Below are 71,472 nucleotides of genomic sequence, written 5' to 3'. Positions count from 1 at the left end.
AGCTAAAGTTTGCTCAACGGGGGCTGAACGTTATTTCTGCATGTATATCCGTGCCTGGTCAATCTACATCGCACTTTTGTCATTTTGTCTATCATCTCGCTCTCGAAATTTGAAGCTTATTCCTGTCCACGTGAGGGGCAGGAATAACCAACCAAGATCCATATAACTCGTGCGATGGTCTTTCCAGTTGTGATGTATGGATGCGAGAGTTGGACTGTGAAGAAGGCTGACCGCCGAAGAATTGACGCGTTTGAATTGTGGTGCTGGCGGAGACTCTTGAGAGTTCCTTGGACGGCCAGAAGATCAAATCAGTCGATATTGTCGACCATAAACCCTGACTGCTCATTGGAGGGTCAAATTCTAAAGTTAAAGCTCAGATACTTTGGTCATCTGATGAGAAGAGAGGAGTCGCTGGAGAAAGATTTGATGTTGGGAAAGGTTGAGGGTCTCCGGAGAAGGGGTAGGCAGCGAACGCGATGGTTAGATGGCATCCTCGAGGCGCTGCAGATGAAGTTATGTGATGTTAGGAAGATAGTGAGAGACCGGAAAGCGTGGCGTGATATGGTCCATAGGGTCACGAAGAGTCGGACATGACTGAACGACTGAACTGAACTGAACTTATCCAAAATCAGCAAAAGAAGAATCCACGAAGTATCACAACTGTATGACATTAGTTGTCATACATATATATATATATATATATATATATATATATATATATATATATATATATATATATATATATATATATATATATATATATATATATATATATATATATATATATATATATATATATATATTACAGTAACAGAAAGGAAGAAGGCACCTAATTATAACATTTTCACAGCATTTACTGCGGAGTCCTGACGGAGGTGATGCTGTCTACGAGTTCCTTCAGACGCATCTTCATTTAATCCCTTCGCTCACCTGCTCGATCTGTCTTCGAACTTTGGCCCATGAGCTTGGTACTCTACTTAAGACACATTACAAGCAAATAAGTTTCATTAACAAACGCGGAAAAGAGAACGCAGCATTGGCAGCAACTTCGACGTCAAGCACCTATCAAACTTAAATGAATGCGAAAAGGACGCTTATTAAAAGGTTAATGGCAGTGTGAAACCCACACCGTTTCCATGTCAACGAAAGTCCCGGCGAGCATCAAAACCAAAATGAATGCACGACCAATAAGAGCACATTACTGTAAAGACCACCAGTTCATAGTCACGTATGCATCCCATAATCGTAATACAAATAGTACGCTGTGTCCTGGTGGCGACGTTATCAAAGTAAGGGCTGACGATTTACTTGTGAAAATACCGTGTTATCAAACAATGACAAAGAAGTAACGAACCAGCACTACTTTGGTTCACGAAATCAATCATTAGTTACCGCTCTTGTTCCTCCATGGGCACACCTTCTGAGCTATGTGCTGTCTTCAAAGCAGTTATTAATTCTTTTCGAGATTCCTTGAGATTTTGGTGAGCATTGACGGCACCGTCTGAAGGTCACGGCGAAAAACACATTTCGTCAGTTCCGTCTACCGTGGTCTGTTTCGACGGCGCTGCTCACACCGCAAACTCAGCCGACACGCATGTAGTAACCAGAATGCAACGCTTCAGTCGTTTTCCGGTGCCTTCATACACCGCAGTGCGGCCTCGGAGCATTGCGCTGCGGGTGTGTGCACTCAATGGCAGCCACCACACAAAGGCAACTCGCGAACTGCGCATCGGCGGGGCTCAGGCGGAATCGACGGCCACCGCCCGACTTCCTCGCCGTCTTCTTTCACGGGTCAGGGGCGGTGCTCGGTCGAGCGGTGCCAGTCGCCTTTTCCGGAAACCGCCTTGGGCGGCCACCACTACCAGCATCCCCTTCTCTTCTTGCTCCTCTTCTCTCCCTGTGTGCACTTCTCCGGGGCGCCTCCGGGCGCGCCGCAGTCTGCCCGGGGCGGCCGCGAGACGATGCGCTTCCGCCGCTCTTGTCCGCGGGGAGGGAGCGGGGAGGGGAACCCAACAACCTGTGGCGGCAATCAGCGGAGACAGCCGAGCTGGCACTCCGACCGGGTGGGCATCGTTCGTGCTCTGGATTGCGTTCGCGTGCTGACACGGAAACGAGCGTGTGCACGGACGGTGTGATTGGCATCTGTGGCAGCTTCGCCACAAGACTTCAGCCTATCTACGATGTTAACTGGCTGATATGTGCTTCCCCATTTTGGTGCGGAACTGTCTTTAGTACGAAACTTCAGTTGTTATAACCTCTAGGAGCACTCGTGAGAGACTCGCCAGGTAGTGTGACGCCAGGCTCCGCAGAGCGCCAGCGAGATGGCTAGCATCATTTTCCCTGGTTCGTTGATCCTGTTTTGGATGGATATATGCTATGAGGTTGTTTTTTTATGTATGGTAAGAAGGGCAAGTATAGATGCCGAGTTCGAGGTCATGCTGCAAGTCAGAGTAAAGAGGCTGGAAAAAACAACTGAAATAAATCGACGCGGAGCTGAGGAAGCAGTCCATTAATTCACATGATGTTCACTGTCCTGAGCAACTTCTTACATCATATAGCGAAGTCTCCATGCTCGCTCACTCCGCTTCGGTCTTACCTGTAACCGTGTCAATAACGTGTGTGGATGTCAGTAGCCACTTGACCCACCTGCACGTCTATGTCCACACTACCGTCCCGTAGCAGATACACCAGATTAACCGCGACCGCTCTCCTATTTGCGAAACGTCGTAAAACGGCGTCGCACCGACGAAAGGCAGCCCACAGGCGCAACTAATCAGAAATGCGACAGACAGCGCTCGGCCCCCTTTTCTCCATCCATCCAGCCGGTGCGACCTTGTTCTCATTTGCGGAGGCACACGCACGCACACCCTGCACGCTTCATCGGAACGCGGAGCCCTCGAACGGTTCCCGGGTGGCTGGCTTCAGGCGACTGCACAACGGGTTGTTAAAGCGGGCTGCCTCGATCGACGTTCACCTTGGCGGCGTGACCTTTGCGATGAAGGATGCTGCGCCGTTGCATGCTGACTAACCGCCACCGACGAGGAGCCATTAAGGAAGCCCCGTAATGCACCGCACCTCTTCCCACACACATACACGCACTCGAAGAAGCGCTCGCACTGGCGCGCGACCGGCAAAATAATAGCGGTTCTTTAGTGTGGCTGCGTGCCCGGACTTTCGCTGACTCCTCTGACGACTGCATGAGACGCACGCGCAGTGCTAATTCCCTCGTCGCCCTTTCGGGTCTTCCTTGGCAAGGACAAAATAGGAGGAGAAAGATGATGCGTTCTCTGCCAGGAAAGAACGACCCGTCGAAGCTTGTTTAATGATTCAAGCGAGCTGTATGCTTCGTTATTGGCGCCGATGACAAGGACGTTCCTATACGTGCATACAGCGCCAGTAAAACGTTTTCTGTTAGTATTTAGCATTGTCAACCTGGAAGGCTAGACGGTAAGGGGTCTGGAGTAAAGAATAACGCAGAGAGAAAAGAAACGAAAGGAAAACGAAACTCCTTAACGTTTGTTGCCCGTCGCTTGGCCCGATATACGCCTCCCTTGTGGATAAGCTGTAGCGGGATGGCAGCGTCATTCGCCGAAACCATGACAAGCGTACACACGAAAGTTGTATGATCATGCCTGCCGTTGTACATAGTTGGACGCAAAGCAAGGAATCGCTGGAAGATAAAGCTGCGATGTAGAAACTTCTAGAAAGGTTAATTCCACCTATTCCACGTTTATGATGACTTCCCCATGTGAACTCGCTCATTCACAAATCAATGCACCAAAAGATTCATCCACGTAGTCAGGCATTAAGAGTGCTGTCAAGAACAATTAGGGTCTCTGGCACTTATCGATTTCAATCTTCGTGTTATTGAAAATTGTGCAAACTATCACTGGAGAGCGCAGGCATGAAGGTACTGTTACTTGAATAAAGCTACAAGTAGTGATACCTCGTTAGACACGAAGCAATAAATGATACCACGTCACTACGAAGTTGTCTTGCTAAAGGCAGTTAATCGAGCAATCAGTCAAGTTCTGCGAGCAATTAGTCTCGCGGTCAGTACGCGTTAAATTGATTGCGCCGTCGTATCGGCGATGAGCGAGTGCAGTCTGCCACACCTTCCAGCTGTCTGTGACTCCTCCGGCATAATGTATCGCTACGGCTTAATCATTCCGGTCACGTTTCGCCTGCCTTGAAACCGGAGCTGTAATGACGTCATGCGCACACTGCATTGTTTCAGCGCAAGCTCTGAGGGCGATTTTTGCACGACACATATGATCGCCGCTCGGCGAGGCGCGCCCATGAAGGCTCATCTCTTGCGAGGAAAGTCAAGCGTGAAGATTTCAGTTCAAAGGAGTGAACTACAGTTTATGTCCCTGCTTGTGCAGGCCAATTGGTTAAATGTTTCCTCGCAAAACCATTAGGTAACAAAGGCTTCTGTTAGACGTCGGTCCTCTGTTGGAAAAAAGATCAATGCACAAGGCCTCAAATTTGTTTAAAGGTATGTTATCCATTATAGTTTTTATTTATTTTTATTTAGAACATACTGCAGTCAATACAGACCAAGCAGGAGCTTATTTTACATCGCATCATAGCATTGGGGGTCACGCAAAATGGTTAGTACGTCGTGGTACATCGAAGTTGCTTCAAGTAACTTCGGCGAAAACAGGAAAAGAGCGCGGTGTTGCTTCTTTTGTCTGCAAAAACAAACAAATCTTGGGAGGTCGCTAAGTAGGAAACCTTTAGAATGCGAAGCATATTGGCTCACGTTCGGAGGAGTCGTGAAGGAATTTCTTAAGTCGGTTAAGCAAGTCGATGTATACCTCCACGAATAGTACTATTATTATCTAATCGAAGCAAGGTGGGTCGAAGGAAAAGGAAGGGGGGATATCTGATGCCTCGTAGAGTAACGTGTGCGAAATAGAATGTGGATGCTCGCTAGCTCTCTCACTCGAGGTACAGACATCTGAATCGCGCCGTGTGGATTGGGATGATGGGAGTAGCAGGACGCACGGTGCACAGCAGGGATGAAGAATTCCCTAAAAGGACACTGAAGCCTCAGTTTCTTGAACAAACATTTGCTACAACTGTGCATTATAAGGGCCTATTTTGCAAAGCACTGCTCTTTCTTCGGTGTATACTGTTATCGAAAAATCGGTTCATAAAATCGGCTCCATTAAATCTAGGGCCGATTTCACGAATATTCCCAGCACAAATAAAGAAGAAACAAGCGCGTAAACAAGTCAGTCATTCATAGCTATGTCAAAATTTCATAGCTTAGCCCTTTTTGTACATCAAATTTATGCGGCGCGATAAACTGTAGGCTACTCCTACTCGCCTTCACTGATCAAACACGACGGTCATTGCAAACTTCTTCCTCTATACTCCAGACAGGACCTAAACGGTAGAAGGGAGTCAGGATGGTGCATCAGGCGTACGCTTAAGGATTATATTCGCCACCAGGAATAATTTATCTCTTGTATTCGTGTTATTCCCACCTCAGCTTACAAAATGCGCAGTGGCCTTCTATTTCATCATTTAAAAATGGATGGCTTTGCGCCCGTTTAAGTCAAATGACATTTACAAATATTCTCAGCAACCACCCATACGCTCAGGAGGCTAATCATTCATCAGCTATATTTTTTTTAAGATACAGCTGCTCTGTTTCGGTGGTCTGGACTATCCGTTCAGTCAGTTCAGTCGTTCAGTCGTGTCCGACTCTTCGTGACCCTATGGACCATGTCACGCCACGCTTTCCGGTCTCTCACTATCTTCCTAACATCACATAACTTCATCTGCAGTGTCTCGAGGATGCCATCTAACCTTCGCGTTCGCTGCCTACCCCTTCTCCGGCGACCCTCAACCTTTCCCAACATCAAATCTTTCTCCAGCGACTCCTCTCTTCTCATCAGATGACCAAAGTAGCTGAACTTTAACTTTAGAATTTGACCCTCCAATGAGCAGTCAGGGTTTATGGTCGACAATATCGACTGATTTGATCTTCTGGCAGTCCAAGGAACTCTCAAGAGTCTTCGCCAGCACCACAATTCAAACGCGTCAATTCTTCGGCGGTCAGCCTTTTTCACAGTCCAACTCTCGCATCCATACATCACAACTGGAAAGACCATAGCACGAGTTATACGGATCTTTGTTGGCAGACTAATGTCTCTGCTCTTTACTAGGCGGTCAAGGCTAACCATTGCTCTCTTTCCCAGAAGCAGGCGTCTCCTAATTGCATGGCTGCAGTCTCCTTCCGAGGTAATCTTGGAGCCCAAGAAGAGAAAATCTGTCGCAGCTTCCACTTCTTGTCCATTGATGCTCCAGGACTTGATAGGGCAAGACGCCATGATCTTTGTCTTTTTAATGTTCATTTTAAGCCCAAACTTCTCACTCTCTTCTTGTACGCGCATCAGAAGTCTTTTGAGTTCCGCTTCACTTTCTGCCATTAAAGTGGTATCATCCGCATATCTAAGGTTGTTGATACGTTTTCCAGCAATCTTCACTCCAGCTGAAGACTCGTCCACACCGGCCTTCCTCATGATGCACTCTGCATATAGGTTAAATAGGCAGGGCGACAGTATGCAGTCTTGCCTCACTCCTTTCTCAACCGGAAACCAATCAGTAAGACCATGCCCAGTTCTGACTGTGGCCTCTTGTCCTTCATACAGGTTCCTGAGGAGACAGATGAGGTGAATTGGAACTCCCATCTCTTGGATAGCTTGCCACAATCTGCTGTTATCTACGCAGTCAAACGCTTTCGCATAATCAATAATTTATTGTTTATTATTTATTGGTCTGGACTATAGCATATTGTTAAACAAGGAGTTGGACAACTTACTGCTTTAAATCATTGTTGGATCAGTGATCCTTCATCTAAACGCATGTAAATGAGCCTCAAAAATCCTGCCCTTACTAAGACATCTGCGAAAGGATAATCACGAAATCAAGCGCTTAGGCAGCATAGGTCATGTGTCGAGATTTTTGCAATGGCTATGCTGCAAGAAAAGCCTACTTTTCAGCTACAGTGGTCAACGGGCAGGCTTTGGTTTTGCTGTTTGCAGCACTGCTTCAACAGAGAAGAAAACGGGAGTGTGGCCAAAGTCTCTTCCAGTATTCCAAGGTATGGCACTGCAAGAAGATCGTTTCTAAAGCATTGGGAACACGGAAAAATCATCGGTAGGTAGGTTCACTCAGCAAAAGACATAACGCTGTCTTAGAAGCTAAAGCTGAAAGTGATTTGTGCATTCTGTAGGACCTATTTTGGAATTCCGTAGGCCACAAGATCGAATTGATTACCTTGTTATATCTCGCGTGGTATTTCACAGCATATTTGCATGCTTGAAGTTCAAACGCAACAACAGATTCGCGATAATATGATGAATCTCCAAAATGAATAAGAAGAGCAAAACAATCAGTGAGAAGTGTTGATTGAGACTTGCGCGTATACAACCCAAAATAGAGTCTCAATGTCTCAAAGCCTTTGCTACTCAGTGCAACACCCTCTAACAGCTCTATCGACGACAAGATCACACGCAGGCAGTATATCAGTAACACCATCTGACCTCCCCCCCCCCCCCCCCCAAAAAAAAAAAAAAAAAAAGTTGTCGTCATACTCCCCGTTTCGAACTAGTTTCTATGGTGAGCTTTGTTTAAGCTGCCGGAATGTTTTCAGTAATTTTACACGTTAAAAGCATAAAGAAAGAAATGTGAAAGATATATGCGATGCTTGTGGATAGATTCCCATGTAGGTGTCAGCTCAACATCTCGTTTTAATTTATCGCCGCACTCAGCCTCTCTTGCACCCACATACTTATTCAACAAGGAATACGCTTCTGGCTTCTTTTTCTTATTTTGCCAATAAAATTTATTTCCTCAATCATTAACAAATGTTGTGTGATTTGTTTCACCAATGCATGAAAATATATTAACTTGCAAAAACATTACTCTAATGCGAAATTTTAAAATTCATGCTCTTCTGCGTTTTTAGGAAAACGCAGAAGAGCATTCTTTACCTAAATGTGGTATGGCGTTGTACATAATAGCCATTAGAAAATTACTTCAGGAATAGAGTGAAGTGCTGGTGTAAATGTTAAATGTGTTTAAGAAAAGTTTCTGAACAACAGGTTGCATCTGAATCGTGATGTGCCTAACCCTTTCCCTTTTCGGTTAGGCTGCCTTCTGAATCATGAAATGCTTTCATTTAAACCCTAATGCAGTAGTATTTGGTTTTCTTTAGAAGTTTTAACCATCGTTACTGTGTTTTAACTTTTTAAAGTGGTTCAGGCTATGAGGACGGCGTGGTGAAGGGCTCCGGAAGCTCACCCACCTTGGTTTCTTTAGCGTGCACTGATATCGCATAACACAGGGGCGCCTTGCTACTAGCTTCCATCGAAAAGCAGCCGCTGCGACTGGGATTCGATGCCGCGTCTTTGATTCCAGCAGACGGGTGCTGTAACCACTGAGCAACCACAGCGGGGGTAGCAGTGTTTGCACAGTCCTTAAGGCACCTACCGAGCCCTAATATATCAATAGCCTATAGCTGATTAATCTGCAAAGCTCTGAATGATTCCACCGCAGTGACTTATCGGCTGCGGCGTTCGCTTGGTGTGCGCAAGGACGTGCAATTAAGCGCCGTTTGTGGTGGCCGCGTTTTAATAGCGGTGCAATGCAAAAACACTCGCAAGCTGTGCGATAGCAGTTCTCTTTAAAAAGACACCGAGGGGTCGAAATTAATCCAGCGTCATCTACTACGCCGTCCAGCCTATGTGTGTACCACTGTGATGTTAAACTCCACATGATCATCATGTACATGAAGCTAACATCGATCAGCTGCTGCACAAGGCAATACGTTAATAAAAGGTAAGAATAGGATTTTATTTTATTTTTTATTTTCGGGTCAAGGTGTTCTCGGGATTTATTACTGAGCACGTGCTACCGCGGCGGCCTGACCAACCTGCGGCCAGGCCGATCGAAACTATATGCTGCTCTTCACAGCAGTTCAGTATTCTGTGGCAATTGCACCGTCAAGCAAGCAGAGCTCACAAGGGTACTATATTCCTTCGGTTTCCGTTCTCAGTTCCCCTGTTGCAAGCTGGTACGTACACCAAGACCCGCGCTGCCTCGACAGATAAGTGCTGGTCCAGAGCTAGTGCCTTGCTAGCCATCTTTGACCGCGAATTCGCGCCTCTTTGTTGTCCTGGATCGCTGCACAGAACGGGCTACCATAAACGGCAGCACCAAAAGCATCTGCCGTACTGGCCTGTTGCAAAGAAAAGGCCACTCCCAGTGGTAGCACACGCCTCTTTGTCACGCCCCAAGCCTAATTAAACGTTTCGCGAAGATTCGTTTTAATTCTTATCACATACACACCCGTCACAGCATGGCGTTAAAAGACGACGCGCACAGGATTGCTACCAGATTTTTCGCCGTATGTGCAGCGACGCGTTCCTACCCTTCGAGCAGAGCAGTCTCTTAAAAACGAACAAAAAGAAAAGTAAAGGAAAGGAAGGTGAGTAGAGTGGCGAGTGGTGACCTACATCTTCATGGCATAAGAGTGGAATGTGAGGCTCATCAATTTCAAGGACTTGTCTCTGCCCACTTAGATAATGAGAGTTTAGTAGCTTTGAAGTGGGGCGTTAAACTTCGGCCCGCTCAAAAGGCTACCGGACCAATTGGCGCATGAGCGGCCGCATGGGGTCGCTCACTCTCGCCACCTCCCAGGTTCTCCCACACTCTCACCGTGCTACCCGAGATGCGCTCGGCACCGCGGCCTCTCATGGCGAATATGGTTAGAGCAGCAGCTGTAGAGGAGTTGGCCTTGGAAAGAGCGAAGAAACCGTCGACGGGCTGGAGCTGGACGCTACCGCGCTCTTTGGACTCCAACCATCCGGCTGACCTTCGGACCTCTGAATGAATGTTTGCACGCTCGTAAGAGAATAAGAGTAGTGCTTCCGCTGGGGGCTAGAGAAAGATTGCTCTGTTTACACTGGGCATAAAATATCAAGGTTTAGCTAAGAGAACGTACGCAACGGTGGCCACCATAAACTATATATAAGCGAGGAAAGTTCGGCAAAGTTTGCTGTATTTCTATAATTACCATTTAAAAGGAGCAAAGCACCATTTTTAATTTACTCGCCTGTTCAAAAATAATTCTGGTCGTATGAAAGCGGTGAAAGATGCCCACGTCGAATGATATAAGACATGATCCTGGGACGGGGCAAAATTCCTGCGCTATTGTTATTCACCTCTTCAAGGAGTTTACTGTACAATGCACGTGTATTCTGTTCTTGTGTTTTCTTCTTGGCAGTATAAGCCTTAGGTACAGCACGGCAAAATAAATTCGCTTTCTATGCCGGCAGTGCGCCAACACACGTTTTCGATTTCTTCTGTAGGGGTCCAGCATCTGTACGTAAAAAGTCGAATAATCGCTGTCACTATCCACGACTGCTACTGCTGATGTTACACCTGCTGTCGCCTACTATTAATACTACTATTACTGCTACTACTACCGCCTCTGTTACACATACTATCGCTACTACTACTACTACTACTACTACTACTACTACTACTACTACTACTACTAACTACTACTACTACTACTACTACTACTACTACTACTACTACTACTGCTACTACTACTACATTACTACTGCTGCTACTATACTACTATTACTACTGTTACTCGCACTATTGCCACTACTACTACTGCACAGTTTCTAAACTATTAACAATATCATAAAACCGAAACACTCCAAGAGTCAGCTGCGTTGTAGTACCTACTGCTACTGCTACCATTACTGATATTAGCGAGAATGATAATGACGTCGTAAACGCGACAAAAACCTGCCTTTACCATAATTAACAGCAACCTGACTACGTTCACTACAGGGCAAGGGCCTCTCCCATACCTTTGCAGGTAACCCGGTGCTGAGCTAGATGCCATCCATTATATATCCCCGCAAAATTCCTAGTCTCATCAGCCCACCTGTTTCGGTCACCCTACGCCTGCCTTATGCGGCTATTAATCTACGGATAGTAGACTTCGATAACCTATATGGACGGGGGTAAATTTTCAACTCCCTCAAGCGTTCAGTGAAAAGCTGGGAGGAGCTTACTGGCGCGTCAATGCGGTATTCGGCCGAGCGCACGCACTGGAAGCAGCCAGCCATAGTGCATCCAAGCAGGGAGCTCCGCAATCAATTCACAGCGGGGCCCAGTATCCTCACGGATTCAATTACGCCCCCAATTCGCGTCCAGCCATGCCGGCTTAATCCCTCACTGAGGAGTGCGTGCTGCCCGTTGTGTACGTTGTTGTAAGGAGAAGCAGCCCGGTCGCATGCGCGAAGCCAGCATGCTTCTTAGTCCGGGAGTTCGCGGGTGCGCGCGCGTGAGTGCGTGCGTGTGCGCGTGCTTGAAATGGGGTGAACGTGTGCGTATATGAGCGCGCGTCATGATTAGGAAATGCAATTTTTCGCTGTACGAACACGCGAGAGAGTGGGTTCGGTTCGGCGTTAACACCGAGCAATCTTCTTCGCCTTCTGGCGGGTCAAGGGTGCTCCCCCCCACCCCCATGCTGCGCACCGGGATTCTTGAAGCTGCGAGCAGGCGTGACGAGGAATAGCGTTTTCGACCTTCTTTCGAAAGGCGCTCAAAACAGAGCTCTCGGAGAAAGCAGCCGTGCACTCTCAGCGAATTCGTCACGTCTGTCGTCGACTTCGTCGCTTTGAACGCCCAAGTGGTCTCCCACTATTTTTTGTTTCTGACTCACACTGCCGCAGACGAGAACGCTGGATGGGAATATTTCTTTGCGGAAACTGTTTACGCTGTTTATATATACACGTGCTGTTCACTCTACTGATGTCAACGTGTCGTGTCACTATTGAGCATTTCCCCTTCCAGTATCAGGTCTAGCCTAGCTAATTTTAGTGTACATAATGCAGAAATAATCCCTTATGGGTGTCAATATATTCACATCTGGCAACGCATAACCAGAAGCATTTACAAAATGTGTTTTCCTACAACTTATTTGGAAAAAAAAAAAGCTCCTACAGTTTGTTAAAATACTACGAAGTCAACAAAGCAAAGCGCAAAAACCACCAAAGACGAGTGTTCCCTCCTCGTCCTTTGTGGTTATTGCGCTTTGCTTTGTTGACGATGAACAACACACCCAATCATTTTCCCTTCTGAAGTACAAGTCCGTCCAGTTTCAAGCCTATAGTTTGCTTTGTTCGTCGATTATGCGAATGAAAAGTATGGGCTCGTAATTAACAAAGACATGTCGTAAACGATTATTACATTCGCGCTCAAACTGGGTAGAAAATTATAAATAATAAAACGGCTGGTGAGCCACCATTACTAGCCCAGCAAGTTCGGTTAATTAAACCACTCATAATCGGACTTCCGTTCTCATAATATGAAACAAGTTTAACAAGTCGACAGACACCGAAGGGACACGAATACGCAACACGAAGCGTTTAGTGCTGCATACCCGTATCCCTCCAGTCTCTGCCGTCCTTTAACGCGTGTTGGACATCATGCAATACCAACTAGCCCTTCAAGGCACCATCGCCCATAACATATGCCGATCGCGGCCCTCGTGCATGTTTCAGTGCTCATTGCGAATTCAGAAGGAAACTCGATAGAGTGCATTGTCATACCTTATACAATTTGCTCTGCCTAGGAGGTGGACGAACATAAGAATAAAATGCTCGAAAATTAGGTCTGATGTGTAAGCAAAGCACAGGGCTTCGCATAATACTCCGCGAGCGTTGGCGCCACTTCACTCCTGACGGCGTAATGTATGCCTGTCAACCGAAAGCTCACACAGGACTAACCGCGCGTTTGTTTACTGGCGACATATTCATTAAGGACGGGTTTCGTGCTTACACGAGTAGCTCCTGCTAACCGACAGAACCGGGATTGTGTTTTTTGTTTGTTTGTTTGCTTGCCCCCCCCCCCCCCCCCTCTCTCTCTCTCTCTCGTGTTTTCTTTTTTTTCTGCACTGCTTTGAACTCTTCTTCGCCTTCGGCGTTCGTGTAGGATGCTTGCCCCCCTCCCCCTCCTTCTCTCTCTCTCTCTCTCGTGTTTTCTTTTTTTTTTCTGCACTGCTTTGAACTCTTCTTCGCCTTCGGTGTTCGTGTAGGTTACTCGATCACAACTGCTGGTCAGCGGTTTGGCCATGGGACAACAGAAGTAGCCGGTAAAATACAGATATTTGCTCACCGCATCGAGACATTGCGCAGACAAGTGTGGAGAAGCGATGGGCTCTTTATGACAGAGGTATTATTAAGTCGACTTAATCAACCTTGAGCGAGACGTAACACTGTCGAAAGAAAAACGGCGGCTATGCAGATCTGCACTTGAATTTTATTTATTTATTTATTTATTTATTTATTTATTTATTTATTTATTTATTTATTTATTTATTCGATTTTAAACAGAGTTTAGCCTGAGATTTGATTAAGGTGTTTGCTTAAGTTATACCGTATACAAGGAACAGGCCAAATTCAGGCCCTCTTCTTTTTGGTTTCACGATAGCAGCATCAGAGCCTGGCGGATGTCAAAATTTTCTTCCGCCCGGCCCCTACATCGACTGGCTCCTTCCAGTGTCTATCCACAGCGCGCCCGTCGCAATGCTCTGGGCGAAGTTCGGAGATATTTTGGATGCCGTCCCAAGCACCAAGCTTTACGGCAGCCGATGCCAAACGAACCAGCACCCGTCATAGCCGCCGTGACTGCAGTGGGGCCAGATGCCCGCATAAATGCCTAATACAAAGTACACCTTCAGGGCGTTTTATAAAATACGTATTTCAATCAATCAATCAAGCAATCAATCAATCAATCAATCAATCAATCATCAGAAAATCGTTTTCGTGATTTATTTGTCCAGCAGCATTGGGTAAAGTCAGTTTGGCAATTCATTGCGCATACCTACGCTGAGAGAAAAAAGAAGGATGCGAGTGCCCGAGCTCTATTTCCTCGCTTCAAAAATGAATGGAACAGTTACTAAATGTACTATGCCGTATGGTCCGCACGTACTTAGACATTTCTCAAAGAAAGAAGGTTAAAAGTGGCCTGGTAGCAATTTTGTGACCCCGCCAGCTTTCCATCCTCATGGGGCTATTATGTTACCTGAAAAAAGGTTACACGCAAAGGGTCTGATTTACACATCCAAGTGACACAATTATGTCATGCCTTTGTTGGGTGTTGAAAGTGATGCAAGCTATCCTTTGTGATGGAGAGAGAACAGCATGTGAAGCGGGTGGATGACGGTATTGGCTGTCGTCATCATCATCATCAGCCTGACTATACCCACTGCAGGTCGAAGGCCTCTCCAATATTCCTCAAATTAACTCAGTCCTGTGACCCACTTGACCCCTGCGAACTTCTTAACCTCATCCGCCCAGCTAACTTTCTGCCGCCCCCTGCTACGCTTTCCTTCTCTTGGAATCCAGTTTGTCACCCTAAGCGACCATCGGTTATCCTCTCGTCGCACTACATGTCCTGCCCATGCCCATTTCTTCTCCTTAATTTCCACTAGAATGTCGGTAACTTTTATTTCTCTGACCCACTCTGCACGTTTCCTATCTCTTAACATTATGCTTACCATTTTTCTTTCCATAGCCCTCTGCGTTGTCCTCAACCTAAGTAGAACCCTCTTTGTTAGCCTCCACATTTCAGCCCCATAGACAAGTACAGGTAAAATGCAACTATTGTATACTTTCCTCTTCAGCGATACCGGTAAGCTGCTAGTCATAATCTGGGAGGGCTTGACAAATGCGCTCCATCCCAATCTTATTTTCCTTGATATTTCCCTTTCATGGTCCGGATCTGCGGTTACTACCTGTCCGAAGGAGACATATTCGCCTACTACTTCTAGTGCTTCGCTACCTAACGTAAATTGCTGTTCCTTCCCTAGGCTGTTAAACATTACCTTAGTCTTCTGCATATTGATTTTCAAGCCTACTTTCTTACTTTTCCTGTCTAGGTCATCAATCATTCTTTTCATTTCATCCCCAGAGTTACTTAGCAAGGCAAAGTCATCAGTAAATCGCAGATTACTGAGGTATTCTCCATATACCCTTATCCCTAACTGCTCCCATTCCAAGTCTCTGAATACTTCTTCTGAGCAAGCTGTGTATAGTACCGTGGGAAATCGTCTCCTTGCCTAACCCCTTTCTTTATAGGAATTTTGTTACTTTCTTTATGAAGAACTATGGTTGCTGTGCAGCCCCTATATATTGTGAAAGAAGGCCAGGTCCAGACGGCAAGGTCGTGAAGGCAAGGCAAGGTATGCCGTGCAAGCGTTTAATCTGATGGAGAAAACCCAAGCGCGCGCCGGAGCCGGCGCCGCGGGACGATGATGATGGTATGTACAAGAGGAAGACGAAGATCATGGTATGTACAAATGAAAGAAGATCCGTGGAGGGCTCACAATATATATATTTCAGCACTTTCACGTACGGCGGCTCGTCTACACTCTGATTCCGCAATGTCTGCATGACCGCCGAGGTTTCTGCAGAGTCAAATGCTTTTTCGTAATCAATGATTGCTATGTATAAGGGCTTGTTATATTCCGAGAATTTTTCTATCACCTGATTGATGGTATGGATATGATCGATAGTAGAGTACCCTTTCCGAAAACCTGCTTGATCTTTTACTCGGTTGCAGTCTAAAGTTGTTCCGATTCTTTAACGATTACCTCGGTGAATACATTATACGTAATAGACAGTAAGCTGATTGGTCTGTGATTTTTTCAACTCCTTAGCATCCCCTTCCTTATGAATTAAGATAATGTTTGCGTTCTTCCAAGGTTCCCGTACCGTCGATGACACCAGGCACGGCGTATACAGAGTGGCCAGTTTTTCAAGCACGATATCCCCCCCCCCCCCCCCCCCGCTCATCTGTCATTCAACAAATCTATAGTTACCTGATCCTCTCTAGCTTCTTTCCCTCTTTTCATAGTTTCTAATTCTTTCTTAACTTCGTCCTTCGTCACTGCCGGAACGTCTGGCTGCATTTCCCTATACCGCCTATCTCATTAGGGTCCTGACTTCTTTCGCTACTGTAGAGATCTGTATAGAACTGCTCGGCTACTTTGACTATCTTGTCCATATTCGTGATGAAATTGCCCGCCTTGTCCCTTAGCGCATACATTGGCTGTATGTGAAACCATATCGAATGGACGCGCCCTTTGTCTTCGACAGCCCTACAGTGCGCATACGTTGGCGGCTACCGACCGCCTGTGATGTATAGAGGTGTGAAACGATCGAGTTTGTTTGAGATTGACGTCATGTCTTGGGTTCTACTCGCCAAGTTCAAATCAAACTGGGCGTCTGGACGCAGTGCTGAAAAAAAAAAAAAAAAAGTCAATTTTTGCGATTTGCTGCTGCATGCAGCCAGTTTGAGTTAAAAATAAGACATATTACTAGTTTTAAAGGTAATTTGTGTTCATTTTCCTGGCTATTGTATGATTTGCGCTCTGCATTTCGCGAGAAGTGAGTTGTTCCGTTTTTTACTCGGACTTCAATAGTAGCGAGTTGGTTTTGGATGCTGCGCCTATGTTGCTGAATAGGTCAACGTACGATGAAATAAACCTAAGTTTCAAAGTCTTCCTAATTTACTGAGTTCTCACATTTCCTAAACTTTCATTCCAATTTGGCCGCACTATGAGTTTTGCTTTAAATCGGAGTGCGCCCATACACTAGAAATGCTACCGAGTGGTATATTGGGTGAAAGCGACAAACTTCATATTCTGAATGCGCAACCCGTCGTCAGGCCGCTGCCCATTGAATTGTTGCTTGAGGCTGAGATTATATAGCAGTGAGACAGGCGCTGGCTGCAGGCTAAGACGGATAGCGGCCATGGTTACAGATAGAGCAAACCAAAAACGTAGCCCGCACTGACTTTTTTTTTTTTTTTTTCATCCATTTGAAAAGAATATGTCAGCCACTGCTTAATGGTAGCATAAATATAACTTATTACTCCCAAACGTTTGCAGCAACATTATCTATTGTAATAATACTGTCAGCGACACAATGGCAACCAGCTTTTTCAGTAAATATCAAAAGGATGGCCCGGACTATCGAAGAATGTTTGCATGGTGAGCTATTAGATCCTAATCCAAATAATTATTGTAATTCCTGCTATCTCATATGTTCAGATTAGGTTACGATGGTTTTAGGAGATACCACGTTCTATCTTCGGGGACAGTCCGGCGTGGAGTCAAGCGCAGACACTGAGGAAACAAAACAAGAGGAAGAACAAAGGGACAAGGAAGGAGACTCGTAGTACTCGGCGAAAAACGGCGCCTCGTCTCACATGCTTGCCGCGCGTAGAGTAGACGCATGGGGGAGAGCAAAAAAAAAGTATAGCCGGAGCCGGTCGCCGCCTCCACTGCTGACTTTTCATTTCCAGGAAATGCCCTTGTGACCGCTCTGGCCGTGACGTCATTATCTTGTCTCACTAGAGATGCCGTGCACTGCGTCCCCTCCCCTAGCCCCCTCCTCTCAGTGCCCAGCAGACCTTCCCGTTCCGTTTCCCTTAGCGTATCGCTGCGGAAGACCGACTAGCCCTTGTATGTTTCCATTTTCCTTTGCTTACCGACGGGCGCGCCCTCTTGGCTTGTTTACTAGATCATGTAATAACGTCCCACGGATAACAATTAAGCGCTGGATTGCATTTATTAATTATCTATAGCCTATACGCTACGCTCGCTACAACACCAAGCAGAAGGAAAGAAAATTGATACCACTTACGTGGTGTGCACTAAAATTCTTTAACGGTCGTAGTTGTCGTCTCCGAAGCGGTTGTGTAGGTATAACAAGCGTCCGCTCTGTCTTAATGCCTTGCTTTCGTCCTAGTCTGCTGCTTTTCTTCATTAAACTAGATTACCATAGCAACAAGCCTTGAAAACAAAACAAAAAAAAGAAAATTCTCGTTTACGTGATTGCTTAAAGAGACATCGTTAGGCGGCAAGATTCTTGATGAATGTAGAAAATGCGGCGCTCAAAAATAGGTATTTATCGCGCGCATATTCCGATTTTTATAAAGGTGCATGCAAATATTCGAAATTTTCCAACAGCGAATCAAATGTTTCATATTCCATTTGCTGCAAGGATCAAGTAACGAATAAACAAAATTATTTCAAACGATTCGAATACGTTTTTTTTTTAATGATTTTCGAATAATTGGTACGAAATTTGATTAAGGTACGCCGTAGTCTCTTCTGAAGACTGTTACATAAGCAGGGCCCACGGCAGCGCCGTAGTGCGTGGAAAGGTGGGTAAGTTCAGCACGGTCATGCGGTCCATTTTTGTGGCACCCACCATTGAGGTCATACAATGATTTGATGCCCAATCTCATAGGCCAAGACCTATACGTAGCTCCCGCCCATACTGATGCGCTAATTCGCTGTGGTATTCAGAAGCAAAGGGTAATTTCTCAGCAGTGATTACATGACGGTAGTTCAGTTAATTCTCACGACTCGAGTCGCAATCCTTCTAGCGCCTTTTGACATCTATATAGTTGTAATTGTACAAGGTATTGCACCGCACAGCATCGCCACTGCTATAGCCCTTCGCTGCTTCACTTGATCAAATACTCGTTTTATGCAAAAAATGTTCGATTAGCACTCTATTTTTAGTTCTACTGTTCGTTCCGATTTAATGGCAAAGTTACCCTATTCGCATTGATTGTAATATTGATAACAAGTCTATTCACACATTCGTAAATATTTGTACGGTGTCTCTACTGTTGTTGTATTGTCGTATATGTATCATTATGCATTCGCTATCCTCGTTGATTATATCGTTCTGAAAGAAAAAAAAAATATTGGGTCTTGTTCAATGCCTTTTTAATGACGTTTTCTTTCCAGCCCTACCCACACCTTACGAAAATATGTTAGTTCATTGAGGCCTATAGGAACAGCCCCGCCGGGATGGCGCAGTGGTTACGGAGCTCGACTGCTGTTCCGACGGATGCGGGGTCGAATCCCGGCCTCGGCGGCCGCTTTTCGATGGAGGCGAAAAGCAAGGCGCCCGTGTGCTGTGCGATGTCAGCGCACGTTAAAGAACCCCAGGAAGTCGAAATTTCCGGAGTCCTCCACTACGGCGTCTCTCATAGCCTGAGTCGCCTTGGTACGTTAAACTCCACAAACCAAACCAAACCTATATGAACGCCTAGTGGGATCAGGCTGTGTATTTTGGCACTAGAGAGTAGTTAGGTGCGTTATACTTTGTTGCGTAGTGTTAACACACCTCGGCGCGGCAAAGTTAACGGTATTGTGAATGGAGCGTTATCTAGAGCGTAGTAGTATAGAGAATACGACGGTCATAATACACAGACGTAGTAGTGTTTCATGATTCCAGGATCTTAAAGCTGATGGCATGGCGAAATATGCTCAAAACAGAGAACATTTACTCGAAGAAATGATGCCACATCGAAGTGTTAGCGTTCGGCTGGTAGCAGCCGAGTAATGTTTCTTTCTTGCTAATTATTCCGAGATGTGAGCCGCAGTAAGATGCAAGTAAAGGAAACAAACCATCGGAGCGAAAAAACAGCCATGACGTTCCAAGGTCATGTCTCTCAACTGTTGACTTACAGTCCTGTGTCACTCTAATCCCTTTTAGCTGATCAAAGATATGGCTTTCGTATTTGTTCGCATGTGTAAACACAAACGTAATTGCAGGAAAAGCAATAAAATCTGCAGAAAAGCAATTCAATTAAAAGAAAAGCTACTAAATTCGTATACGTTACAAGTCTGAAAATTGCCGTACGCGGCATGCTGCAAAGTCAGTAAATTTCTTATTATGTTCCAGCTGGAGAAACATCTTATCAGTAATAGGCACCTGCGCTTGGCGAAATTTATGAATTTGCCAGCAAGTTCGATTGGTCTCTTCTGCTCAGAGGAAAGCAACATTACATGAACGGATGGCTGTCGTTGGACAGTGCTAGCAAGTAGGTAGGAATCCACATCGAGGAAGAATTCGAAATAAGCGGATTGATTATAATGCGAACCTGCTTACACGAGAAAAATACACGCGTCAGTAAGGCTAACAAATAGCGCACTTGGCACTCCTCAGATATCGAAACGTCCGTGGCTTTCGACCTCGCTCTACTTGAATATTACAAAGAGCCCTGCCAGATAAACCGCCTGCCTTTTTGCACACAATACCGATCACTGTAAAGTTAAGCGCGCGTGACCGCGATCCTTCGCGCGAACGCACTGTTCGCGTCCATCGAGTGCACACTTAATTCCCCCTTGTAGGCGAGGGAGAACGTATAGGGCAAAATTTCGATAGCAATAACGGAACAAAGCTTTTTTAAAAAAGAAAAAAGACCTCGCAGAGCTTATAGTGAATAAAAGCGCTTACCCGTTGACACTCCTGTGTCTGAACTTAGCGCTGGGTAGCATGGACGTTCAGCGGGCTGTGTGGCGCTCATCTCCAGCACTGGCCAGGAGGAGGTGTTCATGCGTCTCGAACTGCAACCAAGCGACAAAGAAAAAAATGTCCGTATGAGACTCAACTGAGATGAATGGCCCTGTTTTTCTCTTCCTTCTTTGCTGTCTGTCTCTTTCTTTCGTATACGTTGCACTCAGAATGAAATCGCAGATTTGAACACAGTGCACTGCGGCCTCATTTTGTCAGAGGGGCCAAAATATTACGGAGCACGTTTCAGCGTTTCGAACATCTTTATCGCATTTCATAAAGAATAATAGTTTGTTTCATTTGCGACAGCACCCGAATCACGTCGTGCCCTGTGCGATGTCAGTGCATGTTAAAGATCCCCAGGCGGTCAAAATTGCTCCGTAGCCCTAACATAATTAAAGTAGTTTATTACTTCTTATTATTAATGCAAAAGCGTTAGCAAGCTACATGATGACGGAAGTGTCTGCAAAATGTGTCGCCAGATTTGGCCCCGTCGTGACGCCATCACCAAGTGACGTACGTCATCAGTCAATGAGCGGATGACTGTTGTAAATCATGGTATAAAAAAGTGCTGCATCATCAACTAGTCATGATTCATTCGTCATATGAAATGAAAGTGTCGAGTCGTGTAATTCGTGAGTCATGAGACAAAAAGTGCCGAGTCATGCCGTGTGGGTAGGCAGGTGTAGAAAGGCGTTGAAGGCACCAATGTCGCGCGGACGCCAATGCTTTCGCAATTTCCCAATGCAGTTTCTTCACTGATATCAAAGTGTTTGTTATATTATTATGACATACGGACCTTTATACGCTAGAAATGCGCTGCCTGATAACCCTATCGCTCGAACTGCACTCGTCATAGGACATAGTGCGAATACAGCCAATTGCAATTCGCAATCGTAGAGATCGATGTTGTTCAGCTATTACTTGCGTCGGTTCCTGTTAATCACTTCAATATGTTCCTGTTTATTTTTAAAATTCTACGCATATAAAGGTGGGAAGAAGTCCCGGTAGAAGTAATATTATGGCAAGTGAATCGCGTTTTAATTGTCCTCATTGATGTCTAGATGGCCGCACGTTTGGTCAATGCTGGTAGAGGCAATTCTTACTGTTTGAAGAAGCGCTCATTCATGAGGATAGAGGCGACAATGAACGCTTGGTTTATGTCTCCGGGAGTGAGGCCGGTTTGTTTATTGCATCTCAAAAGGACTACGGCAACGATGTACTAGGCGATGCTCGCGTATGGCGCAACCTTGTTTGCTCTAGTGCGACTAACATCGACGCACCTGATATTTTGTAACGGCGCGTCTGTTAAGATAAATTGCTGCGTTTCTCGGAACCAATTATCTAAACTGCTGCGCGCATTGAGGGAAAGCACCTCTAGAAAACGTTTTCTTTCGATATATTGTGTATAGCAATCAGCATGCAATAAAATAGTATAATTTCAGTATCAGAGTAGCATGAGAAAAGTTACAATAGAATAGGAATAAAAATATTAGAAAATTTTTTAGATTTTTCTAGACCTTAAGTTAAAGTGTTAAACATCTTAAGAAAAACAAAAGAAGAGAGGATATAGAAGCGAGAGAGTTTGAAATTAATAGGCCGAAATTAATGGGCGTCGTTCTACATTCTCGACAGAGCTTTTTTTCTTCTTTCTTTTTGTAAACATCAATCACAACAGCCAGGCTGTGATGGAAGGTTGCCAAAGCGCTTCTCAGCACCACGTTACGGAGCTGCTGTGTCCACAGGGCCCAGTACTTGCCTGCTGCTACAGTGAGCATGCGCATTCGATGGGCAGTGGCGCGTTTGTACGTATACACTTCAGCTTCTTGTTAATCTAACCTCTGCACTAAACACAACAATGGACTGAAATTGTGAATGTCGTCACAAGCTGCAAAGAAGGCATTCGATTTGTTAACTGTTTGCTATCTCCCTTTTTCTCTAAAAAAAAAAAAAAAAAATGAAGGGGGAGAGGTGCTGTTCCGTTTCTCTTAGCCCTCACCCGCTGGTTTCACTGTCCTTGTGCTCGCTCACGGGGGCGGTCAGGGCAAGTGACTGCTACACGTCTGTCTCAATGGCTTCTGCCGGCCTGCTTTTTCTAACTGTCCTTTTCGTGCGCGACGTGTTTGCACCGCTCTGCTCTCGTTAGGCAACGCCAGCGCCGGCTCGAGAAAGTCGAGCCAGTGTCGGCAAACGCGCCACATGCTTCGCTTCCTAAAAACCTCGGCCCAGTTGCGGGGACAAAGAGACGCGGAGGAAGGAATAGGACGACGCGCGAGAAGGGAACGCGCCGAAAGAGACCCCGAACGGCTTTTGTGTCGCCTTTTCAGCGAGCGTGGAAGCGAAGAATATGGCGTCCACGCGACGTTTAGGCTCTTGTCGAGCTTTGCTGTGTCGGTCGCCACGCAGTCAGAAGAGGAGGAGTACGCACGGACGTGTCTTGAACGCTGCGTTGCGTAGCGACGCAAGCGTCGCGCAGACCGTGGGAAAAGAAAGTAGGCGTCTTTTTTTGGTAGGCGCGACGAGTGTGCCTTAAGCCGTTCCGTCGCTGAAAGACGCCCTGCCGCCGGCTCTGACTTTCTCCTGTTCCTAACACGGACGGACGGCGCGGCATTCCGACTCGTGCGAACAAAGAAAAGAAAGCGAGAAAAATATGTGGTGGGACTGGGTCGGAAATAGCGACGTTCTCAGTACGCGTTCCTGGTAAGGGCTGTGTCGAAGCGCGACTTTTATTGGGGCCAACTAAGCGTCAAAAGAATAATTAGCATATGTGCCTGATCAGATTAGCTCATCGAAAGGTATTTTCGTACATGTAACACTTGACCGCCTTGCCTCAAGTGCGCACAAATGGACAAAGAAGTGTGTACCTATGTACACCCATTGTCAAAAGTGTGGAGCCCATACGGGGTCTGTTTCTAAACCATGCAGTGGGGGCTCCTGCCACGTTCGTGGAATTACTACGAGTTGCTTCTTCCAGTAGGAAGTTTTACAAAAAAGAATGTTGAAAATAGCTTAATAAAGACATTTCTGGGAACGTAACATCACATGTTATTCGATGCCGGCAAAGATGCACAAAGCAAACGAGGTTATTGCTAGTGATTACAAAAAAGGACCAATGGATCATTTAGATTAAGCCGCGGTCGGACTTGAGCGGTGAAGCGCGCGTGGCGCCACCTCTCGTATCCTGCCATGTTAGAGCACACAATGAAACTTTAGTCGTCCCTTTATATTACGGAAGATTCTCGGAATAGTTAAATTAACTACTTATGTATCTGCTTGGCAGGCATGGACAGGCATGGGCATGGGCAAGACATACAGTGCGAAGAGAGGATAACCGATGCTCGCTTAGGGTAACAAACTGGATTTCAAGGGAAGGAAAGCGTAGCAGGGGGCGGCAGAAAGTTAGGTGGGCGGATGAGGTTAACAAGTTCGCAGGGGTCAAGTGGATGCAGCTGGCACAGAACCGGGTTAAGTGGAGAAATATGAGAAAGGCCTTCGCCCTGTAGTGGGTATAATCAGGCTGATGATGATGATTATGATGATGATGATAATGATGAGGATGTATCTGCTTGTACTGGCTACACAAAATAGTAAGCAAGACACCTTAGCGCATCTGAAGCAACGCGGAAGGCGTTTTAATAAATGTTTTTTTATAGGATTTTGCTAGCATCTTGTGTGCTATGACTGCCTCTGAAACTAAATGGGCGATTAGTAGGTTATGTTTGTTCTTTGTGGTGTCCTCCCTTTTCTAGATATCGTACTTGAATGCTTGCGTTAAACAGACCGGAATGAAGGCGAGCAATAAGCACCACACAGCATAATAATTAAGAGCAAACGTTATTGCAGCTTCTTTCAGACTTAATCAACATATGCTGTCTTCTGTACACGCTTCTCTAAAAGCAGTGTCTTAAGCATTTACCGTCATTACCGAGCGAACTGCCCGTCTCGGTGCCGAGTTCACAGTTATTAATACGTTAAAAGCAGAATTGATTTGGTCAAATATTTAGGGGAATCCCCCAAGGTGGAGTAGATTTGTAATAAGGGAGTAATTACTCGTTGACATCCACCCAAGCGCAGCCATACGGCTACAAAGGAAAACTATACAGCTTCGTCAGAAACTTTCCGGGGCAGTCGCTCTACCGACTCAGAATTACAGAATTATTACAGAATTGATTTGAAACCGACAACAAAAATACGAAAATATTATACGTTATCTAGTAAATAAGGTTAATGACTTAGAAAACTGTCAGGCTGCGGAACCTTTCAGAAGGCGCGTATTCCTAGAAAAACTGGGAGCTAGAAGCAAGGAGCGGCATAGAAAGATGTCACAACGGCTGCCCTGCTGTGATTAATTGCAATACCACGGGATGAAAACTTTGGTACCAAATAAACGCAACAGACTAAAGGGTAAAAAGTTGTCTGCATTTGTAGGTTTGTCTGAGTAGAATTCGCAATCGCAGTAACATGATTTGGCTGTGGCAATGAGATGAAACTGTCTATGCACACAACTAAATGTGAAGCAAGAAGCTAGATTATTATTGGCAGGCAACACTGCGCTTTTTATTTTATTGAAATTAGGATTTAATTATATATACGGTGGAATTGAAAATAGATTACCAGTCTGTTTACTCTCAGCGGTGCAGTAATTGGTAACATCACACGAGGTGTTATGAGCGGCACTTTTGATATGAAGCGGGCGTATTATGTCTTTAGTGCGGTAGATTTTAGTCTCATACTAACATCCAGCGTTTTCCGAATCAGTCTTGCCCTGATAGTGAATCAGTTATTTTATGTACCAGGACGTCACTTCAAAGCATTTAGAACTTCAGACAGTAATGTAAACAACGTGCGATGAAATACAGGAAAAAAGGCCGCGACTTCAAAATTTTTCAAGTCAAGCAATAAAAAAGTTACTGGAGGAAAGTTACTAAACAGGTTTCAAGAGAAAACGCGTGTATCGGGCAGACCGCTAACCCAACACGCAGAGAAATCAGCGCCCAAAGAGCAGGCCAACCGGTGAAAGGAGAGCTGCAGGCGTCGATCTACGCTGCGATGTGAGCAAATCGACGTGGAGGAACGCGCGGGGCGGCGGTCGGGACACGACAGGCGATGCTTACTAGCTTTCGCGAGAGCTAGCACGTCACCACACGGGCGAAGGGACCTCAAAACATGGTGACGCCGTGGAGAGTTTAGTGAACTACCTCCAAAATTATGTTTGCTGCTGGCTCCCTCGACGACAAAGGCATTCAGAAGCGTTTGAACACACTTTTGTCGTATTTTCTCAGGTTTTATTTCGTTATGCTCCTCGATAGCTTAAGCTGGCGAATATTTGCACGGATTGCAATTCTTTATCCTTATAGCTTTTGTCATCTGACGTTTTTCACAAACCCTGTGGGAAATGTCATGCAAGGAACTTTCATTCTACGTGCGCGATATTTTCTTCCCGTACTTCTTTGATAATGCACGGCCGCCGCCGCTGGAGTACGGACATGGCTAATAATCGAGGAATTACGGACTCTAAAGTTTTTTCATTTACACGTCTAAAAGATTAGTTTGGTTTGGTTTGTTGGGTTTAACGTCCCAAAGCGACTAAGTGGAGACGTCGTAGTGGAGGGCTCCGGAAATGTTGACCACCTTGGGTTATCTAACGTGCACTGACATCGCACAGCATACGGGAGCTTAGCTTTTCGCCTCCAACGAAAAGCGGCCACCGAGGCCGGGATTCGATCCCGCATCGTTGGACACAGTAGTCGAACGCCCTACCACTGCACCACCCCGGCGGGGCACGTCTAAACGAGCCTTCTTTGTACCGTAAAATTATTTGTCAGACAGACGTAAACCCTTTGGCGTTTTTAATCTCCATGTATTTCAGAACCGACCCTTTGGCGATAAATAAGCAGTCGCGTGAATTGCCAAGGGAAATGACAGCGGTGACATACCATGAAGTTCCCAGGCGTATAGTCAACAGGTTTGCTTGAGCAAAATGCACTCCATAATCGCTGTGAGCTTCCATATAGTTAGCCCGTAATTTAAGGGTTGCCTAAGCTCAGGTACTGTTCGTATTCATTTTTCTTTTTCTTTTTTTTTTTTTTTTTTTTTTTTTTGCAATTAGCCTTCACTCCGATAAGGTCTCTGATGCCATCGGAATCGGGAGTTTCAGCATAGCGCTACTGTAAACCGCAGCGCCACGCCTGCCGCTGTCGGTATAGCGTTATACGGCAACACAACGCTATATACTAAAGTGCTCATCTCTTTTTCCGCGTCACATAGTAATAAGGAGCATCAAATATATATCTGCAGAAGGAATAGCGAGATGGTGATTCTGGCACAATGTAACAGATTATGCTATCGCTACCCAGCCAGCGACCTCGTACTCGGTCCCGAACATCGAAGATGTCGAAATCGCACGCGTGATTGCGGAAGTGGCTCCCCCGCGAGGCACGCGATCTTCTTCCGCTTCAATTCCTGTCCGACGTAAAGAGGCACGTGAAAGCGATACCTGGTACGTGTACATAACAGATGGCCGAATTTCTGCCTCCCAGCGCCATCCCGCCTCGCGAAAGAAAACGAACAGGAAAAAAAAAAAAATCGAAAGAAGAGCCCAAGCTTCCGAGATGTCATCGCGGTTCCCCTGAACGCGGTTTAGGATTATCGGCGTAGAAGAGGAGCGTCGCCACCGTAGCTCGCTTGTCTTGCTTCGAGTGCAGGCCACCACCTCACGAGAGGGATATATAAAAGAAGGCCATCGCAAGCTGCTCCGTATGGCTTCCGCGCGAGGACGACTGCTTCATTTCGGCCCCGCACCACGTTCTGCCAACTGCGTAGCGAGTCTGCGCGGTCGGGAGAGGGACGCGACGTGTTGCACGATCCACCGCGCTTCCTGTCAGGATTGCTAAGAGGCAACCACGGGCCTACTGGGTGTTTCTGTCCTCCAGTCGCTAACTACGATGCTTCTTCACTCCCATTTTCCTATAAAGCTCTATAAACCTATAAAGCTTCATTTTCATATATTTATAACAAAAAACTATATTTTCGTAAAATTATGTAACTACAAAGCTATATTTGCCTAATTTGATCTTCATTTTAGGAGAAATATTTTAAATCCATACTTTCTTGACTAACCTACATTGAAATGTGGTCCGTTTTCGACCTCCGTGGCTCCGTGACTCTTCCAAGCTGATCTTTCTTTTTGATAATAGTATGTTAAGCGCGAATCAAGAAACATGGGATGAGTATGTGTCGGACATCCCATATCTAAAATAAACTGCCGTTGCAGAAATGCACTGACGAAGCGATTTCTGAGGTAGGAAAGTGTGTACATAAAATCGGAGAACTAAAAAAGCGAATCAAAGCTTTCAGAAACAAGGAAAGAAGCTTGGCAGAAATCATGTAGGTGTCCGTATTTCATAGGGCACGATAGTGTTTCCTATCAATGTGTTTACGACGAAAATGGTCTATGTGATGCGTCTTGCTCCATTTGAACCATCGCAGTCAACTTTGTATTCTTATCCAATGCCCTGCGCCACAGCTGGGACCTTAGATTATATATGCGGATTTATTCCAAAAGTTTAGTTTTCAGTAGTCACGGGGCCCTGTGTCACTTACCTCGTGCGGAGAGAGTCAGTATGCTGGTGCATGGACATGGAATAAACATGGAGGACTACGAAAGGGCTCTAAATTAAACTACCGACAACGCAGCAAGTTATATGGTAAGTAAAATGATACTGGTAACGTTTAGAGGCAGAAATAGAGTTGAATTGGTTGGGGAGCAAGCGCGAATTTATATTCTCGCTCCATTCAGAGAAAGAGAATAGACATACAGGGAAATTTAATGCGCAGGGGGGATAACCGATGGTCCCTAGGTATCGTACTGAATTCCAAGAGACGTCGACCATTGCAAGGGGGTGGCAGAGAATCACGTGGGCAAGTGAGATTAAGAAGTCTGCAGCAGTTCGGCAGAAGGCAGATCTGAGGTTCGTACTCAGAGAAACCTTACTTCGCACAATTGGCGCCGCATTGAGCAGCCGTTCACATTCTGAACTATGTGTTTCCACACAGGCGTATGGAATCACCCTTCGCGAGGTCAATCCGGGAAGAAGAGCCGGGAGGTCAGAGAGAGTCCTCACTGTGCGCGCTCAGGGAGCAATCCGGTTTCTTTCCTCACCGGTGGCCGAAGCTCCGTTATCGTCGAGTCCGATCGCATCCCGCCGCCGCGTCTTCGCGGTCTTCGCGTGCGCGGAACGACTCGGCCTTGCTGCGGTGATGCAAAGAACATCTACGAGCCGACGCCGAGTGTCAGTCGAGGAATCGATTCGACAGCGGCTGGAAAATGGTGTTGCAGCATACCGCTTTCATTTCAAAGCACTGATATATACGAGCACAACGTTGGCCGTCGCACTGCTTTTGTATAGGACGATGAAAGAAAGAAAGAAAGAAAGAAAGAAAGAAAGAAAGAAAGAAAGAAAGAAAGAAAGAAAGAAAGAAAGAAAGAAAGAAAGAAAGAAAGAAAGAAAGAAAGAAAGAAAGAAAGAAAGAAAGAAAGAAAGAAAGAAAGAAAGAAAGAACGGACGAACGAACGAACTAACGGACGAACGAACGGTGTTCCTTGAACTTGGATAGCTGCACTAATTCCATTCCTAGGCACTATCGCTTATTGCTGGAAAGGTTCTCGGAAGAACACCATCCGCCGTCACCATAGGAATTCTTGAAGACACCGCTTTTGCCAGCCACCTCTGTGCAAATCATCTGCTATGGCGTAGCTCACCGCAGTATCCTTAAAGGGCCCCTGAAACGCCATTTAAGGCCGTATTTTGATGCTACATGTGTTTAGAGGTGGTCTTAGTGAGCATCGAGATCACATTCAAAAAGCTCTGCGTGTTAGCTGTAATTTACAAATAATTTTGGAAAATTGCCGCTCGCAGCCGATTTGGGCGACACACCACCGTGCGTTTTCAGCCGCCCAGCCCATGCGACGTCATTGGGGTTAGCGTTATCATTGGCCATGGCCATATGACGTCACGTGTAATTTTTGCAATTATAGATTTTAAAATTAGCACTATTCTTCCTGAAAGAAGTATTTTATTCGTTAGTTATTATTGTACATTAAAGAAAGGTAAGAATTCTGCGCGCATCTTGATAGAAGCGGAACACTTCCGGCCGAGAGAGATCCGTCTGCTCGCAAAAGCACGTGTTGCCCGGTTGTCAGTCTTGAAATCTCGCGATCTCAACTGCTGCTGCTTTTTTTCTGATCTGCAATGGACCACCATTGCTGTGTAGTTGGCTGTAAAGCCGAGGACAGGAAAGATGTTATAATGCGACATCGTGTCCCTACAAAGCAAGGTGTCACGCGGGAAAGCTGGCTCCAACGCGTCGGGCTGTCATCGTCGGACAAGCGCCAGGAGCTCAGAGTTTGTGGCCGCCACTTTTCCCGTGACGCATACCAGTATAATCCCAGTTTGGCGCAGCAAACTGGCCTCAACATGAGACGTCAACGCCTCAAGTCCGACGCTTTGCCGACGCAGTTTCTCCCTGGAATGGTAAGTTTTCTGGGTTGCGAGTTATTGTGGAAACACGCGTAGCATGGCTCGGAGTCTCGCATGGAAGTGCATGAAGCCTAGCGCAAGTTTTGCAGGCGCAGATTCCTTGCGCGCAAATCGCTCTTGCGAGAGGAACACTACAAGTTAAGGCGCTGAAAATGTATGAAAGGGAGCTCTCGCCCTGCGGCGCGCGGATAAGGGAAAAAAAAAGAAAGATAAGGCGACCTGCGCACATGAATTAACATACACTAACGTGTACGCGATCACAACAATCGCAGTATAATTTGCCTGGGTGGTGCAGTGGGTTAGGGTGGTCGACTGCTGTGCCCAAGGCACAGCGGCCGCTTTTCGACGGAAGCGCAAGCAAGGTGCCCGCGTACCGGTGCGGACAAAAGTAAACGGAGCAAGCTTTTTCTTCATTTTTCACTCGGTGCATATTTGAAACTGGTAGTCGTGGGATGCGTGGACCGGTAGTAGACGCAAGTGCCCTTTCACGGACAAATATTTCCTGATCTCCAGTGAGGAAGGCAATTTGACTGAAAAAGCCTAGCTGCTCGGTTTACTTACGTCCGCACCTGTACATGTGCTGTGCGATGTCACTCAGTGCTGTGCGGCGCCTCGTCTGAGTCGAATTTGGGGCGTTGAACCCCATAAACCAAGCCTGACTTGTAATAAAAAAAATACCAGCACACTAATAATACAGATCAACTGCATCCCCCCCTCCCCCACCCCCCATCCACCTAAAGATATGCTTATTTTACAGTGCGTTTAGTCTGCTCTTGATCTTTGCCTTTTAACACCTGTATATGCATGTCTTTCTCATTCATGAAGCGGAAAATTGAAGGGGAAATTGGCTCGTTATGATACAATTAATGAAAGGAGCCAACAGTCGAGTCCAAGGTAAATGTAGGGTTTTTTTAAATACTTTTGTGGTGATATTGATCAGAATTAGTCCTGTAACGATTTTAGGCAGAAATATGATTAAATACCAAGTGGAAGGAAAAATAACATGTGGTATATAGATAAAAAAAAAAAAGAAGGTATCCCCTATGACCTTGCACTTGCAGACTTTTGTCTCCTTTCATTCTCATTCATGTGCAGAATAATAAAACTGCCATTAACACAATGTTGATTATGCACAAATTTCCTTTCTTTTCCTAGCATGGCAAACCATCATCGCCAGGAAGCCCGAAAGACCTCAGCACTACACAGGTTTCCTTTGGACAGGTTAGTACTGTTATCATGGTATTAATAACAATGTATATATACTTTTATATTTATATTTATGAATATTTAGGCCACATATATAACTTTGGAATATGTTGCACGCATATATGATGGCTCTATTGCTAGAAGCTATATAAACTAGCACAACTGTTGCTATGTCATTATGCTTTCATGCAGTTAGTTACGTGTTCAACCATTGCTTCAGGCACCTACCGGAGGTGATCCAAATACCACAGCTCTTCCTGTAGAGGCGAGAATATTTTGGATAGTTCATTTTGTCCAGTGGATGACGCAAGTGTTTTGACATATGTACACACTTAATTTTCAACTGTACTGAACAGCTTTGTATTATATTGCATATGATGGCTCTATTGCCCGAGTAAGTAAGCTATGCAAATTAGTGCAAATGTTATGTCTGCTTCCATGCACAAGCTCGATCATCGCTTGAGGCACCTTCTGGAAGCAATTAAAATGTAGCTCTTCCTGTATAGATGAGGTTATTTTGGAGTTCAAATAGTTAATTTTGTTTAGTGGATGATGCAAGGCTTTGGTGTGCACTGGCACACAAAAAAAAGAAACTCGGAGCACATATATTAACTGGATTAACATGGGAGACCGACGTTCAAAAATAATGAGCTGCTGGATTGGTTCATGGAACAGTGTATTAGTCGACTGTCCTGCACTGTGTCTTTTGTTTCTGCTGCTAACATGCCTCCAAATTTTTCAGGGCTCTTGAAACTCCACAAACTACAGCTTGTCTGTGCAAATTTTTTAGTCATATCAGTTCTCCACTTTCAGAATATTTGTGTATTTGTGTACGTTTAGCAAGTTGACAATGTTTGCATTTTGTTACGGGCAGTTCTCTATACAGCACCTGAAAATGAAAGCATGAAAAATTTCAAATCTGCAACCATCATTATAATTATGAATATCTGTCTGCAGGAAGAATCACCAGCGGGGCCTTCAACTACTCGCACGCATACTGTGGCAACGCAATGTGGGAGTGCCATTCTGTTGGTAAGTCATTATTGATAAAGATGTTGTAGTGTTGTGAAAATGTATTAAAGAGCTATATGATTGATTACATTAAACGTAGATGGGGTGCTTGCGAATAATTTTAAATATATGAAATTTTTCCAGGCACACAGGTGTCTATTGGATTTAAATCTCTAGTCAGCACCAAGGTTTAAACAGAGAAGCCTGCCACCAGAGAAGTCGGTGGCAGGCTGCTATCACTGGCCAGTTACTGCTATCACTGGCCGCTCGCTAGAACTTCTTTCATCCACTTTTGTGCATTTGCTGGCTATAGCAGGCAAGAAAATTTGTCATTTAAGCACTGTTCATTAGGCAAAAAAAAGAAAACTTGACGAAATACGTCACCTATGTGTCACATATTCACTCATTCAAACCTGCAAATATACCCTCCCTGTGACACAGTCCATTCGAATGACAGCGTTCATAACTCTCATGCATGGCTTGACATGATTAAGGATGTGGTAATACTCACAATGGGTCAACAAATATTGCCTTGATGAGTCTATAGAGACCATGCCTCATACATACCTTGCACACCACTAATCTCGGACGTGGTGTTAGGTTATTCACAGTTGCGTCAGGTAGCAAAAGGGCAATTTTTCCTTACATAATATGGTCATGCTGTGTCTGCCTAGTGTACATTAGTGCTGTCTTTAGAGCTACTACGGAGCCATCACATGCACTTTGAAGTTTAATTTTGCACAAATATTTGAACAAGTCACTAAGATGCACAAGGATATTTGATTCTGTTGTGAAAAAAATATAAGTTGCGTAGCCCTAAAGTGTACCTAATTTGCCATGGCATTTTTCTGTTCCCTGTTGATAGAATGAAAAAAAAAAAAATGCATACCGACAATAAACTTTGACAGCAGCTTTATTTAGCACATTTTACAGCCAAGACATTCCGAGATGAACATCCACGGCTGCTACGTATTAGTTCATAATATTAACAATCACACGGCACCAATCGCTGACATCACTGCACTTCTTTTTCAGCGACCATCAGGATGAAACGGCCCAGTCAGCGATTGAGAAACCCCTCTACAAAGAGCGAAAATTCCTTGTGTTCGAGGGTTGCCAGCGGCAGCTTCTTGAGACCTGAACAATGTGTGGGCAAACAAGAACCCTTTACTTTAGCATAGCGGGAAGCCTTGTGACTGTGAAGGGGACATGCTCACTGCAGCATTCTTTCCTCCGAAAAAGCCAACCACTGGTTGAAGGAAAAGCAGCAAGAAATGTCCTCCTGGCTGCAGGCATCTTGTTCTCTGGCTGCGGTATAGCTTCAGTTCTTCGGTTCCTGCAATCCATTGGGGTGCAAGGCATCACAGAGAGGACCTACTACAACTACCAACGGGCATACTTGCTACCTGCCAGAAATGAGGTTTGACAATAAGGATATCTCTCATACAACATTCAAGTCAAAGTATATGTCATTAACTCGATAACTAGATGTCGCATCCTTTCATGACAACAACTTGAAGCTACAATGCAACATATAAAACATATAAAATGCAGCATATATGCAACAGCGGAGGCATTGCAGTGCAATGCACCTGCTACTGCACATCTCTGTTGCCTTTGGCTACATGTTTAATAGACCAGCTGCATGCTCTAGCACTGAAGGCATAATTTTTGCAATATTTTTTTTTTAGTAAATGTGCTGTGAGAAAAGTGAAAAGCAATGCAGCATTTGAAACCTGCCCCCCTCATCCTAATATGCATGAAGGCAATCACATGACTGCAAGTTTGTAGACTCTAAATTGAACATCTCCTTCTTTGCAGCTTTTTCAGCAAAGGCAAGCAGAACTTGCTAGTGAGCTTGTAGGGACAACAACAGACCTGGCAGGGGATGGTCGCTGTGACTCGCCAGGCTACAGCGCAAAGTACATGACTTGCAGTGTACTAGCTGTGCAGAATGGAGCCTGTGCAAATGCGACTCATCCTTTCCGACAACTGAGGTTCCTCCTAACATCACATCCTATCTTACGGCATTTCAACCCTTCTGCTCCAACTTCAGTGCACACGGACGCAAGTGGCATAGGCCTCAGTGCTGTCCTCGTTTAGCGCTATGACGACTGTGAACATGTGATTGCTTACGCCAGTCGGACTCTAAGCAAGACTGAGCACAACTACACCATCACCGAGCAGAAATGTCTCGCGGTTGTTTTCGCCGTGCAGCGGTTTTGCTGCTACCTGTACGGAGAGCCTTTCGTAGTAGTAACCGATCACCATTCCCTATGCTGGCTACTCAATCTCTGTGATCCGTCTAGTCGCCTAGCCCGCTGGGCACTTCGCTTGCAAGAATACGACTACAGCATTTCATACAAAAGTGGCCGACGGCACGCAGATGGAGACTGCCTCTCCTGGTTGCCACCTGCCACGACGGAATGCGACGCGGACAACTTTGATCCTTACGTCACTGCTTTATCTCAGAGATTTCCAAATACTCATACCTTTTGAACCGAGGAACACACCGATCAGCATCTGGAGTCGTTCTTAGCTGCTGCTCAAGACCCAACCTCGAACAGCCAGTTTTGCCTATGCCTATGTGATGGCCTGCTATACAAAAACGTTTACTCTCGTGGCTGCTTGCTCCAGGAAAGTGTCTTGTTTTTTTCACCCAGCCCACGACCAACTTGTCGTCCCCACTCCCTGTACGGCCGCCGCTACCGGCCAACTCTGCGATTACGATACTTCATTAGATAAGAAGGCTGTGAGAATCCGTTTTGCTACAGACTGTCGGTTAATTGAATATTCTTTTTGGCTTTGTTTAAACCTTGACCTGGCTTAGTATTTTACGCTGTGTTTTTGTGTAACTCTCGCCCTTACTTACTATCTCTGGAATACTTGCTTTGTTATTTTATAGTCTTCTTTATCGCAGCGTTTGTTCATTGTCGTTTTTTTTCTCTTGTCATTTATTGAGTCGTTTTTTATTACTATCATGTCCTGGTGTTTTATTAATTTTTTTATGCAGTGTAATTTGGACTACTACCTATATATGTTCCCACTGTGTGTTAAAAAGTGACGCATAAATTTATTCCTTGATCACACACCAACACACGCACTTCACTGGTTGACCGGCCTAACTTTTAACTGTGTTCTCAAACCTCATAGAGGGACGACGGGTAACCGTAAAGTGGATCCCGCACCTCTGTTAATCGTTAAGGCGGGGTCTGTGACAATATAAAACAGACCAAAACTGCAGGAAAGGTATTACATATGCTAAAAAATTGCAAAAATTACAAATAGGTCAATGAGCTGCAATGATTCATGGGATTTGCCAACTTTGAGAAAAATTTGTGGCACAACCTGCATACTCTAGTGCAGTGAAAAGAACTGCTCCCCCCCCCCCCCCCACCCCTCCAAAAGAAATTGCACGAGTGCACTCAATTCTGCTTAGGTGCAGTAATGTGAAACCACTGCGAATTATGTCACACTGCTTAAATTGGTCCGACACTACGCTAGCAAACCTCGGCCGCACTCGTCCAGATGGCGTACGTGTATGCCATATTTACCCAGGTTAAATGAAGGAGTGGTGCAGATGGTACTTCATGAAGATCACAATGTTTGCCGCACAGCTGAACAGTATGTTGTAGTTTGAACTTGATGAAGAGAAGGATGCTTACTGCACAGCATGAGAATGTGTTGCAAAGTGCATTGCTCGTACCGTAGACTGGGAAGCCTCAGCCCACATAACCAAAGTAGAAGCCAGTGGAGGCCGCTTGGAACCGTCAAAGCCGACAGCCCACCATCACACACCCACGTAACTGGTCGGAATGCTCTGCCCCAAGGCAGATGACCTCTTCCCCTTGGATAAGTGCTCCCTTCTTCTCTCCTTGCAAATTTCATTGTGGTCTTTTTCTGCAAAGCTGTAAATTCTTCAGTTCTGCTCCTTCTATCTGGTGCTCTGTTCTATACTGCCTTTCGTTTTCCTTTGACTATCCTGCACAGATGAATAAAATGTAAACACCAACACTGGAAAAAGCGACCATGAAAAGAAGCCACAGAAGAGGAGATATGCAGATAGAAAAGCGACAGTAAAAACTAGAAACATATTCACAGATCTCAAGGAAGCAAGATAACAAGCCAAGCTGTCAACAAAGTTCAGGCCCCAGAAATTGCAAGAGAACAAGTTAAAAACATCCCTATCAACAGTGCCAAATGAATGAATTATGAAAGAAGCTCCTCGCTCTATAAAATGCCAGAGGGATAAATATTAGAACAGGCAATGACAAGGTCTCCCAGCCCAACTAAGTGATTCCTGCGGTACAGGCTACAAAATGAGAAGCAGTGGCTACCTTAGCTGGCAGAATTTGTGTACATATATTCACTGTGAAAGGAGAGCGATGTAATGCACAGTTAGATACAGCTGATAATCAAGAAATAGGGAATTATGTCCAGGCATGACAGCTGGTGATAGCCGAGACAGCTAAAATAAGGCTTTTAGAGCATTCGCTCTACTTTTCCCGTGCACAAACCTCAAAGTGAATGCAATGTTGACTTTGAACTCTCACGCTGTGCAGCAAACAATGTCATCTTTATAGCTTAGACATGAGAGCACTATGCTACTGCCACAACCTATCACACCTCGTAGTAAAACTACAACACACTCTCCTCTGTACAGTAAACATCGCCTCCATCAATTTCTAATTGCAAGACATTTTCGTGCGCTACAATGATCATCGTCTTAATGTTTCATCTACTCCTTCTCCTTCATGAAACTTACGGAAATACACCATGCACATACGCCACCTCACTATAGACGGAGGTTGCAACCGTGCCAGACAGCCTGCCGAGACCATTGAACAAAGAGAAGCCAGACTAGCCCATTGCCAAAAAGCTGAGCAAGAGTGCAAGCGAGCCAAGATCGAAGTGGCAGCAGCAGCTGTGACTGCGGCCAATGGCTAACGCTCATGAAATTTGGTTCAAGGACGGTTGAACCTGCACAACGTTTTGAAAATATGCAGTGCTGCCCCTACACTTTGGCAAACACACCTGAAAGGGACCAGCTATTACTGCAGCTTGGAGATAAGAAATGTAACACTCTGCAAGCGTATTAGACTGTAAATAAATTCAAATTAATAATTCAGATCAGCAAATGCAGGAACAAGAGTTGTGGTTTGATCTGTGCTTCACCTGTATTACTCCACTGCTGGAATGGATGTATTCTGCGATCTGTTGTCATGTATTCACGGCTAGGAGTATCAATAAACAAACCTTCAAGCACTCATTTCATTGTGTCAGTATTGAGCACTCACACACTCGGTATCATTCAAAACACAGAATGCTTGTGCTGCCTCGGCATAAGCATTCTGTGTTTCGATTTTAATTTCTTTTTTTCTATAAAATTCCATTCCAAATAAATGAATGTTTACGGTAGATGCCTAGAAGCATGTGCTCAAGCAGACTTGGCGATGCTCGGCATTGTCCTCCATTCTGGATTGTTTTTGGATGTGTATTTTTTTTTTACTAGGATTTGAATTTTCTTCCCAGGCTTTATTTTTCACTAACTAACAGTTCTACACCTTTCTTGCTTAGATATCTACAAGTTCTGGCACTTTAGAGGAACGAGATGTCTGTTCTTAAACAGTGCCACAAAACAGACACTTGACGCAGTGCATAACTTGGCGTTCATAAAATAGCATTCTCTATTTTTCCACCTTAAAAATAAACGCACTTCCATGCACCACTCGAAGCAGTGCGCCTGCACACGTGATAAAGTTTAGAATACAGCATGCAGTGAAGCGACAATCACCTGAGATTAAAGGGGAGGGTGCCTGAATCCCATGTAGCTCGCCGACGGAAATTCACGCCGAACCCCGCAAACGACGCAGGCTGGCAGGACCACCCTGTTGCCTTCGCCCAGCCTGCCCCAAATCCACTTGGTAAACAAGCAGTAGGCTATGAAGCGGTGCTGCCTGAAAATACCACGCTTTACAGTAAACGGATCATACACACACACAAAAAAAATAATGCGAATCTGTCACCTGACGCTTCCGCACTACCTACTTGTTTACATCTCCGTCTCCATCGATGTTCGCTCCCTCCTCCTCTCGTGCAATGTGCACAGCCCGAAGGACTTCGGGCGTTAGGCACACGCTTTGGAACGCTGGGTGGATCGTAATGCAGCCGCCGTCCTGCTGGCACACCACCAGCACCTCCGGCATGCTGCGGCAGCACACATCTTCTTCAGGTGTGGGCATGCTTTCGCAGCGGCCGCAGCGGCACCTGCGCATAAGTAAAATGTGAAAAGGCCGCGAAGCAAACACGAAATGGCATTTCGTGAAATAAGAAAGTTGTAATAACCTATGTGCAGTGGCGCGTGCGCCACGGAACGCACCATAGTAGGCCGTCGTCTCCGTTGCCAGCGGGTGGTTCAGAAGGGCCAGTCGATGGCGTGCTGCTGTCGTCGCTGTCTAGCGGATCACGAAACGGAGTATAATCATATGGATCAAAGTCCAGCTCGGCAGCGGCTTCACGCAGCCTCGCTTCGAGCTCGGGATCCATGCGATCCATGGCGACCGACACGCGAACCGCCGCTCCGCAAACACGAAGGGGAAAAAATCGGAGCACTACCGGAAGTAAACAAACCGAGAGTCGGTGGCGTCACTTCGTGACGCATTATGGGCGGGGCGTCGGCCCGGACATTTTCTTTTTTTTGGCCGGCGCATCGGCGTGTATGAGTTGAGGGCTACAGTGACGGGAGAGGAGGAGCGTCATTTTTAATATGGAATATCTGCGCTATTAAAGATGTTAGCCTAAAATTTTTTTGCGCTTTGCTGACTAGCGAAGGCACGCCGACCGCTCGTGCGCCTTTCTTAAGCACGGCTTCAAGCTTTTCATGGGCCCTTTAAGTACTTGTGCCTCTCGCTAGTCTCACATCTTTTCGTGTTCCTTGATTCATTTTGTCCCGCTATGCACCATACATTTTTCTTTTTCAGATCCCTATTTATTCTTACCTGTCCGATTAACCTTCTCAGTCCTTCGGGGATAATGCCAATAAATCTGACACTCGTCAGTCGCCATCTGAATTGCCCTGTAAACGACAAGACGACGTCTACATAGTCAGGACTAGGGCCTCGTAACATTTTAAATGCATGCGGAAATTTTCTCTAATGCAAGCAGTCAGCTATAGCTATTACCGGAAACAAGCGTGATATCTGCTGTACTTCCCCGGTAGCGCCGGGAGATATTCCGAGGAACTAAGTCGAGTTAATCCGATTGCTCTTGCCATAGGCTTCAACTCTACTGACAGACCATTATACGGAAAACCTGTCTGTGCTCTGAGGCATGCAACCATCGCCGAATAACCCACGTAGCAGAAAATGATAAATATTAATGAAAAGTGCAAGAGAAGTAAGGCCAAGCCAAGAGGCAAGGTAATAGTGTGTGGCCTAATCAAGAATGCGACCAAAGAAAATTGACTAGGACATTTCGTACTCTATTTAAACTACAGAATGGACCTTAAGTATTTTATTTTAATATTACACCTTCGCGAAGACGGAGATTTGGCGTGGTAGAAAAAATTAACTGTGGTTTAGCTTCTGGTTAAAACTGGAGTTACGCGAGCGCAATCTGCATGGGTATACGCTTAGGTTCGGCTTGAAGTAAAGAAATCACTTTTGCACGTAGTAGTTTAGATATATGGTTTCAGCTTTATTTATGCCATAGGGGAATCACTTCACATATGAGCACCCCTTGTCTCTTGTCGTTGACCATCTCGTTCGGGTATAGAAAACTCCGGGACACACCACCGTCACAACGTTCGAACGAATCTTCTGTCCTAGCAACTCTCTGTTGTCGTTCGCCTCCACGAAATACCGAGTTATGTGTCTTCTTCTTCTTCCTTTTCTCTGCTTCTGCTTCATCTTCTTCTCCTCCTCCTCCTCCTCCTCCTCCTCCTCCTTCTTCTTCTTCTTCTTCTTCTTCTTCTTCTTCTTCTTCTTCTTCTTCTTCTTCTTCTTCTTCTTCTTCTTCTTCTTCTTCTTCTTCTTCTTCTTCTTCTTCTTCTTCTTCTTCTTCTTCTTCTTCTTCAGACAGACACGGACAGGCACGGCGAAATGGCGAGACTGTGGCCAATGTAGCGCTCGCTACTAAAAAAAACAAACAAAAGAAAACCTATACGCAGGTGTCACCCTTATCGGCTGACTTCGCCAATGAATCGTACATTTCAATCGGTGCACTGACAGTCACCGGTGGTACGCGCAGATCCGTAGAAGCCCAAGAGACGCCAATCGTCATTTCCATGGCGTCGGCAAGAGCCACTGGAATCTTAGATTGAGAACTCCACTTGCTTCCTCCATCCGCCCTCTTCAGCCCTTAACAAACATTCGTTATTGCTTACGCAATAAAATCAGATTCTGCTGAGATGAATATATGGAAGGAGTTCTCAGTATTCTTGTTAAGCTGACTGAGCTGTGGTCGACCGTCAAAAGGATACGATCGACGACTGCCAATGACAGATGGGAACATGCATGTGCTAGCAGTACTGATAATGAAACTGTTAGGGCACCAGGTCGTTCACCCATTAGAAGTCCGAAACCATATCCGAGCTACACGGTACAAGCTTCAGCCATCTACCATGAGTCTTCGCTTGAAAGGTTGTTGCCAGGCCCCTTCATGACGTCATACTTCCACCAACGAGTGCAGACCCGCGATGACCCTGTAAGAACATCTCCCCAGACATGCCCTCACGGACCGTAGACGATGGAGTTTCTGGAGGAAACGTGCGTATATACCGTCAGCCGGTGCAGCCATCACGGTGCGCTTTAGTCGCCACTCTCCGCCCACCCTGCCTCCTCGCCAGTCGCGTCTTAATGTTTCCCGCGGAGTTTTGCGCGCGCATGCCTCAGTCGTTACGCATGAGCCGCTCCCTGCGTCTGCAGTAGCCACCAGGCGGCGTCTTTTGTCTCCTTAGCTGATCGGAACCATTAGGCCTATGTCGAAGACGCCGCGGAGGGTTGCTGATAGTTGGTCATGGCATGACGGTGACGAAAGGAGACGCGAAGAACCTGGCGAGGGGGAGAGAAAGGCAGGAGCGTTCCGGCGGGGAATCGTTTTCTCATGATGCAAGCTCAAAAGCCGTTCAAGGACAACATCTAAGGTATAATGTGAAGGGTTAGGTTCTCAAGAATAAAAAAGAGTGCTCCCCTAACGAGCGAGCGGACCATCTGGTCGTCGCCGCCGCTCCGTCCGGTGCGCCGCGAAAACGGTGGCTGGTGAACCGGATGGGCTTCAAGAACACGGGCTGCTTGCCCTGGACGGGTCTGAAGAAGATCGGGGACGAAAATATAATAACGCCAGGCGTCGTTTACAATTTTGAACTAGAATGAAGTGTATTGGCGTAGACTGGCGTAGGCTGCCTAGACAAGCCTTTTTAAGCCTGAATTCCTTTTTATACAGGAGTCGATGACAGCGGATCCCACTTCACTTTAATGCTTAGCCTTTTTTTAGGCGATATACTTACAGTCGATAGGGACAAGTGAACGAAGGGGTGGACCAAGGTCATGGGCGTGAACGCTCGATTCTAGTTTTTTTTCTATTTCTCACTTTGCGAGGAGGGACAGGAAAGGAACTGAACGTTTTAGTGGCTTCTTCTTAGTGAGAGAAAGCTATAGACAGTAGACTCAGACCAGAAAGCAAGATATGGTCCCTCCACAGTTATAATATATCGCGGATAAGTGAAAGACGCCAATGCTTGATTCAAATTTTCTTGGTCGAGTCGTCCTTAGTTCTTGAAGACTTAACCGCCTGGACAGCTTTTCCGCAGCCGCCTTGAGGGAAACCTACACGATTATATTTTACGGTTTCGTATTGCCGAGATGCATAGATATGCGAATTCACTATCGGTAATCGATTGAGCGCTTCTTGCCGGCGATCTGCTGACAGGATATATGCCTCTTGAAACGAAGACTGAGATCGAGAACGCTCGCTTTGCCGTGATTTTCATCAGCTGCCGTGCTTGTCTAGTCTTACTTCTTAGTCCTACGTCCTGAGCTGAATTCCCCAATACTCGCGTCTGGTCGCACATGGAAGAAACGATTCATTTGACTTCATTTTTGAAGGAATAAAGACATCGTCAAAATGCGACTACAGTAGTCATCAGCATAAAGGCGTTATCTCGAAGCGATCGCGAGCGAGTTTGGAGGTCACCTACATTTAAAAGAAAAGCAATTAAAATGGTGAGGCGTCCACACGAAGTAGGATTTTACAGTGGCATCCACGTATGTATACGCACTTCATAAATGTGGCGCAACGTGTCGGCTAGAGACGCAACATTGTCTGGGCTGCCCGACCACAGCAAATTGTGTATCCAGTGACGACTGTATACACTGAGTAACGCTCCAGCTACAGCCTTGAAGGAAATGTGCTCGCGCAGAAAATGCCGCGTAGTATGCGCTGTTCGAGCGGCTTGCTCAGGTCAAACCATACGCAGCAAATCACTTGCTCTGGATCATCTGAGGCGCAGAGGCTACGCGCAAATTACCAGTCACCCGCTTCCCATAACAGTATATATTTACTGCTGTCCTCGGTTCATGACCTCGGTGCGAAGTCGGCCTTTCAGTAAAAGGCGGCGAATCAACCGTGCGTTGCCTCTTTGCCAGAAACAACTACCACTGCCAGCGCGATAAATTAAACCTGGTCCCAACTCGTATACTCGTCTTTTTCCGACACCGTAAAACGCCCCATATCGGTTCTCCCATCCCTCGCATCCTCAACCGCAATGTCGAGTAGCGGCAGAGGGCGGAGGGAGAGATTTACAGCTGGCAGCACTGCTACGGGCACCATCTCTATCGTGATGCACTGCGGCGAGAGGAAGAAGTAAGGCAGAGGCCGTATACAGACTGAAAGCGAGGGCAGAGAAGGAGTAGGAAAGAGTGATTCGGCAGCACCTTGTTCGTGCTCGCCAGCGGCCCTTGTGCGCGACCTTCGACACTCGGGGTCCTGCACGTGCGGTGCTTCCTGGTCACGCTCGCTGGCCAGGCAAGACCCCTTTTTCGCCGGAGAAAAGGACTCTCCCTCTTTCTTCCGTCTCCCCCGCTGCGCGCAGCGTTCATCTCCTCACTCTGAAAACCTCCGCACCATCCTTCAGCACCAGGCCACGATGGCGGGCAACAGTGCATGCAGAACTCGTCGTCTCCGCCGTGGTCCCACGTCGTCTAGTGCGTGTCTCGAGCGTTGCGGAGATGGAGGAGAAGGCGGCCGGCGGCTTCTTCCTGCTCCGATACCTGTCCCCCCCCTCGCACCCCGCTATGACAAGGAATGAAGGCAGGCAGAGCGGGCGCGCGGTGTCCGACGTCGTGAGCACCTTGCGCCCTCACCACTCGCTTTTTTTTTCTCCCTCCTTCTCTGTTTCCTTGTCGCAAGGAGTTTCATCTGTGCGTCGTCGCTGTCGTCGTCGCCTAAATGGAGTCGCGCTCATCGTCACGACGTGTCGGCGTGTCGCGACGCTTTCTTCGCTACGCGCTCGTATATGCGACGCAAGGCTGTACTACACGCACTTTGAGAAAGGAGAAGTGAAACTTTCTTCCTCTTTCTCCTTTTCACCTTTCTCGTGAACTTCAACCTCTTGCTCTAGACGCCGCCAAGTGACAAATAGTGAGATCTCGTGTGACCTCTTTGGACTGGCTTTACGCGCACTGACGCTTCGGGTAACGTACGGGATGAGTGACCAATGAAGATTCTAACTCGGAACAAGTTTTTGTCAATATACACATTCATGCTAAACATGATAGAAACTCTAACTGAAGTGGTTTCACGAGCCAGGTTTGTTTATTTTATTGGTGTAACAGAAAGAAGGTGAAAGTAAGTACGAATATAGCATGCGAATACAGGACATATCTGCGATCATGAAGAGTATTCGCACAATTACAATTTTAAAGTTTAACATTGTCTGTCTTTTTATGACTCACTGAATTGCTGTTTTCTTTTTTTTTTTTTCTGCTTGCATGTTGTCGGGTTTACTGATGTGTTTCCTCATGCGACCCACTGTATTTATACCCCCTACAATAATGCCGTCCAGACGATGTAGGTATACCAAATAAATAAATAAATAAAAGCTTTCATTGCTTGGTGAGCACACGGAAGCTAAGTACTTCTCGTGTAACCTTTCGGTCCAGGTCAAGTTGTAAACCTGAATAAGACTCACTGTTAATTGGCGCATCTGCAATACAGTGCAGCCTGTTTTTCTTTGTACTTCTTATTGTACGCGCGTGCTTTCGTTCGTTTAGCAGTCTAGACCTAGACCATAAACACAAATTTAGAGATCTACTTCTCTGTACGTGCACAGCGAGGTCATGCTGAGAGACTTGGAAGGCGAGAAGCAACTTGCACATGCATATTTTCTCCTGCGTCCCGTTGACCCTTCTCCGTCAAGCTATATTTAGCCGGGGCAGAGCGACATGGAGTTGGGTGCGTGCGTAAACATGAGAGAATATGCAGCGCCCGCATTTGATGCAAGGTCTAAGATGCTGCCGTGTGTGTCCTTAGCCCTAACGGATAGCTTGTGGTAAAAATCGAGACAGTAGCGCTGCTCCGAAGTCATGTTATTGCAGGCAAAACAAGCCTTGAAGATTCAACGTGCCAATGATCCGGCAGCGATAATGACTGTAAGGGGTGAGATCATGCAGCTGAGATAGCCTAGAAGAGAAAGATAAGATAGGGTCGCCTTCATCTTGCAGCTCTCGGAGGTGTAGTTATCGTATTAACTATTTCGTTTGAAGTCCACATCTACCACCACCTCTCTCACATCATTACCTCAGCCTGGTTGCGTCCACATCACCCACTGGCTTCCAATAGCGTACGCTGCTCCAGACTAAGTCCACTTATAATCCTGCCAATCGACTGATCGCACCTCGTCCCCACTAGTACCTCTGCAGTCCACTGCTAACTTTTGCTCCCTAGAATAGATTTTGTTACTTTCCTATATCTGTTCTCTACATTACAAGTTCCGCCCATGTCCACTTCTTAGGTTGCTCGACACACGAAACTTGTGTTCGCTCTCTAAAACCAGCTGCGCTCATTCTCTCTCTAAACATTATACATGCGATTCTTTATTTCCACGTCTAACTGCGTATGACTCGATGCAATTTGCAGCCTTTTGTCCAGCCTGAAAGTTTCACCTGCGCACGTCTGTACAATCCGAATACAAATGACAAGACACGGTGTCTCAATGACACTTCGACGTTCAGCTCCTGATCGCAGTGTTGCGGAATCGAATCTCGGTTGTGGCAGCCGTTTTGAGAAACGATCTCCACGCCATCAAAGTGAAAATAAAATGAGACAATACGCAGCCTGCTTCGAATAAAACATTGCTTCGTGGTTCTCATTCTAAATGCCGTTGTTCACACTTCATTCGAAGCTGGCGCTGCATTTCCACTATGTTTACATGCAAGCATAGTCCTGTATGATGAGCAAGCTGATCTTCATTGAAGGCCGTGTATTATACAGTTCCAGCTGTTCAGTTTCTATGTTGGCTCATTTCGCAGTACTTGGCGTCCGCGTAAGTGCGCGTGAGAAGATATTGGGACGAAAAAACAATTCTGAGGTTTAATCTACTTAAACCTGGTTATAACTAGCGAAAGGACACGTCGTGGTGGCTCATTGATCAAGAATTTCAGCTGCTGAACCCGAGTACCAGGGTTCGAATTCGACCGGTTCTCTTCCAGTTCGCTAGTCCTTGGCAGTCCCAAGAGTATAGAGTTAGTTTCCGCTTTAAAATGTCCTTATCCTTACTCGAAGGCTGAGGGAGAAGAAGATAAGGTGGGGCCTCGTGAAGAGCACCCGGTGAATTCAGGAGTTGCAGCCCGGACAGTAGAGCTTCGACCCTAAAACAAAACAGTGACAATGCAGATCGGACAGCGGAAAGAACGAAATGCAACTGAATAATGCATTTCATACATTGGAAGAAAACGCGCCGCATTGCCAAATGAGGAGGACAAGCACGCAGAAAATGCGTAAGGAAATTATTGCACGTCACCTCAGAAGCACGAGGTTCCTTTACGCCTGCTCACTCGATGGAATGCGGACGCCTCGAAATGCGATCCATCCCTCCCGTTTGCGGCGTGTCATGCGGTGCGTGCCACAAGCGAGACGTGGCGGTGTACGGGTGCACGGATGAGAGCCGCTTTGAACTCCCGTTTTATACTTTTTATTTTTTTCTGTACGACGCAACCAGATTAGTAAGAGAAAAATATGCGCTACTGCCGGAGGCTGCATACTCCGCATTGCTTGCATATGGGTTTTTCGCTTAGGCACTTTACCGACGAATATGTTAGTGTCAACTGCACGCAGAGTGATCCCTCACCTCTCCCCGCTTAGGTCTCAATTTCTTCACATTGTTCATACCTTCACCACGGTGTTACTGCGTGGTGAGGTGCATGCTAGATCACGTTCTTCAGCACGTAAACACAAGAAGTCTTCATACTTTTTGGCTGTCGCGCTTTGTTTAGTTAGCGTTTGAAGAAAGATGGTGGTGGTATAGTTGTACGGGAATGTAGCCTTGCTCTAAGCCTCAATGGTCCACAAATGTTTAAACTTAATCTCTCAGTTTACTTCTAATCTTAATGCCACTCGATGTCTTCTCAGCATTACTTACAGCGGCGATGATTCTCGGGACTGTAAGGATTTCGTGACGCCAGATTCAAAGTCGGGATAATCGCGTCGATTTCCGGATGTAAATTTTCCGCTGCCTTCGGAAGCAATACGGTTTCTCCGTGTATGTGGTTTGTCAAATGACCATATAGCTGTGCTGCAGAGACGGTGAAATATGTTGAACCTGTCTTTTATACTTAGAGCAGCGGGTTATCTGTTCTTGCTCCTCTCGTATTTCTACCAAGACAGCGCCTAGTCTGATTTTGGACAGCTCCGCATATCCCACGCGCCGGATCTCTTGCAGGGCGCCCGCTCTAGCTTGCGGCACCCTGAAAGGTTTTCTTTTCCCAAATACACTGCCGCTCGTCAAAGCATAGCTAGCCATGCTTTTTTTTTTTGTTTGTTTTTTCATTTCTCAGATAGTTTTTTTTTTTCTTTTCTTGCTGCTGATGACGACGGCGTACGTTTGTTTCGTATAGCCACAGGTCCATCCTAGTGCATTCCCTTTTCGTCTTAATTATTTATATCGTATATTTACCACGTTATTGTTTTAAGATTGATTTTTATTAATAGTGGATATCCGCGTCATCTGTATGCGCTGCGTGAGTTTACCACTTCTCAAACTGACGATTCATGATCAGCTAGGCAAACATGAACTATACCACTGCCTTCTTAAATTTATTTCTTTCAGTCGGATGCTACCGGAGGAGGAGGAAATGAGGAGGAAAGGAAGGCACGTTAACCCTTAAAAGAAACCGGTTTGCTACCCTGCACCGGGGGAAAGAGGTGAGTGAATATAAAAATTATAAGAGAGGGATGGGTGAAGTTAGTACAGTCACATCACAGACGTGTCACATCACATCACGTCCCAGTCATATCACGTAACGTAACAGCGAAATCATAGCCTTTCGATTAGGCCTGTGCTTTTCATAAAGCGGAGCAGTGCGGATGCTACATATTCGACTTGGTTCTTCTTATTGCATTTTAGTAACTTCAGGTCCTCGCGGTGAAGATTGGGGTGCCGCACCCCAAGCCGCACCCCAAGCGGTTAGATTGGGGTGCGGCACGTTGCAGGGGAGATGAGACGGATGGGCAGACTTCTGTGCAAAAATATACAACTAAATTTATTTACACTATTATACACTATTTACACAACGACCGGTGTGGTCGCTACCATCACAGCAAACGAGAACGTCAGGCCACGGTGTGCTTCTGACGACTTGCGTCGCACTACTCGTAGCGGTTCCTCGGAGCGCAGTCAGTGCAATGCCTTACCCGGTTCGAGCCCTCTCCTTCCGGCTCTCCATCGAGAGCCACTGTCCAAGTATACCTCTTTACTCCAAAAACACATCCTTAAATGAATTCACCCAACATTCTGGACGCCCTTTCACTGACCAACAGGAAATCCGCTTACAGGAGCCAATTAGTTAGTTACCTTTAAATTTAAATTTGAAATGGCCAATTGCACACCGCTACTCCACCCACGAACACAGCGCGAATTCCATTCTCCTCTCCTAGCAGCAATGAATAATAAAGAGAACCGAACGCAGCAGCCACCAGCGTTGCTCACTGTAATATTGCACACAGCGTCTGCGTTCAGCTAGCCATCGCGGTGGGAGCCGACCACAAAAACTTGTAGCCTTCCCCATGCTACACTCTCCGACCGTCCCAGGGCGTCTTCTCCAAAAGAGCCAGAACCACCGCGTCTGGGTGTGACCCCGACGCCGAACGTGCGCCTCCCTCCAAGGTCATTCCTGCCGGCACGGTTTTACTTCACAGCCCGGCGGCCGTCTGCAAGCAGCATTTGCCCCAAAGTTTTGGAACGGCCGGAAAATTTGGGTGGGGGCGACACGAGGGGCCTTTTAGGAAAAAGAAAATGTCTAAAGCAACCTCTAGGTGCGCCGATCGGCATGGCCCACAGCCCGACGGCTTGCAAACCTATCACTAAAGCAACTTCAGCACACCGCGAGTTTAACCAAGGTCCACCTTCAACTCGCCATGGTTTACAACACGACCTGGAAAGCTTGAGGAGGAGTTTCCTGATCCCCCTCTTCGCAGGTCCAGCCCCAACAAGACAGCGTTTTAGTGCGTGCCGATCGAGTTGACACGCATATGCTGTTAGCGAGGGCGTCGCAAAATTTCGATCGCAGAGAACTCTTTGTACATGATTTCGTGTATTGCTGCGAGTCGAGAACAGCACGCCGACGTACTAGCCGGTGAAACGAGAGCATCGGAGGAAAATGCTGACAGAGTAAGCGAGACATATTTAGGGGATGGGCACTTGTTTACCTGCCTGGCGCTGCGTTCCTCGCACACCCAGACAGACTTGACATCGCTTCACTGAGCACAAAGCTGGAAATGTGGTAGCACTGCAAATTCTACGGAATCATGTCTCTTGTGCGAAGAAGGACAGCTTTTAATAAACTTCAGGTAAATGAAATTAAAACGCATAAAACGGGAATCACCAAGTGGAAAAGGTGCTACGATTGAACACGAGAAAGGTACCCCAAAAAGGGCCACGAAGAAGAGCTTGAGTTGGCCCTATTTTCTCTGGTACCTTCTTGGCCCCGTGCAACTTCACGGCCGAGCCAACGATTCCAGCTAGAAGTCTTTCATCTCTATGAACTGAGTGTAAGGGCTGTCTTTTTTGCACGTTTTCAATGAACTATAGAAAACCACATCGGGAGCTTGTCGCGTCCTTCTGGGTAAGCGACAGAACTGTATGAAGGAAACTGTTTAGGAATTTAGGATTTAGAGCGTTGGCGTCATCGGCGTAGTATTTTAGGCTGATGCTCCTGTATTCACAGGCTGGTCTAAGGAAATCACGCTTAGGAGGATCGCTTCCAAATGAGTCGAAGGCAAAGCGCTCTCAGGCCTACCAGCAAAAGTCATGCGTTTTTGGCCTGGAGCTCAACAATTCGGAGGAAGCTTAAATGAGGTGCGATCTCGGCTGTCACTCAGCCGCCCAAGGAGAATGCAAACGATGTGGGAGTCCATAGCTTAACGTGATATCGGTAGAGACTCGTTACATGAATCCCGGTGTCGGCGTCGGTGGTGTGAGCGAAAAATCACGGGAATGACACTGTAAGGAGGCAGCTAGCAATGCCGGGCACTCATTCGTTGATGGGTTTTGCTAACTGGACCACACGATATGAGAAAGTTGGGAGTAGCTGCCAACTCGGTTGCACATTTTAAGGTGGGAAGGCGGAGTAAGAACCAACCTTCCGGTGCTCTGCGAACCAGGACCGAGGAAAGGCAATGCTTAAATGTCGTCTTATTTTTTGTTATTAATAAATATTGTCAGTTTTGATAAGAAGATTGCTACACGCGGATATACATCGAGCTATGTTCCAAATTAATATCGATCCACGTGAGCTCTTAGAAGCTTACAGGACTTTATTTGCTTCCGGGTCTCGGGTGGAGATGTGCTAAGACCGCAGTTGCTAGAAAAGAAAGAATTTCTCCTGGCCGAGCGTTTTCTATCAAACGCGTGCGGCACTTTTCCAGTTCGAGCTAGGTTGTGCCTTCGCTCTCCATAAACCTGTCCCTGACCCTGACTGAGGTCACGAAGGGCCTCTGACTAATGGCGCATTCAGGCACGCTCCTAAAGCGGGTTATATCAGTGTGGAAGACGCGAAAGTTTTCTGGAAGCCCTCCTGGCTTCCATAGAATTAGTGAGTGCCTCATCCATCACATGGAATAGCGGCCAGGTTGGTACCTTGCCTTCTCATGATCTTGTGGCACACAGCGCAGCTATTAGAAAGGTCACTGCCGACGCCTTCTTGTGGAGTAACCAAAACTATGATACCAATACACACGGCTTCACAAAAAAGCGACCAAGCACACGCCACACGCTTGATGACAGAGTGTCGAAGCTTCCGTGTGAAGCTCCCAAGGTCTACCTGCTCCTGCGAACCAAAACCCAAGTTGTCTTCAAGCGCTTAACGGACTCAGGACTTGATTAAGAAGGAAGCTATCAACAGCAACGTGTGGAAAGTGCCGCAGGACCAAATAGGACAAGCCAAGGTATAGAGAAAGGGAGGAGAGGGGTTAGCAGGGGGGTAAGAAACAAAGCACGAAGCCCGTTGCAGTGATGCTCCCGTCTACTGGCAGCACGGCAAGGCTGATTAAAGACTGTCGTGCCTCACGCGAGCGACCTTACGGAGCCCGGCAGTACGCGGTACGCACTTCCTCGTTACGCACTACTGACCTTCCATTACAGTTCTCTCTCCTCTTGTTGCGTTTTTGTTTGGGGGACGGTCAACGACGGCACCGGGGACACAGACGCCACGACACGCAGAGATCAGCGCATGCATCGCGAAAGAAGAGAAAGTAGCATCTGTCTAGCATAGTCAAGGAACGCGGAAGCGCACCCTGATTAGGATCGAGGGCTGATGTCAGCTTTATTATGACGAAAGTAAGTGAAAAAATAAGTTTGGGTACGTTGGTTCTCAGCAGCAGGTAAGGGACAAAAGGCGAGATGGGCGAAAGGAAATATCACAAAAAAAAAAAAAAAAACATTTAATTTTTTTTTTTTTCGAGAACAAGCCCCCCTCCTTAGCTTATCAATTAGTCTTGACAAAGGCGAACGCAGCAAAAGCTCGCATTAAGGAAGCCAACAGTCACCGAAACCAAGAAAAGCATAAAGGAATGCTTCTGTGTTTGTTTTTTCCTAACATTTCACTTACGCTTTCCTTGATTTCGACGGCCACTGGCTTCCTCACTACGTACGTCATAACGAGCCCCTCATTTCCCTACCCTTGTCTCCTCACTCTAAAGAAAAAAAACCGCTATCAGGTTTCGCGACGCAAGAAAAAATAGCCGAATTAATGAAGTGAATAGTTACTGGACAGGTCTCAAAAATCGAAACGGTAAGAAATTGTCTTGTATCAGCACGTCTTTACCTTCGTGAAATTATATGATCCTTGATTGCTTCGAGCGAGAAATCCGCCTGGCTGTATTTTTCGCAACTGTGCTAAACAGTACAATGTGACAGCGGCCATGGCAGAATTGCGCTAAAAAACACAACACAAAAGAAGGACACGTAGTACAGAACGAGCGCAATCCTATGCTACGTGGATGTGAATCCGTTATCGGTTGCACCACAGCATAGGTACAATAGGACCTCTCCCCCCCCCCCCCCCCGCCTACGCACGCACCACTTACCTAGCAGTGGTAAGCACAATAAGGACTTTCGTTATATCTCAGTTTTTCGTTATATCCTAGTACATCGTTAACCCTGAGTCTCATCTCTCCCACATCTAGGTAAGTGGAAAGAGGAAAGAGAATTTCCTCTTTCCAGCCTTCACCTGTCAACCACGCGTTAAGTGGTCGGTGTACGGATCAATCATGTACCAACCACGCTAGTATCTCATTGCGCTTTTCTGGACGAGTATCAAGGCGAGGAGAACAGAACCTCTAAACGTGTCGGTTGAACATAAGCGTAGCTCGCGCCGGAATTGCGATTCTTCTCTCATTATCAACGCACATCCACCGCTGGGCTCAGTTAACTAGTGCGAGCTCGAATTCACCTAATTAGCGAGAGTTTATCGCCATATGTGCTTGATGAGACCGGTCGAGGTGTCCGAATTGCCCACTTTTCTCAACCAGCGAGGTTGGAATAGACGAATTTTTACTGTCCATAGTTTTGCACGTCATGTCCCAAAAGCTTTTGCATAGCTTCTACAACCTACATGACAGTTCGGAGCAGGTCTGGAACGGATTAGGATCATATATATGCACGGGCTTCTACCATGGTTGCGGACTCAAATCTGGCGGCCGCTGTGACATCGGTGCAACCCATGAGAATTTGTCACACAGCTAGTGGCTAGTATGCTCCCATTCAAGAATAGAAAATTCAGTCAGGAGTTTAGAACCTCGATCGTTCGCTCGGATCTTTCCATAATTTTGAATTTAAGGTGTCAGCTTGCGAAGCGGTCGTAGGAATAGGAAGCCGCTCTACTTTTTTTCAGAGTGACTCAGCAGCACCCAACGTAGGCAGCGGAACCCCAAGGCTGCCTAGACGAATTCCTATTACGCAAACACCGCGGAGTAGGTGAATAAATAAAACAAAAAAGAAACCATCGGCACGTGTGTAATGCGCGCGCACAGCAATCCGAGCAATTCGATGAGGCCGCCGCTGTGCGGGGTCGATCTTTTTGGTTCGGCGCTTTTTTGGCAGCGGAGGCCTGCCTTCCCCTCTCCTCCCCCGGCGTCCTCCGCGTCGTTGCCCCGTAGGCTTCTTGTGCGCGCTCCTGACACCCAACGAAAGTGGGACGCGCGAAGGCGTTCGTCTTGCGCAGGCCTCCGCGCGCGCCTACTACACCGGCCATCGAGATCAGACTACTTGTCGACGTCGACTCCCACGCTTAGGCTTACGAGGAGGCTGAGACTCGCTGCTTGAACATGGTCTTGAGCAGTCTTGAGCTGCAGCGCTTTCTCTCTTCCAAGCGTGATTTCTTTATCTAATTCTAATTCTAGACTGTCAACGTTGCTTCGTAATCGAAATGTTACAATGACGGTGTGACGTCCCCTGTACAGCGCATAGCGCACTCTAAGCCGGTTATCGCGTTGAACGGAGGAATGCGCTTGGTGGCTTATGACACTATAGTGACCAAAGATCAAAAGGTGCCAGAAATTATGGTATTATAGCCCACTGTTGTATATACTAAGGTACGGCTGGAGAAAGTAAAAAAAAAAAAAAAAGAACTGATGGAAAGTTACTAAATAAACATAATAATGGGAAGGCTAATGCAATGGGTGCTATCAAAAAAGGTCGAAGGTTATCAGATGGAAGGATTTTTTTCAGCACATATTGATTTTTAATTCATCCAAAGGTTACGACAAAAAGGCTTCAAGAAGAAGGTAGGATCGTAACTACAAGTAATGGTTAAAATTCAGACTATACGCTTACGTTGACGGTTGATCCATAGGCGAAGGTTTGCGAAAGAGAATGTCTGTAAAAAAAAGAAAAAATAACTCCATTGTGGTCGTCTCTACATGCACACCTCAAGTGATATAATTATCCAGACTATTATCTGCATGCGAATTGCATAATACAGCGTTAAAACATAGAAAAATTTTCACAGTGACAAGATGAAAGGAAGAATGTGAGTCGTTTGATTACCTCCTCAGACCCCGCATAACAATATAATAATGAGCGCTATAATAGAAGAAGAATATTATTTTTAAAAAATCAGTTATGTAGCCTAAGCGCAATTTTAAAGTCACAGCGAACTCCTTTATAGCCATTTTTTCGATAACTGTTCAAAAACACGCATAGGCCTCTTAGTATCCTTACAACGTGGTTGTTTTTTATAATTCTAATACCTCCTCCTTTACCTTAAGACTGTGAGTAATTGTCACTAAAGAACGCATTCTGTCGTATGTGCATTCAAGTAAATTAATGTACGTCATAATGCTTCGTCACGTGTCTCCGCCCTGTTGGGCCTATTAGCATGAAATATTTTTCATCCGTTCATGATAGGACACAGACATGAGAATAATGAGGCATACTTTTGCTCACATCTGGCAAGGATAAATAAAGTGGAATCACTTGCCAGCCTTGTACTAAGGGTCACTTAAATGGGCTGAAATGATGTTAAAAAAAAAATGTGTTAGTATGCAACAATATGTGCACAGTCTAGTATTCTTTCAGACGTTCAGGAATATTCGTTTGTTCAATTTAGTGGTATGACATATTACATTTTCGATGTCGTCTCTTGTGTTTTCACATTTTACGAAGTACGCTATAAGAAAGACGAAATGGTGAATTTTGGTGTTTTCAACCGTTTACTTGTGAGTATATTTATTACTTTAAGGAAAGCCGCGACAAGTGGTGCAAAGTGTCAAGAAAATGCGTTATTTTATTTTATTTTATTGTTTTCTGGGTTAATCTGTTGTCATGTTGAAGTGCAACACTGTTGGCCAGGAGCCATTAACCGGCGACTTGTTTTCCCACTTGCTAGACTGAAAGCTCTCGTCATAGCTGCAAGCCGACGCGGCGTAGCAGCGAGACCGGATTGTCGTGCCGCGACATATCGGCGTTCACGAAAGACCCGCTTCCGAAATCTCGTTCTCGTTCGACGCAACCTTCCACCCCATTCCATGCCAACCCCCTTGCTCTCTCTCCCCCTCTCCCTTTTCCACTACGTGCACTCGCCGCGTTTCTCTCGCGCTTCCCCCATTTTTTTCTTTGTGGAACTTCCTGGTTGTCGGGATCCCTTCATCTCTCGCAACTTCTCGACGCAAAAGATGTGGAGCCGATAGGCAAACTCCGGCCATAACTCGCACTCGACTGGAAAACCTCTCACCCAATCGCTGTATGCATCGAACGTTTCAAAAGGCACGTGCTGCAATCGGGGCTAGCTCCAATGGTTCCAGAAAAACAAGGGGAAAAAAAAGGAGCAACAATGGCGGTGTTATAGAGGGAGTCTTGCTGCGTAAATCAGCCAACGAATTGTTAATGCTGCTGTTGAAAGTCTTCATTTTTAACCAGTGCCAAGGAAGGAAAAAAGAGATTAGCGAGGAAAATAAAGCCCGCTCTGTGCACACCTTCGAATGTGCACGAAGCTGGGTTTCTGCCGTGCGTAATTGCCTCCTTTACAACTTGATTGGGCAGTGTGATTGTCATTGAGAGCATTTACTTAACCGCCTTTCTTACCCATGGCTCCCTTCGCTGCGAAATCTGAGAACTACTTACATTACCGGCCATATATGCGCAGGGCACGGCTTCCTCCCCAGTAAGCGGCGTCCGCATCGTCATGTGTCTCAACCGAGGCCTCCAACGTCAATTTTCTGTCCAGAGGAAATGTTATTGCTGGAGCTTAAGGGAGGACTGAGAGCTGTTATGAAAGAATGGGGACGTTATCCAAGCGATACTGTGCGATTGTGTATTTAAAGCTCGTAATTCTTGGTGTGGGTGCTCTCTCTAGGGCCCACTGAAGTGCAAGAGAAGCAGAGAGCAAACGAAGAGAAAGAATTAAAGTAAGTTTACCAAGTTATTATGTGACTCCTATTGGAGTGAAGATGATTCTTTCCACGTTACAATTAGCTGTTGGTCCTTACAGATTCCCCCTAGGCAAATGTGGTTCTACGCAGGTTCACATTCTTCATATACCAGCCATACAAACTGTTCCCAAGTGCAAGCGCCTTGTCTGGCAGCTTTTTCCGTGTTCTTAGTTAGTCTTCTTTGTTTATTATTTCATCGCACAGTGGCGTTGAAATCCCTCGAAGTTAACAACGTCAAAGCAAGACGAAGGCCGAAAAAAAAATTAAAAACACCGTTGGGGTTTTCAGCACTGCACTGGTTTAAACTAATGCGATGATCGATAGCGCCACAGGAATTGCCTGCCCGTTAAACCGGTTTTTTCATTTTCTTTTCTCTCTCTTTACTTCCTTTTTTTTTTTTGCTGCTTGTTGTTTACTTGTATTATTCAGTGGCTTCAGGCTTCCCTTTCATCTGGGAGCGACCTATTCTCGAACGCTATCTTGAAGTTGCTTTCGCCTTAAAGGAGTGAATCTGCGTTTCAAGTCGGGTACGGTATTTTGTCTTGGCTCTCTCTCGTCTCCTTGACATCATATATGTATATATAGCCCACCGTCGAATTATACGCGTTTCACAGTCACAAAACTAGTTCCTGCACTCGTTGAAGAAAAAATAAAAATAAAAAAAAACGTTTGTTGAGGCATTCAGCAAATTCCTTCATAGTTATTAGTTTGTCTGCGCTCCGCGCACGTAGAAATGATCTAGAAGCGGCTGAAGACCGATTATACTTCAGATGCGTAAGTTTATGATCTTTCATAAAAAAATGAGAAGGCTTCAACGCTGCTGAACCGGATGTGGAGCGAAAACATTAATTCTTCTTCTTCTTCTTCTTCTTCTTCTTCTTCTTCTTCTTCTTCTTCTTCTTCTTCTTCTTCTTCTTCTTCTTCTTCTTCTTCTTCTTCTTCTTCTTCTTCTTCTTCTTCTTCTTCTTCTTCTTCTTCTTCTTCTTCTTCTTCTTCTTCTTCTTCTTCTTCTTCTTCTTCTTCTTCTTCTTCTTCTCGTAGTTACGCCTCTTGACGACGTAGCTGCGGCCACCTGAGATCTTGAAAACCTACCGCAGTGTAGCTTTCGCTACAAAACGTGCGTCCTCCTGTATGTATATGCTAGAATGTACACAACGCTGATATAATAAAATTGAATTGAATTGAATAGTTCACCCTTGTGCTGTTTCGGTTAAAATTTCTATCATCCTCTTAGCATGGGTAAGAGGTGGCAAGCACTGCGCCGGAACAGTAACTCACCTAGTATATGAATGGTACATTGATCTACTGAACTGACTTATGCCTCTCTTTGAGAACACTTAATTTCGCTTACAGTCTTGCTTGTACGCTTCCTAATATTTTAATTCAGCTATGCGCCCTTTACCGCCGTTTAACTGATCGCATGCTGTGAAAGAAAAACATAAATTCCGAACCTATCCTTATGACGGAAATCAAGCAGTGCCGAAGCGTACGAGTATAATCGCATATCTTCACCCACATAAATATGCAGACAATCAGGGAAACGGGGTTTGTGCCGTACCGCAAAACGGCCATCAAGTGGGGATTTAGCCGTGAATGTTCAGCCTCTCGCGCTTTTTCCTGGCCCGTGCCTGTCTGAATGCGCCATACGGAGCGTTTGTGGATTGCCCGAGGTAATAAATATGCGCGCCGCACTAACCGTACACAACCCCCTCGATCACCACGGCGGCTCTGCCACATCGAGTGTACTTGTATGATCGCTTTTTCCTTATAGTGGCCGCCTTACATACATCTACACCTGATTGCGAAATAAATACACGGAGGGGTAGAAAAGCTGAAAGAGAGAGAGAGATTAAGAAAAGGCGAGGAGGCCGTAAGCGCAAGTTGTTTTCGAACTCGAAATAAGAAGCTGTGCTCCTCATCGGCTTCCTCGATTTTCCGCGTGATCGCTCAGAACTCGGCAGGGAACACTTTCACGGCTCACGCCTGTGAACGCGTTCGGGCGAAAGTTGGGTCGAAAGCTAGCGCGTCACAATCTGAGAGATTTCAAGATTGAGAACGACTTGATGCAGGGTGCGGTGCAGACTTCGAAGCGAGAGCTCTGATGTTGACGTTGCTAGCTGATACCGAGGCCTCTCGCAGAAACGGATAACGCGAGTATAAATAAAAGAGGGGGTTCCAAGTACGCCGATGCAGGTAATCGAAGGACATCCTGATAGTTTATAGATTTGTTCATGCCACTGTATGTTTTTTTTTTTTTTTTCCCACTTTCGAGAAAAATCCCTTACCAGCTTTGTCGTCGGTTTGTATCTGGCTATGCCTTCTGTTCTTTCGTCTTCATTGTTGGTTTTATTTTGGGCTGTTGCACTGGCTATAAGGGTGTCAGTCCCCGTGTGTTTTGCATGTGTGAGAAGAGGTATCAGAGTATGAAAATTATATTTTGAGAATTCTGAACAGGTTTGAATATCGCGACAGCAATAGACGCACTGTTTGCACTGTTCGCAGGTCGACGTGCCAGAGGGGAGATATGAAGACGTCAACGCTGTAACGCGTACCTTCGAAGTTCCAGAAAAACATCGCGCATCGTGGTTGTAAACACGCAGGATTTATGGTAAAGAAAGAAAGAAAGAAAGAAAGAAAGAAAGAAAGAAAGAAAGAAAGAAAGAAAGAAAGAAAGAAAGAAAGAAAGAAAGAAAGAAAGAAAGAAAGAAAGAAAGAAAGAAAGAAAGAAAGAAAGAAAGAAAGAGAAAACTTATACAAGGCGCCGCGGAGCAGTCCTGTCTTATTAGAGCCAGTCTTAACTCCGTTTAGCACGTACTCTCTCTTCCTTCACCTCATTCTTTCTCTGCATCTCTACCTCTTACTCCGGCACAAATGAGAGACTAATGCGGCAATGCCTTAATTACTCATGTGGCAGGTTTTCCGTGTCGCCATCGAGGGGAATCTGTGCGGCTGTGATCCGGGTCAACGACGACTTTTCCTGCTGGATGTCTCTTTGGTTAAACGCCTATTTCGCTCTGTTACACCTTTCCAGACCCTTTTAAAGCTGGGATCACAGGATAGGTTCAATCTTGGTTAATTTTCGTATACTTGGTATAGGTATGTGGCATGAAGCCGAGGTAATTGTATATCCCAGCGCCGCGTTTATTCTAATTATCACTACGTCTACCTCGTCTATACGGGACCCTGCGTCATACTAGAAATAGTTGGTATATTGAAGGATGTAACTTCAAAAAATGACCCCTTCGTTCCGCTCGCCTGCGTTATAATTCTTTTTTTTTTTTTCACAGTTGTCATACTCTAGTCCAATTAGTTTCATCTTTAGTTGCTTCACGTCTTTTTTGTGTCTCTGTGTCTGCCCATGCTTTCAGGTGATCGCATATTCAGGCCACTGTTTTTACCCATTAATAACGTTGTCAGCGTGCGCATAAAGACCAAGCATGTGCCTATGTTGTGCACTCAAGCACGTCCATGAACATCTCTCGAATTTAGCTTCACGCTGGCTTCCCTCACCTCAAAAAGCGTAGCATAAACAATATGTTCCGCCTTTCGCCGACTAGTTGAGCAAGGCTAGCTTTCTTTAGAGTGAGCTGGCACTGTGCCTGTATCTGCACGTAGCGTTGACGTCAGAACAGCGGCATGCTTCACCGACGTGGGGACGTGCGATCTGATATAAACATCACGCATGCATGTTTTACTTTTGTCTTCCTCATTTACCTAGCCTCGTACAGTTTCGCTGCGTCGCATGTCCAGCGACCGCGTGATCGAGAAAACATGACAGAGTGCGCACGCCGACCAGTTTCGATGGTTTATTTTGATTTTCTTTCTTCCATGCGCTCCGCATAACCGCCCAAAAGCGATGCGCGGAATGTTCAAGGTAGAAAAAAAGGGGCCACCTTCGAGTGCGTCGAACGCCGCCTTATCGCCAGACGGGCGTCACTCACATGTGGCACGCATACCCTTTAACGTTAAGCCTTGTTCGCCTCTCTGCACAGTTTCATTGCGTTGGTTGATGTGCATCACTATTGTAATCATTATAGTCTCTGAAGGAGCTTCGTATAAAAGGAGAGAGTTTCTCATTTACTCATTAGGCCTAGAGACAGCCAAGTGAGATTTAAATGACTCGTGACAAAAACCGGCCTTTCCTGTGCTATCTTTGTTTCGCCAATTTGCGGTGTGTGTTGAGAAGAACCAAGTCAGTGGTGCTGGGTACTTACTAGATGCAAGTATATGGGTTGCTTGCCTCTTTTTTGTTTTCTCTCTCCTTCCGTTAATTCATAGCTGCTACGTCTGTAAGCCTGACCTGATGAGGATCGCCGTTTTGAAAGTCAACAGCGTCAACTAACAACCTGAAACAAGTTCGGTCGAACTGTCATTATTATTATTGTTTCTTTTTATGTTACTGCTCGTGGTCCACTCTGAAGAAGAATAATAAAATTTGATTTTGGATAAATGCTGAAAGACATCAGGCTCGTCTTTGTTTTCCGAAATTCAGGGCTGAAAAATTCGCGTCGCTTAAAACTTCACGGTAAGGACACATTTTATTGTATGATCGATGAATGTCCAAGTCTTCTGTCGGGTCTTCAATGTGCAAAGCCGACATGTGCCCCGAGGATGGTCCAGTGGCGGTGCTGGAAGCTGTACAATGTCAAAGGAAAAATAATGGTACAAATTAATCTAAAAGAAACGTGGGGAGGAAATAGATGCCGGGGAGGAGGTAACAGCGCAAAAACACGTCATCTATGTTAGCTTGTCAGGATAACCCTTATAACCACCACAGATATTACGGCAGAAATGACCCAGTCAGTTCACAAACTCGGCGTGCGGTAAGCAAAACTGCAAGTGCTGTTAGTGAATATATGTTTCTTCCCGGAATAAGAAGGCGGCGTGTTATGCTGAATGACTGCAGTCCTCGGAACAGTGGTAAGGGCAGCTCACTAACTTGATTTTTGATAACGAGGGCCTTGGCCATTATTTTCTCCGGGACCTTAAGGTAAGAAACACGAATATTGCAGATGCTGTCTAAATAGGTACGTACTTGATGTGCCCACACCATCTGAGCCATGCAAATTGATTGATGATTGATTGATTGATTGATTGATTGATTGATTTATTTATTTATTTATTTAAACTTCATTGCGTGCATGGGAATTCTCGGAGTTGTGGGTGGTCCGCCTATTCCGGCAGCCCAGTGGTCTGCGCCGCAGCGTGGGCCCTGCAAACTAGTCCTCGTTGTTGGCCAGGGTCCTCGCTGTACAAAATGGCCTGCCACTCCTCCAAATTATGTTTCTGAGTAAGGAGATTTCTGAGCAATGAGCGAATGAACCCGTGAGTTCATTGTGGCGCAGCCTCTTCATCAAGCCTATGTGTAATAGTAATACCCTTAGATGAAGCAGCGCGCATCTAAGTTCATCAGCTCACAATTATACTACTAAAAGATATGCGTGCTTAGCGTCCCAGGTGCACCTCAATCTAAAGAAAGAATATTTGACAACCAGACTACTTCTCCAAGTGAAAGCTTGAAAAATATTGCAACACATTTTGTTGCTGAACCCAAACGAAATACTGAGAATAACGTTCCTGAACTGCGTTTCCTAATGTGCCTACATTCAATAAACCAAACAGCCACTGCCTCGTACTAAAGATCACCCAAAATCACTTGTAAGGCGCAATATTAGGCTGAGTTTACAAATTCATCGTATACATTTGAAGCTGTCAAGTTGACACCGCGTAACAGTTAAAGACGTAATTACACCTACGTATCCTTACTTATTATTTCAAACAACTTAATTAAAGGTGGCTTGATTACGCATTACGCGCATTTATTCTTGATCGACGCCTTAAATAGCTAATTTAGGTAATCTACTTTTTACCTCGGAAGAACGCACGGAACGACTGCGCACTAACGTCGTCACCCACTATGGTGAATGGCTTCGTGCATCTTCCTGTCTTCCAACTTGGCTGCAAATTATTTCCGCCAATTTATTTCCTCTCAACGTGCAGAGCACACGGTCGGAGATTAAATTAAGGTAAGGAGAAAAAAACAACTGGCCAATTCTGCCCAGTGTGGCCAACAGCCCTAAAAACCGCGTGAGAAAAATTGTTGAGGCGCACAGGGCGCCCTTTTGAAGTTCCCGAAGGAGGTACGCAGAAAAGAAAAAAGTAATAAAAGGAGCCTGGTTAAAGCGCACGAAATGGTACAGGAATGAAGTCCTCATTCTTATTCTTTCCTCCACACAAACTGTAGAGCTCTATATTTGTTATTACTACGGCTGTCTGTCCTTTCGCACGCCTGGTGCAGCGGGAAAACAATGTGTTTCCTGCTTTCCATACCCAGCACGAAATCACATTCGTCGGCTGAGGCAAATTTGCAAACAATGCCCGTTGATGATTAGTGGGTAACACTGCAAGCTGTCTAACAGGAAGCGTGTCTGCCCCTTAAGGAAACAACTTCGTTATGCTAGGAATGGTTGTTCTTGGAGCATGCTCATGTTATACCTCAGATATGTGTTCCGAAAGGCTTTGCCCGAGGCGGGATATTCGAAATTACTTAACGAGTTCATTGCCTATAGTCGGTCAGGTCTGTTTATGTCCGACGTATTCATGGCGCTCCCGATTCACTCACGACTGGGCGTTGAGAGCGTCGCCTTTTTCCCTTCTTGCTGATCCCAGCGAGAGTTACAAGAGAACAAAAAAAAAAAAAAAAGCAACATGGAATAGCGTGGAAGCTCCGTGTCGATTCTGTTCTCTCCGGCTATTGTCACATCAAAGTCAGCGTTTAATCGGCCTAGTTTGAAATAAATCGAACCGGTTGTCTCGAAAGCATGCACAACAGATACTGCGTTTTTCGAGCGTTTCTTGTAGAGTGTTTCCTATGGTTACCCTTTATTCTTCTGGTAATTTGTAGCATTTTATACTGCCCTTTTATTATTCCAGAGTTCCTTTTCTGGCTCCACGTCCACGCTGAACGGACTATATAGTGCAACCATATAGGCATATTTCGAAATGAGGCCTCTTTTTAATGCTAAACTTTGCAAACGCACTCGAGCAAAATCTGAAAATACCTTGGAATTTTGATGATGTAGCTTCGGCGTAAAGTTTGTAAGTAGACAGTGTGGACTGCTCGAAGTATCAGGCTATTCGGCAAGTCCTTTTTTGTCTGTGTGTGTGTGCTTGGCTGACACTTGCCACAGTCGATTTGTGCGTGCTGTTTTGGTGCTGGTTCGGAAGGTGCAGTGGACGTGACGAAGGAGTGATAAAATTGAGCTGAGTAGGAAGCGAGAATACTACTGATATGAGTGGATACGTTAAGCAGTTCCTGGGAAGGCGGCTTCTCAGTGCTCGCGGAATCTACGACAGACTACTGTGCACATGCAATCTTGAGGCAATGTTATCATACAAGAAGACAGTTGTTATGCCTGCAGATTATCAGCCATGGGCAATCGCAATGGTACCCGTGTTCCCCTCTACATAAGGTTCGAATACAATAAAGCGTTGATATAGGTACTGGAAATTAATTATCGCCAGCCTTGTGCACCCAGTAAAATTAGAGCAAAATGGTTGAAAAGTCACGTGACCATAAAGATCAGGAAAGCGGGTACCAGCCGGAGCGTCACTCCTTGCGATCAACCAACGGGCTGTGCAACTCAGTTCAAGGCTTCCCGCATCGCGAAACGCCTCTCAAGAAGTCTTCAATCATGCGCCTCCCTCCTTTGCCTTCGAAGGTCAAAGACAAGTAAGGTGAACGTAGGGGTCAGCTGGCTGGCCAATTTCAAAACGTACCGATATTTGTGGCGCGCGCGCGCGCGCGCGCACGCACGCACACACACACACACACGCACGCACGCACACACACACACACACACACACACACACACACACACACACACACACACACACACACACACACACACACACACACACACGCGCGCGCGCGCGCGCGCACACACGCACGCACACACACACAGAGAGAGAGGGCAGAACTACTTGCCCTATAAGCACAACACAAAGGCGAACAATACACAAGTCCCCTTTGCAATTACGTTGGGAATCTACGAAGACGGACAGTAAGTGTACCATGCTCCATCCTACACGACAGCTGCAGTGACGGCTACCATGTAGAGGAGCTTGCTCAAGTCTAGTTTGCCGCCCGAGCCCATGGGTACTTTTGTCACAGGCAGAGCAGCGTAAACGGAGTGGATGGGGAGGTAAAGGAAACAGTGCCTATTAGTCGCGTTTTCTTTCTTTTTTTTTTCTTTAAAGCCGGACTTACCTAGTAGTCAGTGCTTTCTTCGTTTGACAGAAGCCATACACTTCAAAAACCCTTTGGACGTAAGCGGATTCTCACATGCACCTCCGGAGAGCACGGCGTCCCACGGTTGGGAAACAGAAAAAACGAGCAAAGTTTTTGCCGGCAGCTCGCTTAAAAAGGGACAGACAGGCCCGTGCAGGCTTGACTGGCCAGCAGACAACACCGGAAGCACCGGCAAAAAAGAGCGTAATCCACTGAAAATAAGAACAGCAGCAAAACAATGCGCAGGCAGGGGAATCATCAGAGAGAGAAGAAAAAAAAAATCCTAATGCAACGACGACAAGCAGGAAAAGAACGAAAAGAAGCGAGAGAGCAAGGAAGAAAGAAGCACAGAGGCCTACGGTGGGCGCAGGAGGTCATCGCCGTCGGCCCGACCGGAAGCGTGGAGAATTGCACGTCTGCCGGCGGCGGCGGCAGCTTTTGGTGGATGCTCCCATCACCGCTGACCGGCGCTGCTCGCTCCGGCATCTGCGCTCTGAGTACGTACGTAAGCACGTACATACAGGCCGTAGCGCACGTTGCATGTCCTGGGCCAGACAGTGGATGGTGAGAAGCCCGCGCGTCGATGACATCCGCACTACCAGAGCTGGCGTACACTCGTTACGCCACCCGTCACGAAACATCTCCGCTCTCATACGCTCCCTCCCTTTCTTCATTCGTCTCTCTCTCCATCTATATCATTCCCTGTAGCGACAAGCGGCCACAAGGATCGGCCGCTGCCGTCCGGCGCCCGCATCGCACGAACCGTGGATGATTGTTGTCTAGTGGTGGTGGCTACATGTGGGAAAAGAGGAGAGGAAGAATTTTGTTCCCTGAGATTAAGGTTGAGGTTGTTGCTGACTGCCGGCAAGAGTATCCTTCGGGTTCTGCCAGCAATTGCTTTACCGTAACGACATTTAAATAATAAATAGTGTTCCCTGACTCACCGTGTTCTCTCCTTGCTTCCTAATGCTCCACCCACCATTTTATTTTCATAACTCGCTGCCCGTTCTTCAGTTTAAGTTGAACCCTTTTCGTTAGCCTCCCCGTTTCTGCGCCATATATAGGTAAGTTCTAATAAGGCACTGCGTTTATATGCTTTTCTCTTGAAAGGTTCAGTAAACTGCCATCCATGACCTGAAAGCTGTCAAACGCCTTCCACCGCATTCTTATTCTTTCAGTTATTTCAATCCCAGGGTTCGGACCTGAGGTCAGTGTCTGCCCTAAATAGGTGTATCCCTTACCATATCCAGCGCCTCACTGCTAATCGTAAAATGCCGTTCCATTACGAGACTACTGAACATACCGTTTTAGTTTTCTGCATATTATAGATACAGCATACGCCGATATATGCCCCAGTGCCCTTGCTCCTCTTGTGTGCATGTTCTCATCGCTTCTTTCCTCGTATTGCAGCTTCCAGCGCTCCGCACCCAAACAGGGGTGCATGCCGGCTCAGCATGTGTGTGTGTGTGAACCCGTGAGAGAGCCGTGGCCCCTTGTTTGAGAACGGACGCAGGTCGGGCTGGTGTCCCACGCATACCTATCTTCTAAGATGTACCTTTAGCGAAATAAAATTAAAAAAAAAAATGCCCGACATACACTCTGTACTCTACAGCCCATGCAAGACGCTAATCTAACGCTCCCTAGGGCCTTGCATAAGTACCCTTCGTCCCAACGCTTTGCTTGAATCCGGGGCCCCAAGCTGTGCCACTAGCTGCATATGAAAGAGGAAAAAATAAAAGTCTTGATATAAATGATCCACCGTCGTGAGACGATGCCAGCAGCTGGGATCCAGCCGAGAGTACAGTGTACTCGCCTCCAAATGGCACAACAGGGAGTTTTAGAACAGGTGGACCTAACCGCTTAGAAGGATAGACAGTAATATACGTGCGCAAAAAGACGAGACAAAAAGGGGAGAAGTGGACCACGACGGCGAAGATCGTCGTTGTCCACTTCTCCCCTTTTTGTCTCGTCTTTTTGCGCACGTATATTACTGTCCATCATGGTTCACCAACTCGCCCAATCAGCCGTTCTTCTTAGAAGGATAGGGTGGTAGCGGAGCGACAATGCGCATGCACGTAATGCTGCAATGAATGGGCGGAGCGTGCGGCAATTACTCTGATCATGCGCAATCGCTTCTGCTATTACCATATTCCCCTAATCAAAAGGGCCTCCCTATTCTAAAGCTCCCTAATATGTATGAACGATGTTCCGAAACCACAGCCCTGTCCCAAAGTCGGTAGGGTATGAACCTGGCATTTTATCTCAGTTCAGGTAAGTGATAATTGATATTAAGAAAGGATGCATGCGAGCATGAAGTAGGTCGGTGCATTGGTTATGGCGCCGAACTTCGTAGGGAAACCATACATGCGTTACAAGGCCTTATATTGGCAAAGGCACAAGAAACAAATAAATCTGTTGTAATAATACGGGGCGTATGTATACCTGCTGTTTGCGTGTTTAAAGTTGTGAACGCAATCAGACTTGACTGACGACCTCCAGCCACAGTATTTTATAGTAGGCTGAGTGTAAAGTCAGAAGTCAGACATTTGCTAAGATTTGCACAAAGCTTGAATCGATACTGCGCGTTCTGAAAGAGCTGCCGGGGAGACCAAAACGCAATGCTAAAATGACAAAATATGCAAAACTAATGTTTTGCGTTTGCTGTTGATATTATACGTGCCGAAAGCGGTCTCATTTTTGCAAGGAAAAACGAATATCTAATTATGCACACTCCAAAGTGTGGGGTGTTTACCCAGGGAAGGCATGGGTTTAGTTGAATATAGTGTCCGTAACTCCCTGTGCGTAACTTTTACTCACGCAGACGAAGCATGTATTTTAAGATTTGATGTTGCGAAGCATGCAGTGAGCAGAGGAATCGTAAAGTGCACGACGCCGTCCCCAAGATACCGAGTACTTACAATAACCTACTCAATCGAGGAGAATCGTCATAAACTACCCTACCGACCCCATATGTTGATATTCTTCCACAACGGCTGGAGATATCAAGGTTAGGGCTTCTGTCTACGTTCCACGTATCCAACACTCAAGAAAGACAGCGGAATCCATAGTGTCTAATACAGGACACTGAAATGGGGGTAAATATACTGTATAAAGGGGAGCGCATTTTTCGCATCCAACCAATGGTATAAGTTTTTGTTTGACCTTAACAGTTCACCCATAGGCAGAAAACACACCTCTGACACTGCTATTCTTTAATGCCAGCAGAATTAGCTTTTGCTAGAAACTACCGCTCCCTTTCACTTTTCAGGAAATTTTTCGACAAGACGGAAACTTTGATATCGGCGTGTTACACAGCATTATGACACGTGGTGAGGTTACTACAGTTGTCTTACGTATATATTTCAAAATGCCTGTCTTTGGCAACTTCGTACAAATGCTGTTGCATTGCAATCGATAGTTCGTAACCTTCAACACAGCGGAAACGTATAACGTAGACGTATAAGTCTGCTTTCTGCACATGCGCAGTTGCAGCTGCACGACTCTTCTGGCCGCACACATTCCAGTGCACTTACTTAGCAGGCATTCTGTATTGGATTCCTTGTACCCGCTATAGGCTGAACCTCCCTCAATGTCTCATAGCTAAAGAAAAAACAATGCCGACATATGTGAACATGCAGCGTCCATCATGGTCAGGATGAATCTGCTGAGTCGACACACTGGCATTATATGCTGGCCTCTTCACAAGTCACCACCCGTTTCTGACCGATTCTCAGATACCAAAACGAGAGAATCTCAGATACCAAAATCCGTGGTATCTGAGATTCAGTGCAGATGCAGAAAAAATTTATCGCACTTATATTTCTTGGGTGGCTCTTACATTCACGCTTTGAAACACTAATTTCATTCGCAGGATAGTATGCTAAAGATGCGGTTTCGGTGCTACTCTCTACGCCAGAAAGCTGAGACTGCTCCCCGTACGAACACAGCCACGTGACTGTTCCATTCAACTTTATAACAGGTCACATCTCGGCGCTACTATATAAGGTGGAAAGTTCAGCTAGTGCCAGGTGCGCCATCATGTCTGCGGTGCGTCCCAAATGTGACACTCTGCAGATGTTTGTCTGGATTGAACTACGGTCAGCTTGTTTGACTTTATATTATAGGTGCACCGCGTTTCCATAACATCAGCAGCGGCCACACATACACAAAAAACTCTGAAAACACGTGTAGAAAACGTAGTGTTCTTACAAGAGTGCCTGTCCACTCTTGTCCTGCATAATAAAACAGGGACTTACCAGCAAGACTCTATAGTGCACAGTATCATCTTCCACAGCAACGTCAATTAATTGGGAGGGCCTTTTTTCTAAAACAAGGTGCACATTGGGCAGCGAAGAAATAGAAATAATGATAAATTAGGAAATTTCACCACTTCATTTCATTTTGACCAGGAACTGTCCGTTTTATTTCGGCATAACAACAGAGCAGGACATCATCTCGCCGGAGACGCCTCGCTCGAGCTGTACAAGTGGATGCACGACCAACACAACAACGAGAGCAGACAGAAGGGCCGCTCTTCGCGCGCGCTCAGCATTGATTTAAGTTCTTTTTAACACGCTCTCTTGAGGACAATGTTGAATGCGCTGCGCACTTTTCTTTAGCGTCACTCCTGAACACCTTGAACAACACGTATGTAACTAAACTTTAGTCATTCATACCCTTCCTCGTTACAAACTTCGTCTTTCAAGTTCATTGACTCAAAAACTCCAAGACACGTCACAAATTGAAGGCAGAAGAAATTTTTCTTTGTCCATGGGTGTTCACGAAAAATGCAAAAATTATTTCAGTGAGAAAAATGGTGATCCCTGTGCAAAAAGATTGTATGAGATACAACAGAAAAGGGGGCCTGTCAATAACTAATATTTTTCACAGGAAACTATTGTGTGCTGTGTAGAACTAGTGCATTTCGATACTTTGAAGGTAAAATTACATCTGTAGTGACTCCAGAAAGAACAGAACCGCAAGAGGTCTAGACTAGACTGCACAAGACACGTCCGCGGCACCTCAGGTGCAAGCTTTCTTTTCCTTTTTCGAAATGCTTGGCAATTTAGAACCGACCACTACTGAACTGCGTAAATCAGTAGTAGCTCAACGCAGCCAACCAGGCAATCATTAGTACTATCTACTGAAAGAAGGAAGCAGCAGAAAAAAACGTGCAGCATAAATTTTTCTCGAGGTAAACCATGGCATGTTCAGTCGGTTCGCAAGTTAGTCGGTTCGCAATCGCATCAACCCGTTTAACATCTGTGCAAAAATTTTATCCCATAATTAGATGTGCCTCACCTAATGACCTTGATTTCGACCTCCATTGGCAGCAGAAAATGTCTCCGCCAAGATGGCCACTAAGAAAATGAAACACACTTCAAGAAGAAGGCGGAAAACGTCCCTGGAAGGTGCAGGTTTTAAAAGAGACCTTTGTACGTTCTTCTTTCATTACGACCACCTGTAGCCTTTCAGCAAAAAGTGAGAGCGTTGAGTAACCTCGGAACCAGAGCCTGACATGATAGTTTCCAACACCAATCTGTACCTAATACGACGACTGAACGTCCTTCTGAAAGCAGTTTGCGTGAAATTACCGCGCACCTATACCGGCAATTTAAGAGCGTGTTTATTACAACAATCTCATTTTCAATGCTAGTTTTTTCTCGTAATGACAAGGCAAAAAGCACCAATACCTTGGCTCTTTTTTAAGAACTGAAATTACAAAATAATCCCTATGATCGTCGTAGCGCATAGCCCCTGGTGCTCCTAACGGGTGTGCACAACTCCTCTCAGTAATTGTCTGTTGCTTTTCTGGCGTAGAGCCAGGTGCGTAATGAAAAAAAAAGTGTTATTAAAAAGAGACTATGACAGCAAGCTCTTCAGCAATTAGGACATGGAACTGATGATTAACGTTATGAATATGTTCAGGAAGCTTTTTCTGACTTGTCCAGGAAAAGGTGATACTCAGACGTGCGACCAAATAGATATATGCAACCTCCGACAATGTAGTATTCCGTTATTCCATTGCTGAGCTGTTTCGTTGTTCGCAGTAAAGCCGTGCCTTCGATTTAGAGACTTGGCTGCATCGCCATAAAAGACTATAACGTGTACGCTTACGTCACCATAATGCTTGCTACTAATACAACCGAACTATTCTGAACTCGCGCCCAATATCGGAAGCCATGTTTCTCGTTGAATGACCAACGCTTGCGTTGTTCGTTCAGCTTACACAGGCAGCCATAAGAGCTGTAACAAGTGCAACTCGCACTATCAAAGACGTACAGCCGCCCAAATCTTTAACTGAAATGCGTGTCAGCCGCATTTTCTGGGCTGCTGTGCCTTAGGGCGGATAAAACTTGCCGGAAGGTCAATATTTCAACATTTAGCAGGTTCACTCCTCTGTAGCGCTCAGAATCACGGAAAATGCGGCCTTCACGCACACCAGTTATAGATTTGGGCAGCTGTACGCACAAGTTTGGTGGATACGTCACGGACGGTAGTATTTCTTAATTTTACTGCCTTCGTCCGCAGCCTGCGCTTCGCCATCGGATACCGCCAAACAACGCTTCAAAACTTTGCTTTTAGATTTGTTCTTACTCCTTCAAAGCAAGCGTTTCTATGCGGGAAGTTTATCGTTACTATAATGACGTCATAATAAGACCATCACCCGCGCTATGCTCTTAGGAGAAGCGTGAAATCCGTCGCAGTTTTAATCTTCGACTACACCATTGTTTAAAATGCTAGCGCCAGAATATTTCCCATGACTAACTAGGTGTCTTTAACTTTCGACCCCTTTAAGCTCATCGATACCCAAGACCGCTGCGGTTTCCCTTTACCTCGCGATAGAGACTGCACCTCTTCAAGCTGGAAAGGCAGTCTACTAAACCAATAAAATAGACAACGACCTCGAGTTTTTGGCGTGAACTTCGTGTAAAGATTTCTGTCGTATATCTTAAGCTACTACAGTCAAGCTTAAAGAATAATCGCAAACACAGTTTTTGGCGTCGACCGCGAAAAGTCTTGGCATTGTTGCATCGCAGTTGCTCGGGGGAAGTATGTGAACGTTCGACAATCGTTCTCTCATAAGTAAAGTAAAAAGCATGCGGCGGAGGCATCTTGTCTTGACAGTGATTTGAGATGAATTTTTAGCTTGGCTGAAAGGCCGGTTGCGTGAAGAATACCTAAGGCCGAAATGAGTTCTTGCAATGATGGCCAGGAAAAACTGCTCACTGGCTGTTATTTGGCGCATGCTGCATGCCGTTCGTTCATAGCTTGCAGTAAACGAGAAGAAGCCGCGATATTTCGCATGTTGTTCATTTAACTACACTTCGCACCCAGGATGTTTGGTACTAATTTCACA

The 71,472-nt window shown here is 45.9% G+C and overlaps 3 protein-coding genes and 2 long non-coding RNA genes across 7 annotated transcripts in view; 2 read left to right on the top strand and 3 right to left on the bottom strand.

The window, feature by feature from the left end:
- Positions 1-13,221: 13,221 nt before the first annotated feature.
- Positions 13,222-46,320, bottom strand: LOC146207856 (uncharacterized). The gene is made up of 4 exons (XR_014703348.1): positions 46,200-46,320; positions 20,370-20,479; positions 17,754-17,902; positions 13,222-13,318 (listed from the first exon to the last, which is right to left on the bottom strand). It is a non-coding gene; the product is annotated as an uncharacterized LOC146207856 (long non-coding RNA).
- LOC146207858 (uncharacterized) lies at positions 29,678-31,657 on the top strand. The gene is made up of 3 exons (XM_084587176.1): positions 29,678-29,959; positions 31,121-31,186; positions 31,364-31,657. The coding sequence occupies exons 1-3, from the start codon at positions 29,678-29,680 to the stop codon at positions 31,406-31,408; spliced, it is 393 nt and encodes a 130-aa protein (XP_084443302.1). The 3' UTR covers positions 31,409-31,657.
- On the bottom strand, positions 33,422-39,057 carry LOC146207857 (uncharacterized). Of its 3 annotated transcripts, none has more exons than XM_084591058.1 (4): positions 38,562-39,057; positions 38,231-38,449; positions 37,977-38,139; positions 33,422-33,518 (listed from the first exon to the last, which is right to left on the bottom strand). In XM_084591058.1, exons 1-3 carry the CDS (start codon positions 38,735-38,737, stop codon positions 37,983-37,985), a joined length of 552 nt encoding a protein of 183 aa, XP_084447184.1. In that variant the 5' UTR covers positions 38,738-39,057; the 3' UTR covers positions 33,422-33,518; positions 37,977-37,982. The 3 variants fall into 3 exon arrangements, with proteins under 3 accessions (XP_084447184.1, XP_084447176.1, XP_084447192.1); XM_084591050.1 differs by lacking the exon at positions 33,422-33,518 and adding an exon at positions 35,837-36,164 and having other exon boundaries at positions 38,562-39,056; XM_084591066.1 differs by lacking the exons at positions 33,422-33,518; positions 37,977-38,139 and adding an exon at positions 35,837-36,164 and having other exon boundaries at positions 38,562-39,053.
- A 364-nt stretch (positions 46,321-46,684) lies between the features above and the next one.
- LOC146207855 (uncharacterized) lies at positions 46,685-59,111 on the top strand. Its single transcript, XR_014703347.1, has 3 exons — positions 46,685-46,937; positions 47,505-47,599; positions 58,325-59,111. It is a non-coding gene; the product is annotated as an uncharacterized LOC146207855 (long non-coding RNA).
- A 9,406-nt stretch (positions 59,112-68,517) lies between these two features.
- Positions 68,518-71,472, bottom strand: part of LOC146207854 (uncharacterized) — a 7,090-nt gene continuing 4,135 nt past the window's right edge. Inside the window, exon 1 of the mRNA XM_084591043.1 lies at positions 68,518-71,472. This exon is cut by the window's right edge and continues 4,135 nt beyond it. The gene's annotated coding sequence lies outside the window, so the exon portion shown is untranslated.

Source organism: Amblyomma maculatum, chromosome 1, assembly GCF_055883805.1.
Source record: "Amblyomma maculatum isolate TAMU_Amacu chromosome 1, ASM5588380v1, whole genome shotgun sequence".
Taxonomy (NCBI): Eukaryota; Metazoa; Arthropoda; class Arachnida; order Ixodida; family Ixodidae; genus Amblyomma; species Amblyomma maculatum.
Note: the sequence above shows the minus strand (reverse complement) of the source record. Positions and strands in the feature narration are given on the sequence as shown.

Coding starts and splice junctions, on each gene's coding strand:
- LOC146207857 (XM_084591058.1), bottom strand. CDS start 38,737: ATGGATCGCATGGATCCCGAGCTCGAAGCGAGGCTGCGTGAAGCCGCT. Junction 38,450..38,561: donor GGAGACGACGGCCTACTATG/GTGCGTTCCGTG, acceptor ACTTATGCGCAG/GTGCCGCTGCGGCCGCTGCG. Junction 38,140..38,230: donor GGAGACGGAGATGTAAACAA/GTAGGTAGTGCG, acceptor TGGTATTTTCAG/GCAGCACCGCTTCATAGCCT.
- LOC146207858 (XM_084587176.1), top strand. CDS start 29,678: ATGGACCACCATTGCTGTGTAGTTGGCTGTAAAGCCGAGGACAGGAAA. Junction 29,960..31,120: donor CGCAGTTTCTCCCTGGAATG/GTAAGTTTTCTG, acceptor TTCTTTTCCTAG/CATGGCAAACCATCATCGCC. Junction 31,187..31,363: donor CACAGGTTTCCTTTGGACAG/GTTAGTACTGTT, acceptor GCTTTCATGCAG/TTAGTTACGTGTTCAACCAT.